Raw genomic sequence first — 60948 nt, 5'->3', positions numbered from 1 at the left:
CTGATCAGCGTCTATTAAAACATTCCCCAACCAGAAACCGTGGATTGATGGCAGCATTCGCGCAAAACTGAACGCCCGAACCACTACTTTTAAATCAGGGAAAGGTGACCGGAAACATGACCGAATACAAACAGTGTAGCTATTCACTCCGCAAGGCAATCAAACAAGCTAAGCGTCAGGACAGAGACAAGGTGGAGTCGCAATTCAACGGCTCAGACACGAGAGGTATGTGGCAGGGTCTACAGTCAATCACGGACTACAAAAGAAAAACCAGCCCCGTCGCGGATCACGATGCCTTGCTCCCAGACAGACTGAACAACTTTTTTGCCCGCTTTGAGGACAATACAGTGCCACTGACACGGCCCGCTACCAAAACCTGCGGGCTCTCCTTCACTGTAGCCAACGTGAGTAAAACATTTAAACGTGTTAACCCTCGCAAGGCTGCAGGCCCAGACGCGATCCCCGGCCGCATCCTCAGAGCATGCGCAGACCAGCTGGCTGGTGTGTTTACAGACATATTGAATCAATCCTTATCCCAGTCTGCTGTCCCCACATGCTTCAAGAGGGCCACCATTGTTCCTGTTCCCAAGAAAGCTAAGGTAACTGAGCTAAATGACTACCGCCCTGTAGCACTCACTTCCGTCATCATGAAGTGCTTTGAGAGACTAGTCAAGGACCATATCACCTCCACCCTACCTGACACACTAGACCCACTCCAATTTGCTTACCGCCACAATAGGTCCACAGACGACGCAATCGCCATCACACTGCACACTGCCCTAACCCATCTGGACAAGAGGAATACCTATGTAAGAATGCTGTTCATCGATTACAGCTCAGCATTTAACACCATAGTACACTCCAAACTCGTCATTAAGCTCGAGACCCTGGGTCTCGACCCCGCCCTGTGCAACTGGGTCCTGGACTTCCTGACTGGCCGCCCCAGGTGGTGAGGGTAGGTAACAACATCTCCACCCCGCTGATCCTCAACACTGGGTCCCCACAAGGGTGCGTTCTCAGCCCTCTACTGTACTCCCTGTTCACCCATGACTGCGTGGCCATGCACACCTCCATCTCAATCATCAAGTTTGCAGACAACACTACAGTGGTAGACTTGATTACCAACAACGACGAGACGGCCTACAGGGAGGAGGTGAGGGCCCTCGGAGTGTGGTGTCAGGAAAATAACCTCACACTCAATGTCAACAAAACAAAGGAGATGATTGTGGACTTCAGGAAACAGCAGAGGGAGCAGCCCCCTATCTACATTGACGGGACAGTAGTGGAAAAGGTGGAAAGTTTTAAGTTCCTCGGTGTACACATCACGGACAAACTGAAATGGTCCACCCACACAGACAACGTGGTGAAGAAGGCGCAGCAGCGCCTCTTCAACCTCAGGAGGCTGAAGAAATTCATCTTGTCACCAAAAACACTCACAAACTTTTACAGATGCACAATCGAGAGCATCCTGTCAGGCTGTATCACCGCCTGGTACGGCAGCTGCTCCGCCCATAACCGGAAGGCTCTCCAGTGGGTAGTGAGGTCTGCACAATGCATCACCGGTTGCAAACTATCTGCCCTCCAGGACACCTACACCACCCGATGTCACAGGAAGGCCAAAAAGATCATCAAGGATAACAACCACCCGAGCCACTGCCTGTTCACCCCGCTATCATCCAGAAGGCGAGGTCAGTACAGGTGCATCAAAGCGTGGACCGAGAGACTGAAAAACAGCTCTATCTCAAGGCCATCAGACTGTTAAACAGCCATCACTAACATTGAGTGGCTGCTGCCAACATACTGACTCAACTCCACCCACTTTAATAATGGAAGTATTGATGTAATCAATTTATCACTAGCCACTTTATATTATATAATGTTTACTTACCCTACATTACTCATCTCTTATGTATATACTGTACTCTATACCATCTACTGCATCTTGCCATCTTGATGTAATGTATCACTAGCCACTTTAAACAATGTCACTTCATATAATGTTTTCATACTCTGCATTGCTCATCTCATATGTATATACTGTACACTATACCATCTACTGCATCTTGCCTATGGCGTTCAGCCATCACTCATTTATATATTTTTATGTACATATTCATATTCATTCCTTTACACTTGTGTGTATAAGGTAGTTGTTGTGAAATTGTTAGGTTATATGACTTGTTAGATATTACTGCATGGTCGGAACTAGAAGCACAAGCATTTCGCTACACTTGCATTAACACCTGCTAACCACAAATAAATTTGATTTGATTTGGAACGCAACACCCTGCTACACTTAACTCCCAGTGGAGTGAAAGAGGTATGTGATTGCAGGTGCAGGTAAGGATGACAAAAGCAGAGAATATTACCGTTTACAGATAATTTATTCTTCCTTCACACAGTAATTTGAGGAAAAGGGGCTGGACGGAACCAAACCTTACCTGCCTTCCCAGTGGTGCGCTAACCAAAATACAGGGGGTGGTCCGCCCAGGTCTTACCTAGTGTGCATAGACAGATTAAATACTATGGGTTATATATGCCCACAGGCCTCTTGCCTAAACACTCCCAAGGTGCGTTCCCCTTCCCACCCTGGGAACAAATGAAACAGAATAATTTACCAATACTCTAAGTGTGAAATTTCAATAACCACAAACACTAAGTCCTATTGCCATACACATACCTCTGAAGAAGCGGCTACAAAATACTATTAAAAAAACTTTCACTGACCACCACAACAACCCACGTAGGACATAAAAAGAAGCTCTCCTCTCTGACGAAGGAACACTGGCTTAAATCAAGCTGGAGAAGGAGTTGGTAATTGAAGAAACAGCTGTATCCCCTGATGAGAGGGAGGGGTCAGAGCTCCAATCAACGTTGGGGCCGACCAATCAGCTGCTTTAGGAATCCAGGAAGCCATTTCCTGAAATAGACACACATACAAACCCACAACAACACAGAAACTGAGGAACGTAACAGAGCGAAATCGAATTTCCTCTCCATCCGTCATTCCCGCAGTCGCCCATCGATGCAGATGGTCAAAGCGATGAGGGAGTCAAGATCCGTGGGTAACTCCCGAGCAGCAAGCTCATCCTTAACCACCTCCGAGACGTTGTGCAGGAACATGTCGAACAGTGCTTCCTGGTTCCACGCACTCTCCACTGCCAACATACGGAAATCCACCGCATAGTCGACCATTCTGTGGGTGTCCTGCCGGAGCTGGATTAGCTTCCGGGCAGCTTCTTTCCTGGAGAACGGGGCATCAAAAACCTTCCTCACCTCTCCCACGAACCCCTCCAGACTCACACACATGGCCAGCTGTTGTTCCCATATAGCGGTAGCCCAGGTGAGAGCCCTCCCAGACATCAGCGTGATGAGGTAGGCTATCTTGGAGCGATCCGAGGGGAAGGAGGAGGGCTGAAGTTCGAAAATGAGGGCACACTGAGCTAAAAATGCCCAACAGGTGCTCGGTTCTCCATTAAAGTGTTCCGGGGGAGGTAAACGGGGCTCCCGGGAAGGTGGAGTGGCCTGTGGGGCTGCGCTGCTAACCGCCAAGTTACTGAGGGACGGTGGGGTTACCACCGTGGTAGGATGCCCCCCAGACAACCCACGGAATTGCTCCAGCAGCATGTCCAACGCCCGGTCATGGCGCTCAGCCAACATTTGGACTCCCTCCATAAGACCACAAAGCAATTTCTCGTGCCTAGAAAATGGAGGCTCCTTTGGAAGAGATGGCGTTGCGTCATGGCCAGTTTGTACTATCAGGTATGAAGGTAAGACCCAGATGCAGACAACGTCGAATTAACAATGGTTTAATAATCCAACAGGGGCAGGCAATAGACAGGTCAAGGCAGGCAGGGGTCAGTAAACTAGATGTGGGGCAACGGTACCAGTCGGAAGGCAGGCTCAGGGTCAGGGGCAGGCAGAGAGGTCAGGCAAGCGGGCTCAGAGTCAGGACAGGCAGGGTCAAAACCAAGAGGGCTAGAAAAAGAGAGACTGGGAAAAGCAGGAGTTGAGACACAAAAACGCTGGTTGACTTGACAAACTAGTGTAACCGATGTGAAATGGCTAGTTAGTTAGCGGTGGTGCGCGCTAATAGCATTTCAATCAGTGACGTCACTCGCTCTGAGACTTGAAGTAGGGTTTCCCCTTGCGTTGCAAGGGCCGCGGCTTTTGTGGCGCGATGGGTAACGATGCTTCGTGGGGTGTCAGTTGTTGATGTGCGCAAGGGTCCCTGGTTCGAGCCCGGGTTGGGGCGAAGAGAGGGACGGAACCTACACTGTTACACTGGCAACAGACAAACAGAGACACAGGTATAAATACACAGGGGATAATGGGAAAGATGGGCGACACCAAGAGGGGGTGGAGACAATCACAAAGACAGGTGAAACATATCAGGAAGTGACAAGTGTTCTGTAATAACGCCTCTAAAAGTCTACAGATGGGTTCTACTAAACTAACATATGGAATTGTTTTAAGATGGTCATACCATGGATCGTTTAGCTATTTGATTTAGAATTTTAGGTCTAAAAAACATATGTTGAATTTGGCATTTACTACTATAGCCTGTAAAAACTTATTGAATAACACATTAGTAAATGGCAAAAAAGACAGTCAAGAAATAAATAATATGGAATAAGATTTTGAAGTGTCTGTCCTATATCTAGTAGCTATAAGAAAGCTCAGGATTTTTTATTTATTTTTGGCCACATAAAGTATTCATATCCCTTGACTTATTCCACATTTTGTTATGTTACAGCCTGAATTCAACATTTATTAAATATAGACACAACACCCCATAATGACAAATTGAAAACACGTTTTCTTGTTTTGCAAATGTATTGAAAATTAAGTACAGAGATCTCATTTACATAAGTTTTCACACCCCTGAGTCAATACATGTTAGCATTTTAATTATTCAAGCTCTGTCAAATTGGTTGTTGATCATTGCTTGACAACCATTTTCAAGTCTTGCCATAGATTTTCAATCAGATTTAAGTCAAAACTGTAACTCGGTCACTCAGGAACATTCACTGTCTTCTTGGTAAGCAACTACAGTGTAGGTTTAGCCATGTGTTTTAGGTTATTGTCCTGCTGAAAGGTGAATTCATCACCCAGTATCTGGTGGAAAGCAGACTGAACCAGGTTTTCCTCTAGGATTTTACCTGTGCTTAGCTCCATTCCGTTTCTTCTTTATCCTGAAAAACTCCCCAGTCCTTAATGATTACAAGCATATCCATAACATGAAGCAGCCATCACTATGCTTAAAAATATGGAGAATGGTACTCAGTAATGTGTTGTATTGGATTTGCACTGAACACACTGTATTCAGGACAAAAAGTGAATTGCTTTGCCAATTTTTTTTTCAGAATTACTTTAGTGCCTTGTTGCTAACAGGATGCATGTTTTGGAATTGTTTGTATTCGTTACAGGCTTCCTTCTTTTCACTCTGTCAATTAGATTAGTATTTTGGAGTGACTACAATGTTGTTGATTTATTGAAATCACTGAGCGGGTTCCTTCCTCTCCGGCAAGTGAGTTAGGAAGGATGCCTGTATCTTTGTAGTGACTAGGTGAATTAATACACCATCCAAAGTGTAATTAATAACTTCCCCATACTCAAAGGGATAATCAATGTGACTTGTTAAGAAATGTTTTACTTCTGTCATGGCTTGCCATGACAATGGGGTTGAATACTTATGGACTCAAGACATTTCAGCTTTTCATTTTTAATGAATTTGTTAACATTTCAAAAATCATAATTCCACTTTGACATTATGGTGTATTATGAGTAGGCCAGTGACAAAAAAATCTAAATTGAATCCATTTTAAATTCAGGCTGTAACACAACAAAATGTGGAAAAAGTCAAAGGGTGTCAATACTTTCTGAAGGCAGTCCCGTGACACTTGTGGGGGTCATAGAGCAAAACAGAGAACACCATCGTGGTCTTTCCATTGAGAGGTCATATTAATTAGTAGGCCACTGTTCGGACACTACAGACATTTTGTGAGAAAATCGATTTTCATCTCCTGGTCTGACAAACAGCGCTGTAGATCTGCCACTGTTTCCCTGATGCAGAAGGGCAACAAAGGCAGATGTGGTGGATTGAGACGCAGCCCATTCAAAAAACTGATATCCCTATCTTAAATTGACGGATCTGATGGGGATTTTTGTATTATTTCCATTAGATAGATGCACAGGTGCGTCAGTAGACTAGTATTTTAAGCGGTCCGGTTCAAAGAGTCGTCATCTGAATTCAGCCAATGAAAACCCTGTTTTCAACAATGTGTGTAGTTCGGGAGTGTATGTGAATCATCGTTGTCATCGTAAGCAGGATTAGTGTCTGAGGGAGATTACCCAGGACTCTCTGAATGGTTTTAAATGTAAGATTAAATTGCTTTTCCCAATTAATTCACAAAGCTCTAATGATGTTAAAGGGTTATTGGATTACACTACTACATGTCCTAATTTAGCTTCACGCTGGTTCTCTTCCATGTATCCTGTCCTATTCCTCACTACTGGAATGTATGAGTGTATAACAGTATTACTTTCCCATTCATGGCTCACTGAAATGTTTACCTGGGGTTACAAAGTGGAAAAAGTCAGAGGGTTTTGAAAAGTATGAAATATTCAATACATTTAATGGCGTGGTTGCACATATGCTGCTATGCATTTTGGATACTTCTTTATGGTACAAGACAAGTGATAAACATCAGATACATTATTCTTAAGCATGGCCCATACCTATTATTTTAGCATTGTCATACTATACTGTATCTACACATCAAGTCTTCAAAAGTGTCAGGTGAGCACTCAAAGAAAGTGTACACTTATAAAGTGCTGTGATTCCCATGCAGTGACTGGCAGGCCTGAGAAGTACGCTTAAAATACAATTGTCCAATGACACACAGTCCATATGTAGTGTACTGGATTTTTCACATACAGTAAAAGGACAGAGAGCGGTAAAATTATATTAATACAAAAAGGTGTGTGTGTGTGTGTGTGTGTGTGTGTGTGTGTGTGTGTGTGTGTGTGTGTGTGTGTGTGAGAAGAAGAGGACTGTACCTCCTCTAGGTTTCTTCCTAGGTTCTTGCCTTTCTAGGTAGTTTTCCCTAGACACCGTGCTTCTGCATTGCTTGCTCTTTGGGGTCTTAGGCTGGGTTTCTGTATGACCACTTTGTGACATCAGCTGATGTAAACAGGACTTTATAAATACATTTAATTGATTGATTGTTTGCATGTGTGTGTGTTGATAATAGTCTCAGGGTGGCAGAAGATTTGCTTTGGCTCCATTCCACAGATTAAGTGTGTTCCTGTCTCCTCTACAAATACTTTAGATCCACGTAGAAAACATATGTATGGTGGCGATACAGAGAAACTGCCAAGTTCCCCACCTCTGTATCAAGAGATCAATTAATCCTCTTCCTCACAGCCTTGGAACATAAACAGCTAGTATACTAGGTACAAAAACACCTTTCCACATACACAGTATCTCCTGTGGTAAACTCTGTGAATGGTTTAGTTGGCCACTACTGCCCCTCGGAGTAGGATAAAGTTGTCATTAGAAACTGAGCTAAGATCTGTTTGGGATCCCCCTTAATGGTTAAGGTCAGTATTTGGGAAGGGTATGATCTGATCCTAGATCTGTGCCTAAGAGTAGCTTGTACCCGGAGCCTTCTCCCTCTTCTTTCTGTACGTGCTCAGACAGCCTTGCCCATGATGAGGAGGCTCATGAGGAAGACCATGATGAAGAAGAGCCACATGAAGAGTCGGTCCATAACCTTGGCTACCTTCCTCCACTCACCCGTACGTCTCTGGGTGGAGCGCTGGTCATGGTAGCAGCTGGCGATGTACTCGATGTTCCTGCATAGTGCTTGGTGCTGACACACACACTGGGCCCTCACCACCACCTCCCTCCTAACCCTAGCCTCTGCGCCTCCTAATGATCCTTTCCTTCTTTCTCCACCTCCTCCCACACAGCCTCTCTCTCCTCCTCCACCTTTGCCTCTTTCTGCCGCCACTGCTCCTCCCATGTACCCACTTTCTCCTCTGAAACCCTTCTCTCTTTCTGCCTCTCCTCCTCCTTTTTTCTCACCTCCTGCTGCTCCCTCCTCCTCCTCTCCAGCATCTATACTCACAAACAGGTTGTCTTTCCACCAACTGGGCTCAAACGTTTGGTATGAGCCTCTTTTCACATCCAGTCTATCCCCCTCCTCTTTCTCTTTCTGTGTCTTTACGCCCACCCCACCCCCTTCCTCTCCACCCCTCCCTCCCATGGACTCCCCATTCACATCCCAGTTGGTACTTCTGGTTTGGGGGTTGATATTGTGGTCAGGTGGGAGCTCGGGCGGGGCCCGTTTCTTGGGGGTGCCGGTAAAGCAGTTCTCTCCCACCTCATAGACAAAGCAGATCCGTGCCAGGTAGTGCAGGATGAAGCGGCGGGCCCACTCAGGGACGGGACGCGCCTCCGGACCACAGTGATGGATGTTCATGATGAAGATGGTCAGGGCGGTCGACGCAGTGATCATCGTCATGGTAGCAATGTAGTACTTGCCTGTGGGGAAGTAGTGATCAGCAATACAGTCAATTCCATGTATAACAACTCTCACACATTCAAACATAATCATCATTATTCAATGTAATATCACTGCCTTCAGGATTGTAGACAGTGTTAAATAGACAGACACGCATAATTGCTCCGCAGAGGGAAGACAGAGTATAGGTTATCGAGTTGTGATTGCGGCACATTCAATTATCTGGACAGCCACTATCGACTGGCCTCTGTACCATTACATCAACATTATCCCACAATCACCAACACAATTTATTACTTTGCTGATATCTTCTTTATTGAAAATGTAATACTATTGCAAAAATTCCTACTTCACTTTGTTTTACTCTGCATGCATCCCAATGTTGATTCAAAATGCATGAGCACTTTTTGCTTGTCCGTATACTATTTCACAATAAAATATGGAATAATATACTGAATAAACATACAAAATATCCTTCTTTAGTATTCATAAGGTCTCCCTGCACTGTATCACATCTCATCTATACAGTAGCCAGGCAATTCAATTTAGCAGCAGAGAGAGGCTGTATGAGGATGTGCTGAGTAAGACCCATTAAATATTTACTAAGCATCTCTGCCTGTGAGTTTATGGGAGAAGACCTACAAAAGTCTCTGAGGAGAGCTAGTCAGTCTCAGTTAGTGTTGGAGAAGGAGATAAAATGGCCTCAATAGCCCAGAGGAGAGTATATATTCTCTGATTGCTGTACTCGTGGCACTCTCTCTACCCATTTCTCGCTCTCTCTCTAACACAACACCCCCCCCCCCCCCCTTCTCTCACCTATGAGGGGTACGTTCTCTGAGGGTGGCATGCTCTCTGCCACCAGTAGCTGGAACACAGTCAGAGCCAGCAGCACGGTGACCCCCAGGGACACTTTCTCCCCAGAGTCAGCTGGCAGGTAGAAGCCCAGCGGGGCCAGGAATGAGATCATCATACAGGGGATGAGCAGGTTGAAGATGTAGAAGGAGGCCCTGCGTTTCAGGTGCAGGGTGTAGGTGATGTCTGGGTAGGGGTCCGAGCAGCAGCCGTACAGGATAACGTTCTTCTTGGCTGGCATGCCCAGAACCTATAGTTAGGATATCATGGAATAAAATATAAATTAATGGCCTGCGGTGATCTAGCGGTCTAAGAACACTGATACTTTGAACCTCTGCCAGCATGGGTTCAAATCCGATCCAATGCTCTTTCAGCACACACAAATCTCTCTCTATCCTATCCAATAAAATGCATGTATTGTGCATCGTTGAATAGAAACTATGGAAACAACTAGATAAGACAGTCTTATAAATGCAAAGTGTTTTCAATCAATAAAGTGCAAATAGGGAATACATATCAGGCTTTTCCCATATAAATATCAGCAAAAGCACTGCTATAAATAAAGGATAAAAAAGTCTAAATTAACTAATAAATCTGACCTCCCACTCTACATTGGCCACGAAGTCGGCCAGGTCAGCACTGTCCAGGGCGTTGACCAAGTCCATCTGGTTGCCGTTGTGTGTCCAGGAGCCAAAGGTTAGGCGACACTGCTGGGCATCAAACGGGAAGAAGGAAACATCCACTGAGCACGAGCTCTTAGTGATGGCCGGCTGGTCCCACATGATCTGTCCATCGTTACGGATCACCACATTGGTCTCCATGGAGCTGGCGAACTGGTCATCAGCACTGAGAGGAGGATAGGAAGGTGAGAGGAAGGGAAAGTGTATGAGTGAGAGGGGAGATTGAAGGGAAAAGGAGGAGTAGGGAGAGAGGGAGGGAGGGAGGATAGAGGGGGGAGAAGGAGGACAGGGATGGTGGGAGGAGGAGAAACGGAGGGAGGAAGGGAGGGAGAAGAGGCAAAGTGTGTGAGGAATTCATTGGTGAACAAAGAAGGCAATTAAAAGCATAGAAAATGTGTTCTTGTCTACAATAGATACCGTCAAGTCACTAAAGACTCTTTAGAGGAGTGACTGGGAAAGGACAGAGGGCAGAAATGGAGGGAAGGAAGATGGGCATGGAGTGACAAATGATGTAATGACGGTCAGGCAGGATGATTGAAAAATGATTGCCGGGGCGCAAGGAGAGTGGGAAGAGGAGGGGTGGAGCCCTCCTCTCAGAGCCCACTTTTACAATCAGAAATCTCACTACACTTTCTGACCTTCATCACAGGGACTGGACTGAACTTAGAACCTTAATAGTCATTACCCTAAAAGTTTGAATCTTCTCGGAAACCAAAGCTTAGGAACTGAATCTGCATTCTGTGGCATCCCCCTACTATCAATCGTCCTCCAACAGGGATTCGGTAACTAAACATGTAAAATGTTAGTTTAGGTATGGGATTATTGTGAGTCTCATGTAACACACAACCCTCAGACCTGTACAGATATTTCCAGGAAAAGGGATGTAAAAATGCTCCAAGCCTAGCCTGTTGTAAAAGGATTACTGACTCAGTTGTAATAACAACAAAGGGAGATTAAAACATAACAAAACTGAAAGAATGAAGAGCTGGATTATTCCGCTAATACAGTGTTTCCCAGTGCAAAAATATATATGAGAAAACCCTGTGCATCTAGGTCTGGGTGCTGGTTTAGGTAGGAACAACTAGTATCCAAAAACAAGTTTAAAAACCGCATACTAGAAAAGACAGGCGACCAACCTTGTCTTTAGTTTCAGGTTAAAAAATGAAAAATAAATAGAAGTCAAGGTCAGTTGTCTGTCTTTTCTAGTGTGCAGTTTTACAGTTGTTTTTGGAGAGTGTTTCCCAACTGTGGGCCCGGGTCCATTGGTGGGACAGGGTTGGTATCTACTGCGTTATTGATTAAGACTTGATTCTGGCTAGAAACACTGTCAATGTTGAATTGGCACATTGCAGCAACAAAAAACTTGAAAGGCTGTAGTTGGCCATAAATCATAACAAGTGCCAAGAGATTTTCCTGACCACGTAGCCTAACCAAGACAAACCCTGGCACTAGTCATGGTGCAACAGCAAGAAAGTCCTGCTCCAATACACTGTGATGAGCATCAGAAGTAGACTGGTTGCCTGGACACCCCGTGAGTAACGGCTTTTAGGGTGTCCAGCTTGTGTCCATGGCAACACAACAGAAATTTGACGATGAGGGTGAAGAAGAGGAGTATGAGGAAGAGGACAACAAACCCGTGCAGGGAGAACCGATGTGTCTCAATACCAGCCAGACCTACTTGTTATATAGGACAATATCAGGCCTCCATACATAACTACTAGGTATACGGATGGTATCGAGACCATCGTAGTCCTCCTTCTTCCAAGTGAGGTAGGCGTCCGTCCACACCTGCCGGATCCACAGGTATGTGGTCAGGATCTGGTTACGCTCATCCTGCAGAGAAAACACACAGGTAACGAGACAACAGGTACTGAAACCCACAGGTCCAATGACTACAGGTAATGAAAACATACAGATATGGTAGTATCAGAGGAGGCTGAGGTGTGCATGTGATGTGGGGTCATCATGTGTTTGTGCATGTGTTTGTGTGTTTACCATGTCGATTATCTGTGAGAGGGTGATCTGCAGTGTGACATTGATGATGTGGTCCGTGTCCTCCACTGGTCTCAGAGCGTTGGTGTAGTTAGCGAACAAATCAGTCAGCAACTTCTGAGCATACCTCCCATGAGCACCAAGACTCACTGCCACAGAGAGAGAGAGAGAGAGAGAGAGAGAGAGAGAGAGAGAGAGAGAGAGAGAGAGAGAGTTATATTATTCAATAATCAAATCCAAGTCTCAGTTTCTCAAAGGAATGGGAAAAATTGGCTCTGCAGTATCCCAGCTCGATTAAACTAAGCGCGACCTTAATGATGTCCAGTCATTTGATAAGCTGATCACACCTCCACGCAGACGACACCATTCTGTATACTTCTGGCCCCTCTTTGGACACTGTGTTAACTAACCTCCAGACGAGCTACAATGCCATACAACTCTCCTTCCGTGGCCTCCAACTGCTCTTAAATGCAAGTAAAATGAAATGCATGCTATTCAATCGATCACTGCCCGCACCTGCCCGCCCATCCAGCATCACTACTCTGGACGGCTCTGACTTAGAATACGTGGACAACTACAAATACCTAGGTGTCTGGTTAGACTGTAAACTCTCCTTCCAGACTCACATTAAGCATCTCCAATCCAAAATTAAATCTAGAAACGGCTTCCTATATCGCAACAAAGCATCCTTCACTCATGCTGCCAAACATACCCTCATAAAACTGACCATCCTACCGATCCTCGACTTCGGCGATGTCGTCTATAAAATAGACTCCAACACTCTACTCAACAAATTGGATGCAGTCTATCACAGTTCCATCCGTTTTGTCACCAAAGCCCCATATACTACCCACCACTGCGACCTGCATGCTCTTGTTGGTTGGCCCTCGCTTCATACTCATCGCCAAACCCATTGGCTACAGGTTATCTACAAGTCTGTGCTAGGTAAAGCCCCGCCTTATCTCAGCTCACTGGTCACCATAGCAGCACCCACTCATAGCACGTGCTCCAGCAGGTATATCTCACTGGTCACCCCCAAAGCCAATTCCTCCTTTGGTCGCCTCTCCTTCCAGTTCTCTGCTGCCAATGACTGGAACGAACTGCAAAAATCACTGAAGCTGGAGACTCATATCTCCCTCACTAACTTTAAGCACCAGCTGTCAGAGCAGCTCACAGATCACTGCACCTGTACATAGCCTATCTGTAAACAACCCATCTATCTACCTCATCCCCATACTGTATTTATTTTATTTATCTTGCTCCTTTGCACCCCAGTATCTCTACTTGCACATTCATCTTCTGCACATCTACCATTCCAGTGTTTAATTGCTATATTGTAATTACTACGCCACCATGGCCTATTTATTGCCTTAACTCCCTTATCTTACCTCATTTGCACTCACTGTATATATACTTTTTGTTTTCTTTTTTCTACTGTATTATTGACTGTATGTTTTGTTTATTCCATGTGTAACTCTGTGTTGTTGTATGCGTCGAATTGCTATGCTTTATCTTGGCCAGGTCGCAGTTTCAAATGAGAACTTGTTCTCAACAAGCCTACCTGGTTAAATAAAGGTTAAATAAAACAAATAAGATTAAAAACAAAGCTAGCTCTACATGTCTGTCTGGTCCCCCATGCATGACTCACTACAGTCATTACATTTGATAATGTTACAGTATCTTTTGGTTAGGCTTGTTCCTGTAAGTAGGCACATTTAAGGTATTGCCTTTTTGTGCGGTTGCCCTTTAACTGCAGGGTCACTGGCAAAAGTCCTGCTCCAGATGTTCTCCCTTATTCGCTGCATTGATGGAACTGGTGGGATAGTCCTGCAGTCTCTCAAGCCTTTCTTGGAAGAGTTCCTGTAGGGGTTTGGGCCAGCTTCTTGAGGTCCCTTAATATTTGGAATTTGGTTTGGCAAGAAACACACAAACAATGGCAACACTCATGTTTATAAACCTTATGTTAATTTTTAATTATTTAGAAATTCAATTTGACAGAGACAGACTGAGGGTGAGAGAGAAAGTGACAAGGGAATGGAGACAGAGAAAGGGGAAATGTTAGAGAGATTAACAGGGAGAAGTCAACTGAGAGGTGGAAAAGACAAGAAGATTAGGGGTGACTTTAGCGTGAGGGGAGGAAAGAGAGAAAGGGTTGGAGGAATGGAGGGAAGGAGTTAATTACTCAACGCACTGGAGAGAAATGCTGGATATATGAGAGAGAAGGGAAGAGAGGGGGAGAGGGGAAGGAGTGGGGAACAGAGGCAGATAAGCGGAAAGTTAATTACAAACAGTAAAGGAGATAGTGTGTCCATCTAGAACTGCTAAATCCCTGTCCATTCACTTCCTACTGCAGACAGCACAGCGCAGCACAGGCACGCCCTGTGCCACTACAACCCCCACTGCAGAAAGTTAGACACACTCAGTGCCTCTACACTTACTATTGCCAAACATTATAGGCCCTCAATCTCAAACAATGCATGTGTGTGTGTGTGTCTGTACATGTAACAAAGCGGTGTGTGCCTGTGTGCCTGTGTGTGTGTGTGTGTGTGCGTGCGTGCGTGCGTGTGTGTGTGAGATAGAGAGAGAGAGATGGGACAAACACCAAATTGAGACTCTGCAAGCAAAATTCTGCAAGAATATCCTCCATGTAGAACGTAAAACACCAAATAATACATGCAGAGCAGAATTAGGCCGATACCCACTAATTATAAAAATCCATTAAAATCCATTAAATTCAACAACCACCTAAAAGGAAGTGATTCCCAAACCTTCCATAACAAAGCCATCACCTACAGAGAGATTAACCTGGAGAAGAGTCATCTAAGCAAGCTGGTCCTGGGGCTCTGTTCACAAACACAAACAGAGTCCCATGACAGTAACACAATTAGACTCAACCAAATCATGACAAAACAAAGATATAATTACTTGACACATTGGAAAGACTGAACAAAAATACTGAATAAATTAGAATGCTATTTGGCCCTTACAGAGATTACACAGTGGCAGAATACCTGACCACTGTGACTGACCCAAAATTAAGGAAAGCTTTGACTATGTACAGACTCGGTGACCAAAGTCTTGCTATTGAGAGAGGCAGACCTGGATCTCAAGAGAAGACAGGTTAAACTGAACTGCCACAAGAAAAGGGCAAACAGTGAAGAACAAACATTGTAAATACAACCCATATTTATGTTTATTTTCCCTTTTGTACTTCAACTATTTGCACATTGTTGCTACACTGTAATATGGCATTTTACATGTCTCTATCCCTTTGGAACTTATAAGTGTAATGTTTACTGTTCATTTTTATTGTTAATTTCACTTTTGTTTATTATCTATTTCATTTGCTTTGGCAATGTAAACATATGTTTCCTATGCCAATAAAGCCCTTTGAATTGAATTGGAGAGAGAGAGAGAGAGAGAGAGAGAGAGAAAATGGAATTGAATTGAGAGAGAGAGAAAGAAAAAAATAGTTTACTAATTTAGTTAGAATAACAGACTTGGTGTGGTCTTGAGTGGATTGCTGGCCTGATTACCCATCTGCAGTACTGTACATGTGTGAATGTCATAGAGCCTCAGTAATATCTTGTACATACACCATGTATTGCATGTCAACCAACAAGAGGACTTGGTTATGGCACCAACCACATCTGTCAACCAGGCCATCACTGTAAACCTACCCCCTCATCACATAGCATTCATCCCATAAGCTCAACCCCTATCTCTGAGCCCATAACTAGACCAACAACTCTGGGTCCTAGTTGTAGCCCATTATGACTAGGTTCCACAGTTTTCCCTGGTCACGTCACACAGTAAATAAGCAGCAGTGTTAAGGATTGGAGGTTGGCTCTGGGTAGAGCTACGTTGCATGTAAGCTGACCAGATGCGACTGTTTGCCTTAAGTTAAAGAGATCGTTCACCACTAAATCAATGTTTGTCAGATGTTGTCATACTTCAAAAGTGATCTAAAGTCCACTCATTATTCCATACCATCTTCTGTGTAAATCACACATACAGAAAAATCTCTATACCTCAAATCCAAATGAATGGGAACGATGAGAGCAATCTAATTGCAGCGTTATTGGGGTTGAACTACAACTTTTTGTCTGTACAGTTGGTGCAGCATTATACGGGGAACTTACTGTCCTTGATCAAGTTCCTGAATGTTACCCCAACTGATCCATCATCAGTGACACAGAGGGGGAATTCTTTTTTGGCACCATGGGGTGTCTTTCTAATAGCCTATACATCTAGTCTAAAAGAGTACAGGAGGGGCATTATGACTCCTTCACAGTGCTCTTAAGTACTTGAGTAGCTACTCCATCATTTTCTAACCCATATACTGTGGTGCGTGTTGCCACAAGTCATTAGGCATCATACATCTGTGAGTAGCTTCTTCAGTCTGCTGACTCATAGCATTTTATGTATATTGTTGTGGCTAATTTCTGCATTACCAAATGAGGAGTTACAAACACACCAGTCCGAGTTAAAACTACATCTTTAATACTTAATTAAGATACTTTTGCAAAAGTTCTTGACCCCACTAATGCATTCTCTCGAATGAACCAGGAAGGTGATTACAGAATTGCTACAGGGATCTTTTATAGCAACGATACACCCCCTTCAACGTACATTGACAAACCACAGATACTTAGTAACAGTTCACAAAGGTTAAGTTTTGTATGACAGATATCAATAAAACACATCAGACAGTAACTGCTATGTCAACAGGATTAATTGTATAGCCCCGTATCTGGTCCCCTTAGAACTGTCCCTCCCTGGTACGGTATTGAACAAAACTATTTCATCCAATGGCATATATCAATTGTCAACTCTAGATACTCCCATCTCAAGCAAACCCCCTCTTGACCCCACTCCTGGACAGGCTCACTGGGGGGAGTGAGCCTCTAGGCCATATATTATCACAGGATAAGTGTGAGATCTAAGAGAGGACATACAAGGGTCCATTTACTGCCATAATCCTCCCCACAATAAAGAAAAGGAGGGAGTGACTTGCTCACAGACATTGTGGAGACAAGTCATTGGTTCCCCATTCATCACGCCTCCCTTCACATGGTTTAAGAAATAGGTAAAGACACATTCCCATGACAACAAGTCTGACCTCTCCCCTCTCTGGGCCCCAAGTGTCTGAGCCCCAGCTAAGGTAGACGTGCAACTGAAAAGACACCAGAGTCCTATGGACACTTTCTAATGACAAGTACCTCAAATAAGCATATTATATTAATAAAACATCTTAATTATCTATGTTACCCAACTAATTCTGATTTGTCCACGACAATATTCATAGATAGTATTTACTAGTCCTGCCTTGGGAGCCTGTAAACTCGGCATAAGAATGTGAAATTTACCTTGACCGTGTCATTTATAAAAGTGAAAAATGGTTCTAGCCTCTCATACAGAAAACTCTGTATCTGTCTCAGTGTGACTGTAAGTGCACATGTTCGTGCTTAATGGTTGGATGCTCTTCATCATCTCACACATTGTGCAAAATGGCTTGTTGCTCTAATACTGTGTGTGTGTAATAATGTACTAGTAATACTTACTTTGAAATTCTATAATTATGTCCACCTGTGTGTGGCCTGTATTGTTGCCGTAACATTGATTGGCATTGCCTCCTATGCACACTGAAGAAGGTCTTATACCCTAAATGTTTGGCGACAAAACAAATAAGTGGTGTCCTGTTTTTGTTCTGTGTAATAATGTGTACGGCACACAGAGTGGTCCATGAACATGTTTATCTGCTTCTGAGTTCAGTCAGCACCTCATCAGCAGCTCACTGGTTGTCATAGCTCCATTCTCTCTCAGTCCAGCTCAGCATCCATCCATCCATCTCTGTGCCAGTATAAAGTGCTGCAGCCACACTGCAGAGGGCTGCTGTCCCACTACTACATTCACTGGGCCACAGCGCGCTCTCTCTCTCAGCTCCTAATGGAACAGCAGGTTTACTCATCTGTTCTTTAGTTCCTCGTTCTCCTCATTGTTTATTCTTTCACTCTGTGCCAATTGCTTCTATCCCTCTCATGTTCTCTCTCTCTGCCACTGTACTCACCTTTCCGTCTCATTCTCGCCTTCGCTCCTTCTCTCTCTTTATCTCAGTTACGCACTCTCCACCTCTCTCTATTTCTCCCTCCTCTCTATCTCTCTCCCTCCATCCTTCTCTCTATCTCTAGAAAAGCAGGTTCAGTTGTTTGGTGGGTTCATGAGGTGTGAGTTTAGTCAGCGTTTTTCTCCAGCATTAATCTAAGGGCCCTGGTGCTAACGGACCATCACATGCCAGCTGGCAGACACTTGTCTAACTACCTACTGTATTGCCCAAAGTGCACACAACACATAGACATGAGAGGGAACATACACATGGAGAAACCCAAATGCATGTACCAACTAGCACAAACACATGTAGGCCTACTGTAGAGCATAACAAAACATACATAAGAGTAGAAATTACACTGTATTGGCTGGTTTCCCAGATATAGATTAAGACTAGTCCTGGAATAAGAAGAACTGTCTGAGTGTGTATTGTCAGACTGACAGGGCCAGGTTGGATTATCTGTCCCATCATGCCATGAAGCAGTGAAGCGTCAAAGCATGTACTCCTACCCTGCCAGAGGCATTGTGGGATTATTTGCTATAATCCCGCTCATGCCCTTCACTGTACCCTCTCTCCTCTAGCATCTGGACACACACACACACACACACACACTGACACGCACACACACCAGCTACTCCTTGAAGGCAGAGAGCACTCTGGCATCAACTCTGACAGTAGTTTCAGAAGCCCGGACCTCATCTACACTAACTCTGGGTCATCACCATCTGGTCATAGAATTTAAATGCTTTCTAACCACAAATAATGAAAAAAAAAATCACTAACCCTAATTTTAAACCTTACCTTAATCCTAGGTCACATACATGCTTATCATTTAAAGTGATACTGCCAATTCTTACATTTTATTTTGTTTAACTTTTTACTGAATTTGACCCCGACCCTGATATCTCTATTCTATCCTCTGACTGTGTGAAGTGATTGAAAATGCCCAACATAATCAGAACAAGATGCAAACAATTTAGAATCCATACTGTGGGTGTGTGTGTGAGTGCGCGAGCCCAGGGACATCCTGACGATTAATTATTAATGAACGATGATGAAGGAAGTCCCTGTAGTCTCTCTCTGGGTGTAAACTGTAGGGAATAGTAAACATTCATTATTTACACACAAGAAGGTCAGAGGAAAGGTCTCTTGCGTAAACACAACACTATTTTTCTCTCTCTCTCCCCCTCTACATCTACCTCGTCCTCTTCAACTCTCTCCCTCTCCTCTCCCTTTACCACTCCTTGTCCCCTCCCTTGTCCCCTCCCTCTCTCTTATATCCTGTCCACCTTTGCCTCTAAATAAATCTGAGGGATAGTTAATTCATCATTCAATGTGAACATAGCTATAGTCTACCACATTTTCAATGTGAGGTCAGTTAGGTCACTATACTGTAGGTGGCATTTTATAACACTGGGAAAACATGAAATAGCCTACTTACTGTAAGTTAGTCTCCCGACTGACATAAGTGAGGAAATTTGCCTTCAAAGTCTATTCAATATTTGAAACTGATTTAAGCCATGGATAAGCAATCAGAACCTTCTCTGTAATGCAATTCATGTTGTCAGTTTGTTAAGCAACAAAGAGCACGTACCTGGAAGAAAACTTACACCGAGGAAGAACAGCAACATAGGAAATAAGCTCAATAGATGCATGGTTCCGAACTGGCACAATGTGCCGCTATATGTTTGATCCAGCAGGCAGAAGAGGAGCAAAATAGTCACCTACATCTGAGATATCATCCCAAAGCGATTGAAAGATTATTTGCCGTATCTATCGATTTTAGCGCACTACTGAAACGCGCCGCGAAGTGACAGCTGCGCACACAGAGCTGCTTATGGATGGACTGCTGCTGTGTCCAGTTGCATAGTTTTTTTCTCCCGCGCTGTGGTGAGCGACAAACATGTTGCAACAGAACACATGCTTGTATATAATGTGCACACTTAAAGGTACATGCGATACTATAAATAGGTTTGAAACATCTCTGAGGTGCTGACTTTGTGATTATTTGACCCTACTGGTTATCTATGAACGTTTCAACATCTTGGAGAACGATCTAGCCTTTATGGCCATGTAGGCTACTCTTATAATCTCCACTGACAGTCAGAAGAGGACTGGCCACCCCTCAGAGCCTGGTTCCTCTCTAGGTTCCTGCCTTTCTAGGGAGTTTTCACTAGCAACCGTGCTTCTACATCTGCATTGCTTGCTCTTAGGGGCTTTAGGCTGGATTTCTGTATAAGCACTTTGTGACATCAGCTGATGTAAAAAGTGCTTAATACATGTAATTGATCATATCTGACCGGCACTGACTCCTGTAACATAAGAGTGCCATTGAGGAAAGTGGCCATTGCCCAATTGACCTCCATTCATTTGAAGCAACTCTGAAGAGCAACGTGATGGTGCGTAGCCTACCTTGAGGCGTTGGCAAATGTTAAAACAAGGTTTTTAAAAATGCATCATTGAGGAAGGGCAGGTGATGTGAATAATTTCAATGTAATGGTAGCCAAAAGCTGCTTGTACCGTGGACACACAGCAAGTAGCCTAATTAACGGATTTTTTTTTAAATGTATGAAATGTATGCATTCACTACTGTAAGTCGCTCTGGATAAGAGCGTCTGCTAAATGACTAAAATGTAAAAATGTAATGGTTCCACTCAGCAACCCTGGTCATTGAGAGATATATATATAAACGTATGCAAGGAACATCTTCAGAAAATCAAGCATTATAAAAACGCATTAAGCCTATTCAAAAAACAAAAGTAAATGCTGATGCTGCCTTATGCAGACTAACAGACATGCCATACTGTACTATAGCCTAAAGGAGAACGGATGCATTAATTCAGGACAAACATTTTATTCAGACTTTAATAAAAACGTTATCATTATCACCGTCATCACAATCATGCACAGTAACGGCGGCAACAGATGTCCGGAGACCCTCCTCGTGAAAGGCACTGTGCGCGAGGGGAGCGGTCTCCCGCCAAACAAACATACATACTGCGGCAGCACACACCAAACAATAACTACATACCTCAGTTTCACTTGAAACATCAAAAAACAGAAAACCCGAGGGTAATGGAGATTGAGAAAATGGAGGGTGTGTGAGTGAAGGAGAGACCACCCCAAGGAATTGTAAATTATATTTAAAATATGATATTTTTAATCAAACTCCTTGCAAGGACCACAAAAAAAAATAAAAATGGCTGATTACAAAAAAATAATAAACATAGCTCTGGTAATCCCCCATACAATAGAAATATGAAACCATATATTTGAGATATGGAATCTAACTATCTCCATTCCAATAGAATCACACTCTGGTTTTCACCCCCAAAAAATAAAATACAAAAATAGAAGTTTATCCAATCTCATTTTACATTCTCTCTCTTTTGGTATGCAAAAACAAGAGTTGTTCACTTCAAGCCAGCTGTTTGTACAAGATTACATCACTAAAATGAGTCTCCATTTTAAGCTAGATAGATCTTCCCTATGTATACACATATTGAGAGCTCATCAGGTGAGCGCAATTCCACACACTAACAAAATCCTGGTAAACAATCTTTACTATATTAAACTTTCCATTTCCATGGGGATGTAGGAGTCAAACAAACACGTAGTTTGCATACAGTATTTATACTGGAAACGGATCAATTGCAGGATGACGGCGTTAACACACGAGCCAGTGAGTGAGTGTCCCTTTAAACAGGGTCAAAGGTTGGGAGAAGAGAGCTCTTATCAGGATGGTTCAGCAGTTCAATATTTAAATGCACATCATACACACATCTCAGGCCTCCTAAGTACAAAAAAGCTATACAAAAACATAATAATGAAAGAAAACAACTTGCAAGTCATTCATTTCCAAACACACACACACACACACGGAGGAATGCTTCATCCAATTATCTTGTGCCATTTTCTTCAGGAGAAACCAAAGCCCCAAAGGAGCATGGGATACACTGCAAGTTCTTCGCTGCCTTCTCAACCAAACTTCCCCTCCCATCTCAATCAACCCCAGTAGTCCTACTAAACAGTGCCAGATAGTCCCCTCCTACCCCCACTGTTCTCATTGGCTCCCAACAAACTACCTCAGTTCCTATTGGGCGGGGGCTGAAGGTTCGGGGGCAGGTCATTAGCTGACGATGAGCTGTCTCAGGTATGATTGGGTGAGGCTGCGGAGCTCCTCGAGGGCATAGTCCTCAGGCATGGGCAGACGGCCGATGTGGGGCGCTAGCTGGGACAAGGGGATCTCGCCACCCTCACCACCCTGCTGCAGACTCAACACCACACGCAGGATGTTAGCCACGCGCTTGGCCATCTCTGGAGACAGGAGAGAGAAGAGGTTTAGGTAGGTCTCGGAACACACCTATAGTCCAGCTTCTCTAGACCGAGATTGTATCTCAGTCTAGCAGTATAACAGTAGCCCACGTTCAACTTATTTACCGACACTTTTCCCACTAGAGGGTATAGCCGTGATTGGTGGACTGTTTGGATAAATAATGCGTCATTTGCGCCGCCGAGCAGTGCCCAGGACAGAATGTCAATGTCTACGCCCACACGCTCCATTCTACTTCCTGTCTGTGGCAGCATGGTGCCCATATTACGAAGCTGATTAGCTAGGACAAACAGGTGTAAAACAGACAGGTGTGTGCACAAAGCAAGAACACAACATGGAATCCATGTTTGGTTTTGATTTGTATTTAATTCATTCTTGGGCACCGCAAACAATTATTTCCTAATCAGAACTGTCTATTGATAGCAGATATAGGCTCGGACATGGGAAAAGTGACGACAAACAGGTGCAGGCCGACAAATAACTCGTAAGGTGGGTATATGTTATAAGACTAGACCAGAGTTCCATTCAGGTCTAGAAACTGGGCTAGGTCAGACAGGACAACGTAGAACATTAAAATTAACGTTACATATATAGATCTGTCCTAGGAAAGATCCCTCTGATTGGAGCAGACGGCTCCATCTCCTCACCTGATTGGGCGAGGCGGTCCTTAGCGGTGGAGCAGGGGAGGAGCTCTATCCTGCTGCAGAGTGATGTCACCTCGGTGTGTAGACGTTCCAGCTTATAACCAGCACCGTCCATCTGAACACACACGGAGAGTGAGACCGAGAACGACAGAGACCCATTACATACAAACGTCATGCGTCAATATGAAGCATCCATGGAGCGCCAACACACGCACCCTCCCACCCACATCCTTCCATTAAAAAAACCCATACAGCCTCAATGTGTTCCAGACCATAGCCACCATTGTCCTTCAGTATATGACAGAGACTGATAGATAGATAATCAGGAGATTAGCAGCATAGCTAATTGGCTAACATAATCAACTGTAATGGAGTCAACAATGCCAGACAGATGTACCTGTTGTATGGCGTGTAAGGTCTGTATGACTCTGATGTAGTCCAGGTAGACTCTGCCTGCCGTGTCCCAGTCCTGGATCACAGCACTGCGCTCTGGAACAGCCAGCCCCTCCAAGAACTCCAACAGGTACTCATGGTTATCATTAATGATACAGTCTACAGGGGAAACATATATACATGTTGAATAGGGTTAGAGGTGTGTGTGTGTGTGTGTGTGTGTGTGTGTGTGTGTGTGTGTGTGTGTGTGTGCGTATACACACCTGAGGCCAGGTGTTGTATGACCAGCCTGTGGCAGAGGTTCCAGTGGCCTGCTCTGTACAGGTGCAGGGCCTCTCTGTGTCTGTCTGTCTCTCTTCTGGCTCTAGTAGCTTTGGCCAGGTGGAGCCACTGTTCTGGGATCAGTAGTCTTTCTGTGAGGAAGCGCTCTTTCTGGGCAGACTCCTCCGTCTCCAGCAGAGGGCAGTGGAGCTGGAGCATCTCCCTCACCGCACGCTCACGGAGCCTGGAGAGAGGACATGTTAGCAGGTTTAACTTAATACAACTTTCCATGTTATAAGTATTCCAACAGGGCTTGCTCACGTAGTAATGTGTAAGCTTGCCTGAGACTATTACATCCGTTAGCTACCCCAGCACAGAGGGATAACACATTACAGACGAGTCACAGTTGGAATTGGAACCCAGCTGGTCACAGTAGCACTTGTGAGAGATTATGATAAACCGTGTTCAGCCTATCGGTCCATCCAGGGCATCTGCTGAGGGCACTGACCCTCAAATCCTCCTCAAATCCTCCTGCGACTAATCAATTTAAACTTCGTCATGATTCATGTTAAAGTTGAGAGTGTGAAGTCTCTTCCTGTGTGTATGTTGTAAGGTGTGTGTTGCGGTACGTACATGTCCTCAGATATGTGCAGCAGTACATAGATTGCCATGTCCCAGAGGCCAGCGCTCTCCAGCTGGGCAGCGTAGCTGGTGTGTATGAGGCCCTGACGGGCGGGGCTCAGGTGTGTGTAGTGCAGCGCCTGCAGGACCGACCACAGGTGCCAGCTCAGACGGTAGTCCAGACGCTCCCATGTCACCGTCAGCGGGTCCAACAACTCCTGCAGGCTGTAGTGTCTGGGAGGGAGGGAGAGGCGTCACTTATCATTTAAACCCCACTCTAGCGGCACTTCACTTTTATTCTGTTAAATCTGCTTGAGAATGGAAGTGTAGGATTAATTCTAACCTATTTTGAGAAACCTATGCAGTGTGTTGTGGGAAATGTAGTACCTGTCGCTGTATAGTTTGAGCAGGTGGAAACAGATGTCGTAGAGTGGCCGTTTAGACTCTTCTTCCTCCATGTCCAGCGGGTCTGATTGGCCGAGGTAGGGGGGCAGGGGGGCGCAGGCGTACTTCTGACCCTCTGCAGAGCCCTGGAAGGCGGCTTCGTACTTGGCCAGGGCGTCAGCGATGGAGGCGGTGGGAGGCAGCATGTACCAAAGGTGGACCGCCAAACAACGCTTCCAGTCCAGCTCTGAACACACATTCACCACACAGTCTGTAGACTGCCACACCTAGAGAGACAAGTACATACAGCTCAGAAAACATTTAGCACTTATGTACAGTACTAGTCAAAAGTTTAGACACCTAATCACTCAAGGGTTTTTATTTTTTACCATTTTCTACATTGTAAATTAATAGCGAAGACATCAAAACTATGAAATAACACATATGGAATCATGTAGTAACCAAATATATATTTTATATTTGAGATTCTTCAAAGTAGCCACCCTTTGCCTATGACAGCTTTGCACACTCCTGGCATTCTCTCAACCAGCTTCATGAGGTAGTCACCTGGAATGCATTTCAATTAACAGGTGTGCCTTGTTAAAAATTAATTTGCAGAATGTATTTCCTTCTTAATGCATTTGCGCCAATCAGTAGTGTTGTGACAATGTAGTTGTGGTATACAAACGGTTGTCTTTTACCAAATAGGGCTAAGTCCAAAATATGGCAAGAACAGCTCAAATAACCAAAGAGAAACGACAGTCCATCATTACTAAGACATGAAGGTCAGTCAATCCGGAACATTTCAAGAACTTCAAGACGTTTCTTCAAGTGCAGTCTCAAAAACCATCAAGCGCTAAGATGAAACTGGCTCTCATGAGGACTGTCACAGGAAAGGAAGACCCAGAGTTACCTCTGCTGCAGAGGATAAGTTCATTAGAGTTAACTGCACCTCAGATTGCAGCCCAAATAAATGCTTCAGAGTTCAAGTAACAGACACATCTCAACAGCAACTGTTCAGAGGAGACTGCGTGAACCAGGCCTTCATGGTCGAATTGCTGCAAAGAAACCACTACTAAAGGACACCAATAAGAAGAGACATGCTCGGGCCAAGAAACACGAGCTATGGACATTAGACTGGTGGAAATCTGTCATTTGTTCTGAGGAGTTAAAATTTGAGATTTTTGGTTCCAACCGCCTTGTCTTTGAGACGCAGAGTAGGTGAACGGATGATCTCTGCATGTGTGGTTCCCACCGTGAAGCATGGAGGAGGTGTGATGGTGAGGGGGGTGCGTCGCTGGTGACACTGTCTGTGATTTATTTCAAATTCAAGGCACACTTAACCAGCATGGCTACCTGAGCATTTTGCAGCGATACACCATCCCATCTGGTTTGCACTTAGTGGGACTGTCATTTGTTTTTCAACAGGACAATGACCCAACACACCTCCAGGCTGTGTAAGGGTTATTTGACCAAGAAGGGCAGTATTAGAGTGCTGCAGCAGATGACCTGGTCTCCACAATCACCCGACCTCAACCCAATTGAGATGGTTTGGGATGAGTTGGACCGCAGAGTGAAGGAAAAGCAGCCAGCAAGTGCTCAGCATATGTGGGAACACCTTCAAGACTGTTAGAAAAGAATTCCAGGTGAAGCTGGTAAAGAAAATGTCAAGAGTGTGCAAAGCTGTCATCAAGGCAAAGGGTGGCTATTTGAAGAATCTCAAATATAGAATATATTTTTGGTTACTACATGATTCCATGTGTGTATTTCATAGTTTTCATGTCTTCACTATTATTATACAATGTAGAAAATAGTAGAAATAAAGAAAAAGTATGTGGATTGCAAAACCTACACACATCAACATAGCACAAAGGATAACCCAGTTAATAACCCAGCTGCATGCGCACACGCGGTTACTTACAGGTTTCCCGGCGAGCAGGGCGAAGATGCGTAGCCTCTCCTCCTGCAGGAATGAGTCCGTCTGCATTCTGTTCCAGTCTCCAAGCTGCAGCGCCAGCAGCTCCCGGCCGTACTGAGAGCCCACCGCCTGGGACAGCAGCAGGGAGAGGCGGTGGTCCCCTACACACACACACACACACACACAGGTTAAAGACATCTTAATGAGATCCTACAGCCTGGCCCCAACTCATTTGTGACGCCCCTGGGGCCTTATTTATAACCGTTACGTAAATTTCACACTAAATATCTGCGTGTGCCATTTCTGAAAAGAGAACGCACACTCACAAAAAGAGATTTCTGAAGTCGGCGCACGTCATCCATACGCATGTTTCCAGTTATAAATCAGATCAGTTTTAAAACTGTGCATGTGTGAACAAGCATTATAACTGCGCCTGAATAATGCCCATCATTCACCTTTTATGGTGACGACAACACCCATATTTGCTGTATACTTTGGAAGTACTGGAATTAGACCAAGACAGTGTGTGTATATGTATAAAGGAAATATCAATGGCGAATTTGATCAAATGTCTTGAGGTATTGGCAGAGCTTTCCCCCCCCATTAACATTTGCTGTATCTGACAGTTTCTGAAACACAAAAACAACTGCAAATACAATGTTTTGTATTTACTTTCTCCCGAACCGAAACATGCTGCACTGCCCCCAAATTCTGAATAACTATACTGACATTTTTAAATGTATTTTTAAAATACAGTAGGCCCACTTACAGTGGTTGTCTACACACTTCAATGCAAAAGATCAACTGTCTGTTCATCTGTATGTTATAAACCACACACCTTTTAGGATGCATAGAGCAAAAACTTGAAATTATAATAGCCTATCTAATAGGCCCAATTAAAACGAGATGCTCATGGTAATTTGTTGTATGGCTTCTTCGGGAATATGAACTCATCATGGCCAGAAAAGGCACAAATGGTTATGATATATGTATTGTTTATAAATGAAATATTGTCTAGGCTACTGGAGAAATTTGACATTACAGAATTCAGACGTAGCCTACAAATGTCATTGGAAAAGGTGAACCGTCTGTTCTACCGTTAAACTGCTCTTCAGATCGGATCACATAGAGCAAAATACTTGAAATAGTGGTAGCTTATTAAATGACAGATGGGACGAATAGTAGTCCATCCTAACTTGTTGGATGCGTATAGGCTATTTCACGAGTATGAAACCATCACAGTCAGAAAAGCTGAGGAATTTATTCTGCAATGATCATGGACATGAAAGAAATCAGAAATAGATTTCAAATTATTTTAGAATGCAAAGAAAATAAATTGTTTTTGGATCTTCTCAACAACAGAAAATGAATAAGGCATCATATACTCCCTATTTGCATAATGCAATTCTGCAACCCCCAGAAACTGTGTACGCATGGTCTACAGTGTGCGAGAGGATAAGCACATTCTCACGTTAAGTTATTATAAATGCAATTTTCATGAAAAACATGCGTGCACCAGTTTGGGGCATATTCTGTGTGTAGGCAACATTTCTAAATGAGGCCCCAGGTCTGCAGCAGGCTTTACCTTCGCACCCCTCATCTATCCATCCATTCATTCCCTTTTCTTCCTGATCTCTGTCCCCCTTCCTCTCTTACCAATCCCCTCAAACTGCGATCTCCCCCAACTCCAATCCCCCCTTTCCTCACCACTCTTCTGAGCCAGCCTGCAGGCGTCACTGATGCAGTGTCCAGTGAGGTAGCTGAAGATGGCCTCCACGTGTCCTCCCGCCTGGCTCAGGCCCACCTCCTGCTCGATCCTCTGGGTGGCGCTGCGGGACAGCCAGGCTGAGAAGCTCCTCCTTCTCTCCAGCTGCTGCAGGTAGCCGCTGGTACCAGGCTCTGGCTCTGTCGTACCCAGCCGACCCCACAGGGCCTCACACAGAGTCCACACCAGAGCCCAGTGAGCCAGGACCGCTACAGGGAGAGGATAGCATTAGCAAGCATATAGTTATATCTGAACTCATTGAGCCAGCAGTGGGAGAGAGAATTAAAACAGAGGTAGCAGGGGTGATGTTAGAATCATAGGGAAGCCATCTACCATTGTGTATCAGAGGGTTGCATAGCTTACCGTCTCCGGCACCAGCCTCCTGGTTGAGGTCTGTGATCCACTCCACGTACTCGTGCAAGGCGGCCACCCCACTCTGGGGCTGGATGAAGGGGCAGGCCCCCTCTGTACTGATGGTGCTGTGCTTCAGGCCGATCTCCAGGGGACGCTGGTACACCGCCTGGCTCTCCTCACTGTCCCGCGGCTCCAGACCAACCACCTGCTCGATCACCACCTTGAACGGACTGTCTGAGAGTCTGTAGGGGGAGGGGAAAGAGGAGTTTAGGGTTCAGTTTCTACCACCCATAACAAGGTCAAGCACTGCTCTGATAGAGTAAGTCTGGATCCCATTCTGACACTCCTACAGCATTGTGTAGATGACAGTGGTCTGGTGTTTGTCTGTTACTCACTGTTTGCGCTTGGCAGGTTTAGGCAGGAATCCAAAACCTCCAGCTCCTGTGTCTCCTTGGTCCTGCTCCTTGTCCCCAGCCCCACTCAGCCTGTCTCCACAGTGGACCAGAGTCCAGCCTGGACCCCAGCCAACCCGGAACGACCGGCCCGTGAACAGAGCTGCATCCATCAGCAGACGGCCCTGGGTGGAGGGAATGTGTTGATTACGTTGACTAGATGATTTAAAACTGCCCGTACTGTACAGCTATGTTCACACATATGAAAACCACAGTGGATTCATTGAAATGATCCAACAAATCTCCATGTTCTCTCCATGTACCTCTGTACTGTATGTATCCCTGTGTGTTCACTCTACTGTACTGTCAGATATTTAAACTCTTAACTATCAAATGTATCATGATGTAGGATGAAGTGTCTAGAAAGACACCGGAAAAATAAATGAATACTACTAGTAGTATAGTTATCATTACCTTCCCCAGTGTGACTGAGTTCTCTGGGGCTACAGGGCCCCCCAGGCGTCGAGCCCCCACCGTCCGAACAGTGGTCTCTGCCGCTGGGGCCGGCAGCAGGAAAGAGGGCCCCAGCGAGGGCCAGGGGGAGAGCCGCGAGGGCTCAGGAACCACAGCGGAAGGCCGAGACATGGACAGCCTCCCGGGAATGCCCCCCCCAAAGGGCACGTCAGGGAGCTGAGGGAAGAGACCTGCCCCGCTGAAACGAGTCTGCAGGAGACCACCGACTGGAGAAAGAGAGCAAGAGAGATCGATGAGCATTTATAATAGCAATAAGGCACCTCAGGGGTTTGTGGTATATGGCCAATATATTTATACACTGTTCTTAAGCACGACGCATTACGGAGTGCCTGGACACAGCCCTTAGCCGTGGTATATTGGCCATATACAACAAACCCCTGAGGTGCCTTATTGCTATTATAAATGGGTTACCAACGTAATTAGACCAGTAAAAATAAATGTTTTATCATACCCGTGGTATACGGTATACCACAGCTGTCAGCCAATCAGCATTCAGGGCTCGAACCAGCCAGTTTATAATAGCATTTAAGACATGTTAGGGTCTCTGAGTGAAGGATGGGTGACTGTGTGTGAGGGCAGAAATCATGGTTAGGGCTGTGTGTGACACACTTACTGGAGGGCCTGCCCTGAGTGCCAGGCAGGAGGATGCGAGGGGAGGCCCTGTCTAGAGAGCTCTTCATCCCTCCCTGCTCCAGGAACATGTCACCATCATCATCCTCAGCAAACAGAGATGCCTTCATGATCTGAGAGAAGAGAAACACAAATCACAAACACATTGAGGACTCCTTTAGCCTCAACAAACAGGTAGAATGTGAGGGTGTACAGTAGTATCTTACCTGGAGAGTGTGAGGGTTGATTCCCAGCGAGGAGGCGATCTGACTGGATGCAGAGACAAGGTTGTGTTCTGTGGGGGTCACAGTGCCCAGCCGACTGCCCTTCTCCTCCCCCATGCCGCTCTCCCCCTCCTCCTCCCCCAACATGCTCTCCCCTGGGGCATCCTGGGTAATGTCGGCCATGTCACTGTCCACCTCAGACATGCGGCTCAGCAGCTCCAGCACCGCCGTGGACTGGACACACAGAGCGAATGGACACAGGATACACACACAGCAGGGAAAGTGCAACCAAACACACACAGTAAGGTGACACACACCGAGAGACACACAGACAAAATCAGTTTAGTGTAAATAAATCAAAATGGTCAGCATACACAAGTCAGACAGACCAGCAAAGTCTGATCTTTAATCCGTTTATTTATCAGATCAAATACAAGATATCACAGATGTATATAGGAGCATGTTTTACATAATAAAATCATTCATAGCTTGACTCAATAATACCCCAAGAGTAGATGTTGTAGCTTCTTAAACCCTCAACCAGAAAGAAGACCTAACCCTGAATATATTCTGCAGGACTGGCAGTTTACGAAGAATTGGAGGTTATCGCACATCACTCATTATCTTTGGTCATCATCTCAAAGCTTGTTTCAAAGAGAAACTAAATATTCATAACAACAAAGAATCAAAAATACATTGTGTAGATTCTTATGAGATACAACCATGATCAATTTGAGGTTTTCTGAAGTTATATTTGATTTTAAAACACATAACAATGGAAGGAACAGTTGGCAAAATACAAACATTTTACAATATAATACAGATTTAATTTAAGAAATCTTAAAATCTTACAAACAAACTCTACTTCTGAGTAAAGACTACACTTCAAACATTTCCTTAAAAAGGGGAAATCTGCAGTTGGTACATCCATTTTAGACTTTGAAAGTAATGATATATACCCATTGATTCTTGAAAAATATAACACAGATGCCTCATGAGCATAGTTTAACTGTCATACACCATCACCACCCAAAATATAAGCTTGTGTTACTCCTTTGTTTGAAAACAATGTAAATTTAAACAAACTGTATAGCCTCAAAACATGGTTAAAACTACAATTTCAATATCATGGATGGTCAGTCCCTGTATCCATAGCGCTGCCCATGAGTTTGGGAGTGGTTACATTTCTCCCGCCCCATCCCTTAGCTGTTTACCAAATCAGTGGCGGGGTGGCGCTTTGTTATTGTTCGAACTGCAGATTGCTGGTTAGATTTTCGTATCTAGCCTTCCCCACACCTCCACTGATAAACAGATAATGTGGGGTGTCCCATCTGATCAGTCGCTATACTCTACAGCCCATCCAACTGATGTCAGACCAATGTTTAGCAGCCTTATTTGGGGTGCAGAGATCACCAACACCATCGAGGGCTACCAAACTTAAAACCTTTCCATAGAAACCTATTGAATACAACCCATAATAGTAGTGGTGAAACAGCTGAGATCTAGGCAGAGGACCCCACACACTGCATGTGGCTGTAATGGTAGTGGAAAGGAAACGGCTTCAATTCAGATCATGTATATTTAGGTTGTATATTGACTAAGGCCATCCAGGTGATGTAGAGAGCAGTGGGTGTGACTGTCAGTGTGGGTGGGCGAGCTGTGCTGCTCCGTCTACCTGAGCCTGTGGCGCCACCTGCTTCTGGGAGGGAGGAAGCTGCTGCAGCCCCGGGGGAAGTGTTGTGGCTGTCTTCAGCTTCTTGGGGTCCACTTTGAGAGGCACTTCCTCATCCTCGTCAGAGTCCAGCAGGCCGTACTTAGAGAAGTGGGCCACCTGCAGACAGAGAGAGATGGGTTACAGACATTGGAAGGGAGATATGGAGACACACCTTTCGTATGCGTCTAGGCATGCTTACTTCAAACACCCAGGAGCCGGTCTCGGGGCGGTACTCAAGGAAGCGGGCGCCCTGTTTGCGTGAGGCGTTCTCCAGGCGGCCCTCGTAGTTCATCTCAGACAGACGCTCAGGGTTCTTTATCTGAGTACAAGTGGTCTTATCATTAGGCCACACCCCATCCAGAGTCACCTCCGCTCGCCTGGCAGAGGAGAGGAGTGAGGGAAAAAGAGGTATAAAATAACATGGGGTAGTAAAGAGGTGAGAGGTAAAGGATGAGAAAGAGAATATCAACTTGAGTTACGTCTCAGCTGTGATCACTATCAGAATATGTTGAATCAGTGTATGACTTCTGTGATGAAATTACAAGGAAACTGATAACGACATTGTCCCCAGTGTGAAGGGTAGTAAGTTTCCCTGTCACATCCTGTCACTGACCTGTTGAGCCCCTCCCCCTCAGCAGGCTTGTTCTTGTCGTCGGGGTAGACGATGACCTCTTTGCGTCTGAAGTGAACAATCTCATCCAGGTTCAGCCCCGTCACATTCACCTCACCATGGAAAAACACTGAGCCGTAACCTGAGAGCCAATCAGAGAGTAGAGCAGTGAGCTACCGACCAATTATTTCCCCAGAGCTGTTTCCACCCGACCAATTAAGAGAATCGTTTACCTTTTCTGCCCACGGTGAAGTTCTCCACCACACACACGCCGTTCTCGTCCACCATCTTGGCCAGCTCGTCCATGGCGGGGATGGTATAGTAGCCCACACGGCACAGAACGATACCTGCAGGGTGTGGGGGAACCTCCTGCACCTCCTCCTCTCGCTCCTCCTGTATGGAGTCCTCTCCCAGCGATATGTCCTCGCTGCTCACCTGGAATCAGAACACTCATGTCAAACCTCAAAAGTAGAGCACTATATGAGAAGCACAGCCAAAAGAAGTCTACTCTGTTCTATCAGCTCACCTCCAGGCCATTCCTGCCCCTGGCCCCCACCCTATGGGCGTTAAGCTCTGAGATGGTGTCCTGCAGGCTGGGCTTGGTGTAGAACTTGTTGATCTCCAGGTCATCCCCTCCCTCCACCACCTCCCTCACATAATCATCCTCATCCACACTGGCACTGTAGGGGGGTGGGACATGGTTCAGCAACAAACATCACACAGATCAATATCCCTGACGGTGTGTGTGGGCGCGTGTCTGACCTGAGTCCGTTGAGGGGGTACTCCGGTGGAGAGGCCAGGTCATCTGTGTCTCTGTTGATTGGGCTGCTGTACAGGCTGCTGCCATTCAGGTTCTTCAGCACCAGCTTCTTGATGCTCTTCCTGGTTTACAACACCACAGAGAAACACACAGATCAGATACCATACACCAACATCACTGTCAGAAGACAGACAGAAGCAAATAGCTGCACCTCATACAAGAGGTTACACAAGAGTTGAAAAGCTAGCGAATACTACAACTTGGTTTTCGGTAAGAAAAACACAACAGAAAACAACTAAAAATCGGTAAATCAGTTGAAACAGAAACATGTGAACTAGCTACAAGCGAATTTCCACAGACGGCCACCTACCTGGGCATGAAGGCTCCATTGGTGAGAGAAGGCTCGTCGTCATCCAGCCCGTCAAACAGCTGAGACTTGGAGGAGCCCGAAGATGTCAGAGCTTTGGGCCGCACACGTGTCGCAGGCCGCGGCGTCAGCTTGTAGTGAGTGGGCGTGGTCAACGCCTTCTGGGCCGCCGGATTGGTGGGCTTTAGACGCTCCTCCTTCTTCTTGGGGTCAGAGAGGGGGTTTCTGAAGAGAGGGGAGTCACCAAAGGGGGAGTAGGCCAGAGCATTGATCTGCTGCTGCAGCACTGCCTGTTGGGCCGCCGCCGCATTAGGGTCCGTCAGCGCTGGGAGGAGAGAGAGAGAATTATAGCTTCACCTAGCCTTCAAGGGCTACTGGAAGTTTCCACCACAGTGTAATGTTATCTAGCCAGTTTCTTCAGTACACTGAAAGAGTAATACAACTAGGTACTAGAGGAAAGTGCTGGAGAATGTGCTTTCACAATCAGCTTGAGACTGGGCAGAGGAGATAGAGGTGGTAGACGGAAGTGGTATTTACCGACGGGCTGTTGTTGTGCTCCAAAGCCCAGAGTGCTGGTTCCTGTGCTGAATCCCTGCGGTCCGAACGCTCCCATTGTTCCCAGAGTGGAACCCAGTGTCTTGTTATTCCCAAAAAGAGACATCTGCCCAGTGCCCACCGCTAACAAAACACAGAACACACTTAGAGAAACATCCACAGGGGAGTACTAATGACTGACAATACAGACTCCGGTAAAACACCCAAACGGGCAGGTGTTTGTTTTTGCTTTTCTTTACATGATGGAAATTTCATGTATTTTTGGTTTCTTTATTATTGTATCCCAGGCCTATGACGCTCTTTCCGTTCATACCTGCTCCAAAGCCGGCTCCCAGTCCAGTCCCCAGTCCTCCTGCTGCCGTCTTGTTCCCAAAGAGGCTTCCGCCAGCAGCAGTGGGCCCAAAACCTTCACACAACACAGAGATAACACGATCACTTAAATGGCCAATACAATTATCTATAGAAGATTTATTTGCAAGTACTAGCCTTTATCACACAGGTGCACTCCAATAAGGGCAGATGATCAACTCACCGAGGTTAGATGGGTTGGTGCCTGTTCCGAGGGTGAGAGCGGATTTGTTGCCGAAGAGGCCGGTGCCTGTGCCAAACGACGAGGCGCTGGTGGTGGTGGCGCCAAACCCTGCAGTCTTATTACCAAACAAGCTCTGCTAGGGACAGAGAGCAGATTAATACACGCCCATCCCACCATGCCTGTACCTAACAACTGTGTAAAAGCCTGCGCAGTCGAGTCTATTAACACCTGTGTGCCGACGTTCCCGAAGGCGGTGTTGGTTTGTCCGAAGAGCCCAGTGCCTGTCCCAAAGCCTGTGGCTGGTGTGGTCTGAGCTGTGTTTCCAAACAATCCCCCTGCCTGGGATGCCGCGGTGCTCCCAAACAGACCCCCCTGGGATGGAGAGAGAGTTACTCTAGTGGAATGGTACAACACAGACAGAGTTAATGTTAGGCGCGTGAGTGTATTAACATGTACGTGTGAGCTCTCACCATGGTGCTGGTTTGTTGGGGCTGGCCCATGGTGCTGGTGTTGCCGAAGGAGAATCCTGTATTGGGTGTGGTTGTGGCCTGACCGAAGGGCTTAAACAGGCTGGCTGCCTGCTGGGCCTGCTGGGGCTGTTGCTGCTGGCCAAACAGACTGCCTGTGGCTGCACCAAACCCACCTGTACCTGGGGACAGGGAGTTAAAACTGTACTATATAATACATTTGTATATATATATATATATATATATATATTTTCTATTGAGCGCTGTCTATGGGCCTATGTGACTTACTGGTGCCGAAGTTGGTTTTGGCCTGGCCGAAGGAGAAGCCTGTGTTGGTGGCTGAGGAGCCGAACAGCCCTGCAGCCCCCGTACTGGGGGTGGCTGCGGCCGCAACCCCAAAGAGACCCCCCGTTGGTGCAGCCATGGGGTTAGTGGGGCCCTTCCTTCCTGCCTGGTAGTCCTCCAACCTCAGCTCCTACACAGAGCAAACACCACACAGGAGAGAGGGTGAGTGAGGCCTGGGCTGCACTGATCCAATCTTGCACTGGCTCCACGCACTGGCTCCACACACACCCTAAAATGACACTCACAAAACCACACATTCACCACATACGCACACACGCATTCAGACAACATAAACACACTTTTACACTCATATGCTGCGGCTACTCTGTTCTATATTTGACTCCTACTATTATCTATCCTGATGCCTAGTCACGTTACCCTGCCTTAATGTTCATATCTACCTGAAATACCTCATACCCCTGCACAGTGATCTGGTACTCCCTGTATATAGCTTAATTATTGTGTATTTTATTCCTCGTGAGATATATATATATATATTTTAAACTGCATTGTTGGGAAGGGCTTGTAAGCAAGCATTTCACAGTAAATGCTACACCTGTTGTATTCTGCGCATGTGACAAATTCAACCTGATTTTGATTCAATACTTTAAAGTGGATTCCTCTCCTCGTCTCTTTCCCTTTCATTTGAACTGATCTAAAAGACAGAGGGCAGCTGAAAGTAACTGCATAATAATGGCCCACCTCCAGTGATTTGTTCTCATACTCCTTCATGGCCGTGATGCACTGGTGCTTGGTGTTAATGCTCGTGGTCACACCCCCTTTCACCATGGTGTCACTTCCTGTTGCAGGCTGAGGAGGACAGAAGAGGACATTCATTGGAATACAAACTCCTTTACTGTATTGTAGCAGGATAAAGTGATTACTCGTACACATTGCAGAGAAAGCTGACCTATGAATTTCTTGAGGATTACAGTAAAGAGTCGCATGACATACAGCAGTAAGTACAGACCTTTTTAGATAAAATAACATTCCATACACAACACTAGACAGAGTCCTAGTACAGTAGTTTGGCCCAGGTGTAATGGGCTAGCCTAGGTCAGGCCAAACTCACATTGAACTTGACAGTGGTGCCTGGCTGAGCGGCTTGCTGAGTGAACCCTGAAGCTCCGAACAGGGAGGCAGATGCCCCTCCGAAGGGGTTGGAGTTGGTCGCCCCAAACAGCCCCCCGCTGCTGGCTGCGCTCGTGCCAAACGCTAGACAAAAAAAAAACATGTTAACGATCTAGCCAGACATCGATAATGATGTAGGACCATGTGACCTGACCAAGATAACTCCTGCCCCTCATGGGTGATCTAAAATCCTTCTGAAATATGAGCAATATACAACATCAAATGCATCTAATCAAAAGAGAAACAAATATAAGGTATTACACATCATGATCTCATTGTATTTCATTGAACACCAGCTGTCACACAATTACTACAACAGACCAGAGCCCTCTATCTACGACAATTTTACAGGCTAAATAGAAGGCACTGGAGTGGCCATAGGAGTGCCACCACAAAATAATCAAAATTTTCAAAACCAGTTCTATTTGCCATTGTTGCATCTATGGAACTCTGAGAAAGGCACAGAATTCTAAGCTTACACTCCATAGACCCAGTCGGTATTAGATAGAACGTCGCGACCCTGCCTGCCTGCGGGGAAAACAACCTGTGGTTACCCCATGGACTCACAGCAAAAACCTGACCTTTTTCAAATGCAATTTTATTTTTTATTGTTGTCTGCTTGTTTTAGTCAATTACTTTTCAACATTGCCTGGTCCCTAGTGTTAAAAAAAACAAACATAATATTGTAGGGCTTCCCTCATGCCCCTTTTCATGACGATGCTAGCAGCCACTTGAGCGAGTGAGCGCTAGCTCGCTACCGACCGGAACATGAAGCCTGACAAAACCAACAAAAACGGACTATACAGCTACAAGTAGTGAGTGGAGTTAAAATCGAACTGTACTAAACAAGTTAAATATCTTACATGTGATGAAATGTTTTCCACATATAGCCTACTTGAACACAGCGTCCCCACATTTTCCACTCTCCCACACCGAATAGCCTGAAGCCACAGGGCTCTTCTTGCAGGCTCCATTTCCCTGAGGAGCATTGCGAACCACAGGTCTGGATTTTTGGCCTGGCTACATGTACATTGAACAACACAGTAGTCAGTGGTGTAAAGTACTTAAGTAAAAATACTTTAAAGTACTAAAGTCACTTTTTGGGGTTATCTGTACTTTACTATTTATATTTTTGCCAACTTTTACTTCACTACATTCCTAAAGAAAATGTACTTTTTACTCCATACATTTTCCCTGACACCCATAAGTACTTGTTACATGTTGACAGGAAAATGGTCCGATTCACAGACTTATCAAGAGAACATCCCTGGTCATCCCTACCTATATTTTGTCACCGTTTATGATGAGTATTTTTGTAAATTGATGTGCACATTCACCGACAGTGTTGGTGGGAATACATTTTCTGAACATCACACGCATCACATAAAATGCTGTTTTTGGATATAAATATGAACACTATCGAACAAAACATACATGTATTGTGTAACATGATGTCCTAGGAGTGTCATCTGATGAAGATTGTCAAAGGTTAGTGCTTCATTTAGCTGTGTTTTGCGTTCTTGTGACATATATCCTTGCTTGGAAAATGGCTGTGTGGTTATTTTTGTCTATGTACTCTCCTAACATAATCTAATGTTTTGCTTTCGCTGTAAAGCCTTTTTGAAATCGGACATTGTGGTTACATTAAGGAGAAGTGTATCTTTAAAATGGTGTAAAATAGTCGTATGTTTGAGAAATTGAAACTATGATATTTTTGCTGTTTTGTATTTCGCGCCATGCTATTTCACTGGCTGTTGAATAGTGTGGGACGGTCAACAATTTGTGGGTGTGGTCGAGGAGAATTCCTTATTAATACGTGAATACCGACTGGGACTACATAGTACACCCAATATGACCACTGTCCTACTGGTCACGGAACATTCCTTTGAATGTGAATGCATGATAGTAGAACTAATCCTATGGTAAACCTGTTTGAACAACCTCAATGCTAGACAGTAAAAATAGACACTGACTGCCAAAGGAGGCTGGTTTGGCGGCTCCGAAAGCATTGCTCTGCTGGGAGAAGAGTCCTCCGCCGCCGCCCGTGTTGGTGCTGCCGAACAGGCTAGTGGACGTGCCGCTGGCCGCGCCAAACCCAAAGCCGCTACTGGTGGACGACGTTACGGGCTGGCTGAACGTACTGGAACCAAACAGGCCACCTGGGGAGGGACACACACCACCTCAAACCAGCTCACACACAGGTCCCTATGGCCAGCTGTAAGGGTGCTCAACTCAAATTCTTGTAGGACCCGAGCTAACGGTTCGGTTTCATGTTCACTGAGGATCCTCTAGAACTGGAGTTGTGCATCCATGATCTGACTAAGCCAGTCAGATGGGCCTTTAGGTCCATCTGAACTAGTTTATGGGAGCCCCTAATCATTTCACTCATCACAAGGAGAGGTGGTCTCAAATAACATGCAGCCCTTCATCACCCTTGTCCCAACTTTTTCTTTCCTCTCACTCAGCACAAATAACCCATGAACTCTCACATATATTACAGACAATAGGGCCATACACAGTGCCACCTGTCTACATGATCACACTCCCTTTAAGAGCAGAATGCAGACTGTGGCTTTGCTCCAAACCAAATACTACATATTGAATATACTTTGTATGTACGGAAACCCCTTTCAAGAGTATAACAGGGACTGTGGGTGCGCAGCCTTTTTGTGTGTGCACAGCCGCCTGTTTAACAGCGGGTCGTGTGTGTGCGCGCGTCAACCCATGCTTACCTCCTCTACCTGCACCAGTTTGGATTTGTTGAGGATTGGCTGTCACCACTTTTGAGAGAGTAAAGCATTACAGGGTGGGGTTAGACACACATATTCAACCACCACATGTCAGTAGCAGCATCAAGGTGGGCACAGAAAACACTCACCATTGTATATTGAATAATAGATTAATGTATAGAGCACATAGTCAGCTCTCTGTCTACTGCGAGTGGCAGTGTGATCATGCAGGTTCACTGTTCAGGCAGACATCACAGTACAAAAGCTAGTCTTAAACATGTTCAACGTCGTACTTTATCAGTGCTATCATATTGACACATGGGAATCCCCCTGAAGCTATGTGGTTAAAATGCCAGTGGGAAATTTCATAATGGAATCTGTAGGTTATGCAAAAGTTATACAAAAGACCTTATGCCACAGACACCTTTCTTCTGTGGCTATTCATTCAAATGAAGAACACGGTCGTCCTGAACCGTCAGCAGAGTTAACCCCTAAACCACTGCAATGGAGAACACTGGCCTGGTTCTAAACCCAGAGCATAGTTGCAGAAACCATACTGCTTTAGGGCCTCAGCAGATTATAGTGAAAAAAGTATTCAGGAAAGCAGCTATAGCCCCTGTACTACAGGATGTTAATTAGAAGAACAGATCTGACATTCGACAGGATTAGGCAGGTACTGAGTTATTAACATGTGTTATAGTCAGGATCAGGGAGATGTGGCAAACCTGGTTTATTCTGCGTCGCCCCAAAGAGTCCTCCAGTGTTGTTGGTTGCCCCAAACGCTGAGGCCCCGAAGCCACCTGTCGTCGCCCCGAAGCCAGTGTCTGCAAACACAGGGTCAACACCACCCCTCTTATAATCCGGAACAATTTAACTTTACTTGAGAGTGAATGCTGAGGCGAAGACATTGATGAGACAAGCAGGAAAGCATAAAGGTACTCAACTTGTCAGGGCATACATTAAAATAAACTGTACACTTGCTTCCTACTGTTGTTACTTACTTTGTTGTCCAAACGTGGATGAAGTCCCAAATCCTCCGGTCCCTCCCCCGAAAGGAGCACCAAATGACTTGTTGAACATCTTCTCCTGCTAGCAGGACTGCATATGTCTGCTCAGCATTTCACAAAATTACAAACTTCAGTTTATATCAGCAGACAAAAATAACTGACAAACATAATTGACAGTAACTAAATACAATTACAGTAATCACGTAAATGTTCTAAGTTACCAAGATCTAGCTGGCTATGTATGATTTTTGGGCATGGAACAAATTAATGAGATACAGTACATTCGTTTTAGGTATTCCAATAGCCAAGAAGAGAGCAGGCTCTGGCTGAACACAGTAGCTGATTTATATCAGCGCGTGAACGACGTTGACATTACAAAAGGCTTTCCATTAGAAGCTAAGGTTTTCTATGAGACAGCCAATTGGCCTGTAAAATGTTTTATTGTTAGACATTAAACTGGTTTTAGCATAACCTGGCCTATATGGCAGTTATAATAACACACATAGCAACACAAAAACGGATTAACGTTAGTTGAGTAATGGAATTGAGAGAAGCAGTGTACAGTAAATTAGTTATGGTGGTGCGAGGTTCCAGAAAACAGGACTAACGTTAGTTCCACTATAATTCCTGTAATGAGAACCTAGTCTAGCTAGCTAACTCAGCTACTGTAACGTTAGTTAACCACCGTCCGCACATGTCAAATTCACTACCTGCCAGTCCTTCAGTTCATTGATATATATTTTTTTAGAGCAAAGGCCAAGAGTCCGTGCAGAAACAGTTGAACTACTTTAGCTAGATTTCGCTAACAAATAGCGCTCACCGCTCGGTTGGCTTGTTAACTAAAGATGTTTTGTTTATTCCATGTTTAACTCTGTGTTGTTGTATGTGTCGAATTGCTATGCTTTATCTTGGCCAGGTCGTAGTTGCAAATGAGAACTTGTTCTCAACTAGCCTACCTGGTTAAATAAAGGTGAAATAAAAAAAGTACGTTTGAAAACCAGCTAGGCGCCAGAATGTGTTCTCTCATCACGCCAAGACAAGGCCTGGCAGACGTCGTTAGTTAACTAGCTGCTAACGCACTACTTACACAGCCTGATATTAAAAGTCTTTAGCCAGTTAATTGCCCACTTCAAAACATTAAGAAAATGATCACACCAACGTCGCACAAGATAAAACCAGATATGACCAGTTTAACCTGCTAACTAACGTTAGTTATAAACATCCGCAAATGTCGCTGGTGAGTCAGAACCGCAAATCTGTTAACGTTGGCTAACAGTTAGCTCACTAATTAGCTAGCTCCTGTTAGCCAACTCTCTCTGGCACGATAACAATCTTTGATATCCAACAAATGTATCTAGGTCGTTCAAGTCTACACTATAGTTAGATATATTGACAACTTTAACAGACCAAAGTTACTAGCTAACTGTTAAAGAACTCATTGCTAGCTAGTTGTGATGTTGTGCTAACTACCTTGATATGTAATCCAGTTGAAAAAGGGATGGAAGGACAATGTTAAAACTCACCGTAAATCCGATTATGTTCAATACAATACGTGTCTTGTGATCCAGTCACAATATGGGTGTAAATAAGGTCGAAGTCTCTAAACTGGAATAGATTGTAATGTTCTTTTTCCGAAACTGCGGCTTTTCGTTGCACAACGAGGAGGGAAACTGCGGTAACGAGGCCAAAATACGTCACGACGCACGGCGGCTACGTTCTGAATATGTCGACGCGCACCAACGTTTTATCGGTCCTAGAATATCTATGGCAAGACTTGAAAATGGTTGTCTAGCAATGATCAACAACCAATTTGACAGAGCTTGAATAATTTTGAAAATAATAATGGGCTAATATTGTACAATCTAGGTGTGCAAAGCTCTTAGAGGCTAACCCAGATAGACTCACAGATGTAATCGTTGCCAAAGGGGATTCTAACATGTATTGGCTCGTGTGTGAATACTTATGTAAATGAGATATTTCTGTATTTCACTTCCAATACATTTGCAAACATTTCTAAAAACACATGTTTTCACTTTGTCATAATGGGATATTATGTGTAGATGACTGAGAAAACAAATCTATTTGATCAATTTTGAATTCAGGTTATAACATAATATCATGTGTAATAAGTCAGGGGTATGAATACTTTCCGAAGGCACTTGATGTACACTATATGACCAAAGGTATGTGGACACCTGCCCGTCAAACATTTAATTCCAAAATCATGGGCATTAATATGGAGTTTGTCCCCCCTTTGCTGCTATAATAGCCTCCACTCTTCTGGGAAGGCTTTCCACTAGATGTTGGAACATTGCTGCAGGGACTAACTTGCATTTAGCCACAAGAGCATTAGTGAGGTCAGACACTGATGTTGGGCGATTAGGCTTGCAGTCAGCGTTCCAATTCATCCCAAAGGAGTTCGATGTGGTTTAGGTCAGGGCTCTGTGCATGCCAGTCAAGTTTTTCCACACCGATCTCAACAAACCATTTATGTATGGACCTCGCTTTGTGCACAGGTGCATTGTCATGCTGAAACAGGAAAGGGCCTTCCCCAAACTGTTGCCACAAAGTCGGGAGCACAGAATTGTCTAGTATGTCATTGTATGGTGTAGTGTTAAGATTTCCCATCACTGGAACTAAGGGGCCTAGCCCGAACCATTAAAAACAACCCCAGCCCATTATTCCTTCTCCACCAAACTTTACAGTTGGCACTATGCATTCGGGCAGGTAGTGTTCTCCTGGCATCCGCCAAACTAAGATTCGTCCGTTGGACTGCCAGATGCTGAAGCGTGATTCATCACTCCAGAGAACGTGTTTCGACTGCTCCAGAGTCTAATGACGACAAGCTTTACACCACTCCAGCCGACACTTGGCATTGTGCATGGTGATCTCTTAGGCTTATGTGTGGCTGCTCGGCCATGGAAACCCATTTCATGAAGCTCCCGACAAACAGTTCTTGTGCTGACGTTGCTTCCAGAGGCAGTTTGGAACTCGGTAGTGAGTGTCGCAAACGAGGACAGAAGATTGTTACTCGCTTCGAGCACTCGGCGCTCCCATTCTGTGAGCTTGTGTGGCCTACCACTTCACTGCTGAGCCGTTGTTGCTCCTAGATGTTTCCACTTCACAATAACAACACTTACAGTTGACCGGGCAGGTCTAGCTGGGCAGAAATGTGACAAACTGACTTGTTGGAAAGGTGGCATCCTATGACGGTGCCACCATGAAAGTCACTGAGCTCTTCAGTAAGGCCCTTCTACTGCCAGTGTTTGTCTATGGAGATTTCGTGGCTGTGTGCTCGATTTTATACACCTGGCAATAACTGGTGTGGCTGAAATAGCCGAATCCACTAATTTGAAAGGGAGTCCACATACTTTTGTATATATAGTGCATATATATTTATAGTCCGGACTCCGACATTGCTCGTCCTAATATTTCTATATTTCTTAATTCCATTATTTTTTATTTTAGATTTCTGTGTATTGTTCTGTATTGTTAGATATTACTGCACTGTTGGAGGTAGGATCACAAGCATTTTGCTGCACCCTTATGCAACCAATACAATTTGATTTGAAAATAGTTATTGGTTAAGTATCTAACTATCTATTTAGCAGTCTTGTGGTTTGGAGGTAAAAGCTGTTCAGGGTCCTGTTGGTTCCAGACTTGCTGGATTGGTACTGCTTGCTGTGCAGTAACAGAGAGAACCGTCTATAACTTGGATGGCTGGAGTCTTAAGCATCCGACCGCAAGGCGCTACAGCGGATAGTGCCTGCGGACCAGTAAATCACTGGGGACGAGCTCCCTGCCATCCAGGACCTCTATACCAGGTGCACGGCAAGCGATACCAACAGGACCCTGAACAGCTTCTACCCCCAAGCCATAAGACTGCTAAATAGTTAGTTAAATAGTTAACCAGATAACTACCTGGACTATCTGCCTTGACCCTTTTTGCACTAACTTTGTTTTAACTAATCACTTACGCTGTTGCTACTGTTTATTATCTATCCTGTTGCCTAGTCACTGTATTCCTAGTTATATGTACATATCTAACTCAATTACCTCGTACCCCTGCACATCGACTCTGTACTGGTACCCTGTGTATGTAGCCACGTTATCGTTAGTTATTATAGTTTATTTATTATTACTTTTATTATTACGCGTTATTACTTTTCTATTATTACTCTATTTTCTTTATCTCTGCATTGTTATTTTCTTTCTCTCTGCATTGTTGGGAAGGGCCCGTAAGTAAGCATTTCACTGTTAGTCTACACCTGTTGTTTACGAAGCATGTGACAAATCAAATGTTATTTTATCTGATAATGGCTGACCCTGGCCATAACCCCACTCAGAGGGTGTCACCAGTTACAACAGCCACAAAGTCAAAATGGCTATATTGTAAAAATTCATAAAAACGAAAATGAGCTTTTTGGTCTTAAATTGAAGGTTAGGGTTAGGCATACGTTTATCAGTGTGGTTAAGGTTAGGATTAAGATATAGCCATAATTATTACTTTGCGGATGTGGTAACTAGTGACGACCGTGGGATATGCAAAAAACACATTTCCAAATAGGACAAATATAAGCACCCACCAAATTATTAATACTAGATTTATTGTCATGATAGCCATCTGCAGTCGTCAGCAGTGTCTTTAGAAGCAGACGTAGAGCAGGGCAGCCGTGGGACCAGCCAAAAGACCAACCAGGACAGACACTTTTTTAAGGGGACTTTCTGACCAGCAGCATGCCTTTACAGCCCGACTAGTGATCAAGACAAAGGAGATGATTGTGGACTACCGGAAAAAGAGGACCGAGAATGCCCCCATTCTCATCGACGGGGCTGCAGTGGAGTAGGTTGAGAGCTTCAAGTTCTTTGGTGTCCACATCACCAACAATCTAACATGGTCCAAGCACAGCAAGACAGTCGTGAAGAGGGCACGACAAAACCTATTCCCCCTTAGGAAACTGAAAAGATTTGGCATGGGTCCTCAGATCCTCAAAAGGTTTTACAGCTGCACCATCGAGAGCATCCTGAATGGTTGCATCACTGCCTGGTATGGCAACTGCTCGGCCTCCGACCGCAAGGCACTACAGAGGGTAGTGCGAACGGCCCAGTACGTCACTGGGGCCAAGCTTCCTGCCATCCAGGACCTCTATACCAGGCGGTGTCAGAGAAAGGCCCTAAAAATTGTCAAAGACTCCAGCCACCCTAGTCATAGACTGTTCTCTCTGCTACCGCATGGCAAGCGGTACCGGAGAACCAAGTCTAGGTTCAAGAGGCTTCTAAACAGCTTCTACCCCCAAGCCATAAGACTCCTGAACATCTAGTCAAATGGCTGCATTGTTGGTTAGGGGCTCGTATGTAAGCATTTCACTGTAAGGTCTACACCTGTTGTATTTGGCGCATGTGACTAATGCAATTTGATTTGATTTAATTTCTAAAACTGATCCTTCATTATTTTACTCCTAAATTTAACCAAACCCTTAACCCGGGCCTAACCCTTCCCTAACCTAATTTTAACCCGTTTGGAAATTAAATATCATTTTGCAGTTTGCACGCCAGACACGGTCCCCTTCGTTTTTCCCGATCAGGACAGAGCAGCTATAGGCCTGAGGATAGTGTGAGGAGAGCAGGGCCAGTTAAACAATAATTGTGTTTTGAAGTGTTTTGATAGAGACACGGTAGAGAGGCCCCTTGGCTCTCTTGCCTTCTGGGTTTCTGATGGGCAAATGAAGAGTTTTCCCTCCAGGAGATGATCTATAAGAAATGAATAATTTAATGTATGACTTTTTGTTTTCTGATACAATTGAAACTTTCTAAATCAATTCTGGCCTCTTGTCAAATAGTCCTACTCCAGTCTCCTTTTAACTTCATTTATCACCTGATTTACAAAAGGCACATCTCAATAGGTGGTCCAGTTATCCTCATGATGACATGGTGTCTCTATTGCTTCTCTATTGTTCCCACCAGTGAGTGTGGAGGCTGATGACATCAGAGGGCACCATCATACCACATCCTTGAATGGCCTACTCCTTGAACTTTGCAGTTATGTCTAAAAAGACACTATTTTGCTCAAAACATATATTTTTAACCTTAAGTGTGTGTAGGCCTACATTACTGTATTTATTATACATGGGATATTGTTTTTCAACAGGATAAATTCAACATTAGCTGGAGCGCGTCTTTCAAGGTGTTGTCCTTTGACCACTAGATGTCCTCAGTCGTATTTAGATCATGATTCAAACGTATATTGATTGGCTGACATGTACCAACCTTTGTGGGAGTAAAGCATAATGTTAAAAATATGGTTGTTTCATTTTATTATTGAAAGAAAATAGAATACGATAAAATATAATGGAATACTATAGAATATAAATCTTCCAGAATGCCATCATGACATGTTTAATAAACTGTGAAAAAATGGTTTAATAAAATGTGAGCATGCGATTTTTGGTAGTAGCTCTTTTGGATATAATGTAAACCTTTTCTAAGCCCCTGCGTGTTGCCAGACAGTGCAGATTCAAAGGATTACATTTTGCAGTCGGTTCGTTTCTTCAACCTTGAACCTACGTATAGCAGCAAACGATCCGGTAGGAACGCCTCCTACCATGAATGTCAGCTCAATTGCCCAATGAGAGCACAGAGCAAGACAGCAGTTCCTGTTTCAGTGGGTATGTTAGCCTCAGCAGCGAGAGGGAGCCTGTCGAAACAAGGTACCAAACATTTCCTTAATTGTTATGTAGATAGACTGTAACTATCAAGATGTTGTCCACGGGGGTCATGCAACAGTGTTTCAATGAAGTATAACGTCAGAACTAATGTAGGCCTACATTGAAGTTGGCGTTTGCTAGAGAGTGGATGCGTTAATTTCTGTGCTCTCCAGTCACTTTTCCAAGGCTATGATTGAGGATGTGTTGTTTTGGTATTGAGTTTTCTATGCTTATTTCCTAGCTACTACAATATATCAAACTTGACCCTGGTGTATTAATAACAGAAAAGAGAGTTTGCTTCAGTATTTTAGAATCAACTATTCTTTGCACGCAAACTATGCAGAATAATTATCTTTTCAAATGTTATTTTTCTTTTGACCGCAGCTAGTTGGTGGCACCTTAATTGGGGAAGACAGGCTCATGGTAATGGCTGGAGCAGGTAGTGGAATGGTATCAAATGCATCAAACACATGGTTTCCATTTGTTTGATGCCATTCCATTTGCTCCATTCTAGCCATTATTATGAGCTGTCCTTGCAGCAGCCTCCACTGCCTTTTGATACATTTATGAGTTTTAAAGCATTAAATAGTCTATCATGGGTCTCAACAGTCTACATGTTGCTCAAAATCTAAGTTAGATTGTAGTGCTGGAGTGATTCAATGAAATGTTTTGGCAATGTGTGGTGGTGGTGGTCAATGTCAAAGTTCAAGAGTTTGTCTGATATGAGATTAAAGCGGCACCCCAGACTTTAAATCACCCAACATTATACAGTAGCCCACTGGGGATTAGCTGACCAGAGAGGATCTTAAAAATTGGCTTTATTCCTGCCATTGTTCCTTTTGTCATAATTGCATTATGAATCATGCATTGGCTGGCCTGATTTTGTATTGTGGAAACAAAAATGTTAATTGTTCATTGACGTATCATAGATTAATCAATTGTTGATTATTGATCTATGTGTATTCTGAAGTATTGGTTTGTGTTTCTAGGCATTGTGTGTGAGGGTCCCGTCTTCTGATATTACCTGGACCTCCACAGAGACTGGGCCTGCTGTGGAATTTCCACCCCTCAGAAAGAACGACAGCTGGGACAGAGAACAGACAGCAACATCCACATACAGGAGAAATAATAGCCTGGAAGTTCCTAGAGGCAGACTGGAAGAGAAGGGACAGTCCTAAATGTGTAGTACAGTAGAAGCACCAGCTATGTCAGAGAGTAACAGGGTGATAGCTGCTTTTCTGTAAAGTCCATCCACCTGGGCAAGATTGAATCAGTGTTATCAACCCAGTGCCACATCTCAATTTTCGCTCTGTGAACATGCGCGTGGTATCTCTACCCAAAGGAAAGTTGGCCAGTAACCCCATACACTGGTAACGGCATCACGCAATGTGAACAGTGATTTGCATCATTTGGAGAGAGCAAATCTGAAGTATTATTCTTATTTTTTTACCTGGGAAATTAACAATTTACAACCGTTACATTTTTGCTCCAAGAGATTGGTCTGATTACCTCTGGAATCATGGGGGCCACTGGTTATGGATACTATCGTATCGTTATCTTCTTCTCCATGTTTACTGGCTACTCCCTGTACTACTTCAACAGGAAGACCTTCTCTTTTGTCATGCCCTCTGTGATGGAGGAGATTAAACTGGACAAGGAAGACTTGGGTAAGAGCAGTCTTATGCTATATACAGTTGAAGTTGGAAGTTTACATACACCTTAGTCAAATACATTTAAACTCAGTTTTTCACAATTCCTGACATTTAATCCTAGTAAAATTCCCTGTCTTAGGTGAGTTAGGATCACCACTTTATTTTAAGGATGTGAAATGTCAGAATAATACTAGAGAGAATGATTTATTTCAGCTTTTACTTCTTTCATCACATTCCCAGTGGGTCAGAAGTTTACATACACTCAATTAGTGTTTGGTAGCATTGCCTTTAGATTGTTTAACTTGAGTCAAATGTTTCTTGTAGCCTTCCACAAGCTTCCCACAATAAGTTGGGTGAATTATGGCCCATTCCTCCTGACAGAGCTGGTGTAACTGAATCAGGCTTGTAGGCCTCCTTGCTCGCACATGCTTTTTCAGTTCAGCCCACACATTTTCTATAGGATTGAGGTCAGGGCTTTGTGATGGCCACTCCAATACCTTGACTTTGTTGTCCTTAAGCCATTTTGCCACAACTTTGGAAGTATGCTTGGGGTCATTGTCCATTTGGAAGACCCATTTGCGACCAAGCTTTAACTTCCTGACTGATGTCTTGAGATGTTGCTTCAATATATCCACATAATTTTCCTACCTCATGATGCCATCTATTTTGTGAAGTGCACCTGTTCCTCCTGCAGCAATGCACCCCCACTACATGATGCTGCCACCCCCGTGCTTCACGGTTGGGATGGTGTTCTTCGGCTTGCAAGCATCCCCCTTTTTCCTCCAAACATATCGATGGTCATTATGGCCAAACAGTTCTATTTTTGTTCCATCAGACCAGAGGACATTTCTCCAAAAAGTGCGATCTTTGTCCCCATGTGCAGTTGCAAACCGTAGTCTGGCTTTTAGGGTGGTTTTGGAGCAGTGGTTTCTTCCTTGCTGAGCGGCCTTTCAGGTTATGTCAATATAGGACTCGTTTTACTGTGAATATAGATACCGTTGTAACTTTTTCCTCCAGCATCTTCACAAGGACCTTTGCTGTTGTTCTGGGATTGTTTTGCACTTTTCGCACCAAAGTACGTTCATCTCTAGGAGACAGAATGCGTCTCCTCCCTGAGTGGTATGACGGCTGCGTGGTCCCATGGTGTTTATACTTGCGTACTATTGTTTGTACAGATGAACGTGGTACCTTCAGGCGTTTGGAAATTGCTCCCAAGGATGAACCAGACTTGTGGAGGTCAACAATTATTTTTCTGAGGTCTTGGCTGATTTATTTAGTTTTTCCCATGATGTCAAGCAAAGAAGCACTGAGTTTGAAGGTAGGCCCTGAAATACATCCACAGGTACAGCTCCAATTGACACAAATGATGTCAATTAGCCTATCAGAAGCTTCTAAAGCCATTACATCATTTTCTGGAATGTATCAAGCTGTTTAAAGGCACAGTCAACTTAGTGTATGTAAACTTCTGACCCACTGGAATTGTGATACAGTGAAATAATTTGTCTGTAAACAATTGTTGGAAAAATGACTTATGTCATGCACAAAGTAGATGTCCTAACCGACTTGCCAAAACTATAGTTTGTTAACAAGTAATTTGTGGAGAGGTTGAAAAACGCGTTTTAATGACTCCAACCTAAGTGTATTTAACTTCCGACTTCAACTGTAATTCATCTTTGTTGAGACATGCATCCTATGAAATGCTGTGTGAATTCATTCAATATTATGTGAGAGAATGTGCAGCAGTCACTGTAAGCAACTTTTATTAAGCACACCTCTGTATAGAGATGACGTTGTATTTATCTTTAGGCAATTCACTGACCCACATAAGAAAATCAGTTTGGGCCTTCTATCTAAGGTTTAGAACCATGTTCAGATCTATATCTCTTGTGATTGATGTCCTGTTAAGAATGTGTTTTCCTCTCCTGTCCTCTTAGGCCTAATCACCAGTAGTCAGACCATGGCCTATGCCATCAGTAAGTTCATCAGTGGTGTATTGTCCGACCAGATCAGCGCTCGCTGGCTCTTCTCCATTGGCCTCTTGGTGGTGGGGGGCATCAACGTGATCTTCTCATGGTCCTCCACTGTGACTGTGTTTTCTGCTCTGTGGTTTGTCAACGGTCTGGGCCAGGGCTTAGGCTGGCCACCATGTGGGAAGGTGCTCCGCAAGGTAAGACTGTTGCTCTTATAGGGAGAGGCTCCTGTAACATAGACTGAGGTGAATTCACAATCAATACATAATGAAAATCATTCAGGAAATCCCCGAAGGAAACTCTCACACCCAAAGGCTTGCACCATCAGCCGTCTGTGTTTTAACACTTGGCTTTACAATATGCACACAATTATTTTGGGAAGGTATTTACACCCCACCCAAAAAACAGATCCCTTCGAAAAGAATAGTGACGAGAATGTGCTTCACCCTTTGCCTATAGAGTGTACCTGTCACTCACCTCCCCCAAGTGTGGTCAGGAATTCAAACCCTTGCCATGACATAGCAGTGACCTTATGGGCTAGAGATGGTGATTTCTGTCATGAAATCACAACAGCTTATGTCAACTGTAATCTTGGAACACTGAGTGCTCATGGTGCCATGTCCATGAGTTAGGGGCCACAAGGAAAGGACTATTACATGGAGATAGAGCAATACTGTTCTCAATCAGCATGTACTGCATACTGCAGCCTTCCTATTACATTTCACACTTGTTTTCTGTCATATGCATTTGAATGAACTACAGTGTAAATTATACTGTGGTGTCTATTTGTACAATATCTAAAGTAGATTTGAGTGCTATATGAATTCAACATGTGAGAGAAATAAAAATTATGTACCGCTTATATAAATTGGTGTTTTCCCCCATTCTTTACCCTCAACCATTCATGTCAATCCTTTATTTCCTGATACTATTAAATGCACAATGAGTTAAGACAACAGGAGTCCTAAGAAGCTGCCGTCAATGATCGGGGATGTCCTTTGGGTGGTGGACCATTTTTGATAGACACAGGAAACTGCTGAATGTGAAAAACCCAGCAGTGTTGCAGTTCTTGACACGCTCAAACTGGTGCGCCTTGCACCTACTACCGAACCCTGTTCAAAGGCACTTACATATTTTATTTATATACAGTACCAGTCAAAAGTTTAGACACACCTACTCATTCAAGGGTTTTTCTTTATTTTTACAGTTTTTTTACATTGTAGAATAATAGTGAAGACATCAAAACTATGAAATAACACATGGAATCATGTAGTAACCAAAAAATAGTTATTTTATAGTTCAAATTTATTTATATAGCCCTTCTTACATCAGCTGATATCTCAAAGTGCTGTACAGAAACCCAGCCTAAAACCCCAAACAGCAAGCAATGCAGGTGTAGAAGCAAGGTGGCTAGGAAAAACTCCCTAGAAAGGCCAAAACCTAGGAAGAAACCCAGAGAGGAACCAGGCTTTGAGGGGTGGCCAGTCCTCTTCTGGCTGTGCCGGGTGGAGATTATAACAGCACATGGCCTAGATGTTCAAATGTTCATAAATGACCAGCATTGTCAAATAATAATAATCATAGTAGTTGTCGAGGGTGCTACAAGTCAGTAACACAAGAGTAAGTGTCAGTTGGCTTTTTCATAGCCGATCTTTGAGAGTATCTCTACCGCTCCTGCTGTCTCTAGAGAGTTGAAAACAGCAGGTCTGGGACAGGTAGCACGTCCGGTGAATAGGTCAGGGTTCCAGCAGGTCTGGGACAACAGGTCTGGGACAGGTAGCACGTCCGGTGAACAGGTCAGGGTTCCATAACTGCAGGCAGAATAGTTGGAACTGGAGCAGCAGCACGGCCAGGTGAACTGGGGACAGCAAGGAGTCATCAAGCCAGGTAGTCCTGAGGCATGGTCCTAGGGCTCAGGTCCTCCGAGAGAGAGAAAGAGAGATTCTTCATAGTAGCCATGATTTGCCTTGATGACAGGTTGCACACGCTTGGCATTCTCTCAACCAGCTTCATGATGTAGTCACCTGGAATGCATATAAATTAACAGGTGTGCCTTGTTAAAAGTTAATTTTTGGAATTTCTTTCCTTATTAATGCGTTTGAGCCAATCAGTTGTGTTGTGACAAGGTAGGGGTGGTATACAGAAGATAGACATATTTGGTAAAGACTGGCTCTCATGACGATCGCCACAGGAAAGGATGACCCACAGTCACCTCTGCTGCAGAGGATAAGTTCATTAGAGTTACCAGCCTCAGAAATTGCAGCCCAAATAAATGTTTCAGAGTTCAAGTAACAGACACATCTCAACATCAACTGTTCAGATGAGACTGCTGCAAAGAAACCACTACTAAAGGACGCCAAGAAACGCGGATCATGGTCATTAGACTGGTGAAAATCTGTCCTTTAGTCTGATGAGTCCAAATTTTATATTTTTGGTTCCAACCGGCGTGTCAGAGTAGGTGAATGGATGATCTCTACATGTGTGGTTCCCACCATGAAGCATGGAGAAGGTGTGATGCTGTGGGGGTGCTTTGCTGGTGAACTTGTCTGGGATTTATTTAGAATTCAATGCACACTTTACCAGCATGGGTACCACAGCATTCTGGAATGCTTTTCCAACAGTCTTGAAGGAGTTCCCACATATGCTGAACACTTGTTGGCTGCTTTTCCTTCACACTACTGTCCAACTCATCCCAAACCATCTCAATTGGGTTTAGGTCGGGTGATTGTGGAGGCCAGGTCATCTGATGCAGCACCATCACTCTCCTTCTTGGTCAAATAGCCCATACACAGCCTGGAGGTGTGTTGGGTCATTGTCCTGTTGAAAAACAAATGATAGTCCCACTAAGCGCAAACCAGATGGGATGGCATATCGCTGCAGAATGCTGTGGTAGCCATGCTGGTTAAGTGTGCCTTGAATTTTAAATAAATCACAGACCGTGTCACCAGCAAAGCACCACTCCACCATAACACCTCCATGCTTTACGGTAGGAAATACACATGCAGAGATCATCCGTTCACCCACACCGCGTCTCACAAAGACACGGCGGTTAGAACCAAAAATCTCAAATTTGGACTCATCAGACCAAAGGACAGATTTCCACCGGTCTAATGTCCATTGCTCTTGTTTCTTGGCTCAAGCAAGTCTCTTCTTCTTATTGGTGTCCTTTAGTTGTGGTTTCTTTGTAGCAATTTGATCATTCACGCAGTCTTGTCTGAACAGTTGATTTTGAGATGTCTGTTACTTGAGCTCTGTAAAGCATTTATTTGGGCTTCAATTTCTGAGCCTCGTAACTCTAATGAACTTATCCTCTGCAGTGGAGGTAACTCTGGGTCTTCCTTTCCTGTGGCGGTCCTCATGAGAGCCAGTTTCATCTTAGTGCTTGATGGTTTTTGCGACTGCACTTGAAGAAACTTTAAAAGTTCTTGAAATGTTCCGCATTGACTGACTTTCATGTCTTAAAGTAATGATGGGCTGTCATTTCTCTTTGCTTATTTTAGCTCTTCTTGACATAATATGGACTTGGTCTTGTACCAAATAGGGCTATCTTCTGTATACCACCCCTACCTTGTCACAACACAACTGATTGGCTCAAATGCATTAAGAAGGAAATAAATTCCACATATTAACTTTTAACAAGGCACACCTGTTAATTGAAATGCATTCCAGGTGACTACCTCATGAAGCTGGTTGAGAGAATGCCAAGAGTGTGCAAAGCTATCATCAAGGCAAAGGGTGGCTATTTGAAGAATCTCAAATATAAAATATATTTTTATTTGTTTAACTTTTTTGGGTTCCTACATGATTACATATGTGTTATTTCATAGTATTGATGTCTTCACTATTATTGTAAAAATAAAGGAAAACCCTCGAATGACTGGGTGTTCTAAAACTTTTGACTGGTAGTGTGTGTGTGTGTGTGTGTGTGTGTAAAAAAAGGTGTGTATGAATAGAAATGTTGTTTACAGTAGTAGTTATATAGAATGAGCCATGACCAGAATACAGTATATACATATAAAGTCGGTAAAACAGTATGTAAACATTATTAATAAGGTGATCAATGACTATGTACATAGGGCAGGAGTGTCTAAGGTGCATGGTAGAGTACCAGGTGGTAGCCGGCTAGTAACAGTGACTAAGGTTCAGGGCAGGGTACTGGGCGGAGCCCGGCTAGTGGTGACTGTTTAACATTCTGATGCCCTGGAGATTGAAGCTGTTTATCATTCTCTCGGTCCCAGCTTTGAGGCACCTTTACTGTCCCCGCCTCCTAAATGGTAGCAGGGTGAACAGGCCGTGGCTTGGTTGGCTGAGGTCGTTGATGATCTTCTTGGCCTTCCTGTGACACCAGGTGCTGTAGAGGTCGTGGAGGGCAGGCAGTTTACCCCCGGTGATGAGTTGGGGTGACTGCACCACCTTCTGGAGAGTCCTTCGGTTGCGGACGACGCAATTGCCGTACCAGGCAGTGCTACAGCCCAACAGGATACTCTCAATGGTGTATCTGTAAAAGTTAATGAGGGTCTTAGGGGCCAAGCCAAATTTCTTCAGCCTCCTTCACAACACTGTCTGTGTGAAGGGACCATGTCAGGTTGTCAGTGATGTGCAAGCTGAGGAACTTGCTGCTTTTGAATTGACCCTCCACAGCAGCCCCATCGATGTGGATAGGGGCGTGTTCTCTCTGCTGTCGCCTGTAATCCACACTCGGCTCCTTCGTTTTGTTGATATTGAGGGAGAGGTTATTTTTCTGGCACCACTCCACCAGGGCTCTCCCCTCCTCCCTGTAGGCTGCCTCGTCATTGTTGGTAATCAGGCCTACCACTGTTGTCGTCAGCAAACTTGATGATTGAGTTGGAGACCATGGGTGAACAGGGAGTACAGCAGAGGACTGCGCATGCACCCCTGTAGGATCCCGTATTGAGGATCAGCATGGCGGAGTTGTTGTTGCCTACTTGGGGTAGGCCCACTTCAGGAAGTCCAGTACCCAGTTGCACAGGGAGGGTCTCAGACCCAGGGCTCTAAGCTTAGTGATGAGCTTGGAGGCCACTATGGTGTTGAAAGCTGAGCTGTAGTAGATCAAATCAAACTTTATTTGTCACATGCGCCGAATACAACAAGTGTAGACCTTACAGCGAAACGCTTACTTACAAGCCCTTAACAGGAACAGCATTCTCATTTATCTTGTCCAGCTGGGATAGGGCAGTGTGCAGTGCAATGGCGATTGCGTCGTCCATTCATCTGTTGGGGCGGTATGCGAATTGTAGTGGGTCTAGGGTGTTGGGTAAGGTGGAGGTGATATGATCTTTAACTTAGCCTCTCAAAGCACTTCATGATGACAGAAGTGAGTGCTACGGGGCAACCATTATTTAGTTGTTACCTTTGCTTTCTTGGGTACAGGAACATCCTGAAGCAAGTGGGTACAACAGACTGGGATATGGAGATATTGAATATGTCCGTAAACATCCAGTTGGTCTGCACATGCACTGAGGATGCGGATTGGGATGCCTTTTGGGCCGGCAGCCTTGCAAGGGTTAACCCGCTTAAATGACTTACTAACGTCGGCCACAGAGAAAGAGAGCACACAGTCCTCGTGGTGGGGCATTTAAAGGGCTAGCCCCACCCCTTTTAGGTGGTGGTGATCTGAATGATTACATTGAATGAGGTGTGTGGTGACCAATAGGTGGCAGGCTCCCCTCCAGTGTAGAAGGGACGTGGGGCGAGTTTGTAAAAATGGAATAAGAACAATGCAGATAGCACCTCAGCCGGACTGTTTGAACAGTGCAGGAGGCAGTGGTGGACTGCTGGTTCTGTGCTTAGAACTCTGGATCAATACGGTATTAAAGCAACCTGCAGGCAGGATTAAGTGGTCAGCCGGCAAATGGATTGTTATGTTACTGTTAATTGCTGCGGTCGCCATTTCAGTGGTGTTATGGCTTGAGCTACATTACATCTCTTTAGGCAACTCAGCACAACTTCAGAGGTTGTTAACTGATGACACTGGTTACAGTTTTGACAGATAAAACCATAAAATAAGTATCCAGACTGATTCAGTGGTCTAAAATTAGTATCAAAGTGAATATGTTTTGACTTGCCTTTCCACATGTCTAGATGTCAGATCAATTTTACTGTTCTCAGAGTGTTCTCATTCTATAGTTTACATATCTGTTCTCTGTACTCAGTGGTTTGAGCCATCTCAGTTTGGGACATGGTGGGCAGTGCTGTCCTGCAGCATGAACCTGGCCGGTGGATTGGGTCCTCTCCTGGCTATGGTATTGCTTCATTACTATGACTGGAGGACTATCCTGTCCATGTCAGGCATCATCTGTGCATCCTTTTCTGTCATCTGCCTGGTGTTCATAAAGAACGAACCCAAAGACGTGGGCCTGCCCAGCATTGAGGCCGCAGCCAAGAAAGGAGGTGAGGAGAAAAAAAGCCGTTACCGCAGGACAGAGGGACTGTTTTGCATATGTTGATTTTGTGTGTTTTAAGATCCATGTGTACATTTTGATTGGCTATATCCCCATATGTATTGCTCTGGTTACTCTGTCCAACAGACTTGGAGCATAATCATTAAAAACATGTTTTCTATTTGTTTTATCCTGCAGTAGCCAACTGTGACAGTACTCTGAGTGAGTTCCTGCTGTCTCCATACCTGTGGGTGCTGTCCCTAGGCTACCTGGTAGTGTTCGGGGTGAAGACTGCATGCACTGACTGGGGCCAGCTCTATCTCATTCAGGATAAGGGCCAGACTGTCCTCATAGGTAACGCACACACACAATTTACAAGTGTATATCTAGGTATTTGCCTAACATCATGTACCGTACCAGTCAATAGTTTGGACACACCTACTCATTCAAGAATTTTTCTTTATTTTTACTATTTTCTACTTTGTAGAATAATAGTGAAGACCTCAAAACTATTAAATAATAAATATGGAATCATGTAGTAACCAAAAAAGTGTTAACTTCTTTGTGATAGGTGGCAGTATTTTCACGGCAGGATAAAAAACGTACCCGATTTTTAATCTGGTTACTACTCCTGCCCAGAAACTAGAATATGCATATAATTTGTAGATTTGGATAGAAAACACAGTTTCTAAAACTGTTTGAATGGTGTCTGTGAGTATAACAGAACTCATATGGCAGGCCAAAACCTGAGAAGATTCCATACAGGAAGTGCCCTGTCTGACAATTTGTTGTCCTTCTGTTGCATCTCTATCGAAAATACAGCATCTGTGCTGTAACGTGACATTTTCTAAGGCTTCCATTGGCTCTCTAAAGCCGCCAGAAAGTGGAATGGGGTGTCTGCTGTCTCTGGGCAAAGAACAGCAGGAGAGTTTGTGAGTGGTCAGCCTGGGGACAGTGAGACTGGAGATGCACGGTCACAAGACTACTCCATTTTTTTCTTTCAGCCTTTGAATGAATACAACGTTGCCTGGTTGGAATATTATCGCTATTTTACGAGAAAAATAGAATAAAAATGGATTTTAAACAGCGTTTGACATGCTTCTAAGTACGGTAATGGAATATTTTGACATTTTTGGTCATGAAATGCGCTCGCGCGTCACCCTTCGGATAGTGACCTGAACGCACGAACAAAACGGAGCTATTTGAATATAACTATGGATTATTTGGAACCAAAACAACATTTGTTGTTGAAGTAGAAGTCCTGGGAGTGCATTCTGACGAAGAACAGCAAAGGTAATCCAATTTTTCTAATAGTAATTCTGAGTTTAGTGAGCCCCAAACTTGGTGGGTGTCAAAATAGCTAGCCGTGATGGCCGAGCTATGTACTCAGAATATTGCAAAATGTGCTTTCGCCGAAAAGCTATTTTAAAATCTGACATAGCGTTTGCATAAAGGAGTTCTGTATCTATAATTCTTAAAATAATTATGTATTTTGTGAACGTTTATCATGAGTAATTTAGTAAATTCACCGGAAGTTTTCGGTGGGTATGCTAGTTCTGAACAGCACATGCTAATGTAAAAAGCTGGTTTTTGATATAAATATGAACTTGATTGAACAAAACATGCATATATTGTATAACATAATGTCCTAGGAGTGTCATCTGATGAAGATCATCAAAGGTTAGTGCTGCATTTAGCTGTGGTTTGGGTTGATGTGACACATATGCTTCCTTGGAAAATGGCTGTGTGATTATTTGTGTCTATGTACTCTCCTAACATAATCTAATGTTTTGCTTTCGCTGTAAAGCCTTTTTGAAATTGGACAATGTGGTTAGATTAACGAGAGTCTTATCTTTAAAATGGTGTAAAATAGTTGATTGTTTGAGAAAATTGAATTGTGGTAATTTAGTTGGTTTTGTATTTCGCGTCTTGCGATGCCATTGGCTGTTGGCTAGGGGTTCCGTCAGGCGGAACGGGGTTCCGCTAGCGGAACGTCTGTCCTCAACAGGTTAAACAAATCAAATATTTTTGAGACTCTTCAAAATAGCCACCCTTTGCCTTGATGACAGCTTTGCACACTTTTGGCTTTCTCTTAACCAGATTCATCTGGAATGCTTTTCCAACAGTCTTGAAGGAGTTCCCATATATGCTGAGCACTTGTTGGATGCTTTTCCTTCACTCTGCGGTCCAACTCATCCCAAACCATCTCATTTGTGTTGAGGTCGGGTGATTGTGGAAGCCAGGTCATCTGATGCAGCACTCCATCACTCTCTTTGGTCAAATAGCCCTTACACAGCCTGGAGGTGTGTTAGGTCATTGTCCTGTTGAAAAACAAATGATAGTCCCACTAAGCGCAAACCAGATGGGATGGCGTATCGCTGCAGTGTGCCTTGAATTCAAAATAAATCACTGACCGTTTCACCAGCAAAGCACCCACACACCATCACACCACCTCATTCATGCTACTCTGCGTCTCACAAAGACACGGTGGTTGGAACCAAAATCTCAAATTGGACTCATCAGACTAAAGAACAGATTTCCACCAGTCTAATGTCCATTGCTTGTGTTTCTTGGCCCAAGCAAGTCTCTTCTTATTATTGGTGTCCTTTAGAAGTGTTTTCTTTGCAGCAATTCAACAATGAAGGCCTGATTCACACAGTCTCCTCTGAACAGTTGATGTCCTTGTGAAGCATTTATTTTGGCTGCAATTTCTGAGGCTTGTAACTCTAATGAACTTATCCTCTGTAGCAGAGGTAACTCTTCCAGATTGACTGACCTTCATGTCTTAAAGTAGTGATGGACTATTGTTTCTCTGTTTATTTGAGCTATTGTTGCCATAATACGGACTTGGTCTTTTACCAAATAGGGCTATCTTCTGTATACAACCCCTACCTTGTCACAACACAACTGATTGGCTCAGACGCATTAAGGAAAGAAATTCCACAAATTAACAAAGCACGCCTGTTAATTGAAATTCATTCCAGGTGACTACCTCATGAATCTGGTTGAGAGAATGCCAAGAGTGTGCAAAGCTGTCATCAAGGCAAAGGGTGGCTACTTTGAAGAATCTCAGATTTGTTAAACAGTTTTTTTGGGTTCCTACATGATTCCATATGTGTTATTTCATAGTTTTGATGTCTTCACTATTATTCTACAATGTAGAAAATAGTAAAAATAAAGAAAAACCCTTGAATGAGTAGGTGTGTCCAAACGTTTGATTGGTACTGTATGTCATCCAAAGGCAGTTCCTACATGAGTGCCTTGGAGGTTGGAGGTCTGGTGGGCAGCCTCGCAGCTGGCTTCCTGTCTGACAGGGCTGTTGCTAGGGTGAGTGACAACACCAATCACACATAAAAATAAGTGTTTACATCACTCTGCATTGTTTTTATTGTCTTATTGTCCCACAGC

The 60948-nt window shown here is 44.3% G+C and overlaps 3 protein-coding genes across 8 annotated transcripts in view; 1 reads left to right on the top strand and 2 right to left on the bottom strand.

Moving 5' to 3' along the window:
- Nucleotides 1-5881: 5881 nt before the first annotated feature.
- On the bottom strand, nt 5882-20259 carry LOC106567906 (neuronal acetylcholine receptor subunit alpha-9). The gene is made up of 6 exons (XM_014137788.2): nt 19759-20259; nt 12059-12204; nt 11742-11896; nt 9983-10229; nt 9348-9633; nt 5882-8551 (listed from the first exon to the last, which is right to left on the bottom strand). The coding sequence occupies exons 1-6, from the start codon at nt 19817-19819 to the stop codon at nt 7698-7700; spliced, it is 1749 nt and encodes a 582-aa protein (XP_013993263.1). The 5' UTR covers nt 19820-20259; the 3' UTR covers nt 5882-7697.
- Nucleotides 20260-21002: 743 nt separating this feature from the next.
- On the bottom strand, nt 21003-42536 carry LOC106567908 (nuclear pore complex protein Nup98-Nup96). Of its 4 annotated transcripts, none has more exons than XM_014137789.2 (33): nt 42337-42536; nt 40808-40914; nt 40532-40630; nt 39810-39857; nt 39051-39236; nt 37019-37161; nt 36649-36756; nt 35890-36076; nt 35605-35783; nt 35363-35506; nt 35135-35270; nt 34916-35008; nt 34585-34725; nt 34051-34372; nt 33683-33802; nt 33447-33600; nt 33154-33355; nt 32924-33062; nt 32510-32687; nt 32272-32427; nt 30600-30830; nt 30377-30506; nt 29704-29969; nt 29233-29414; nt 28847-29079; nt 28426-28692; nt 26722-26879; nt 24804-25087; nt 24429-24650; nt 23798-24039; nt 23539-23693; nt 23145-23256; nt 21003-22481 (listed from the first exon to the last, which is right to left on the bottom strand). In XM_014137789.2, exons 2-33 carry the CDS (start codon nt 40884-40886, stop codon nt 22294-22296), a joined length of 5484 nt encoding a protein of 1827 aa, XP_013993264.2. In that variant the 5' UTR covers nt 40887-40914; nt 42337-42536; the 3' UTR covers nt 21003-22293. The 4 variants fall into 4 exon arrangements, with proteins under 4 accessions (XP_013993264.2, XP_013993265.2, XP_013993266.2 ...); XM_014137790.2 differs by having other exon boundaries at nt 35135-35267; XM_014137791.2 differs by lacking the exon at nt 39810-39857.
- A 4873-nt stretch (nt 42537-47409) lies between these two features.
- Nucleotides 47410-60948, top strand: part of LOC106567909 (glucose-6-phosphate exchanger SLC37A4) — an 18067-nt gene continuing 4528 nt past the window's right edge. Inside the window, exons 1-7 of one of the 3 annotated variants that reach the window (XM_014137793.2) lie at nt 47410-47520; nt 48507-49184; nt 51104-51336; nt 57313-57550; nt 57739-57894; nt 60782-60867; nt 60948. The exon at nt 60948 is cut by the window's right edge and continues 113 nt beyond it. In XM_014137793.2, coding sequence (XP_013993268.1) covers nt 49037-49184; nt 51104-51336; nt 57313-57550; nt 57739-57894; nt 60782-60867; nt 60948 — 862 coding nt within the window. In that variant the 5' untranslated portion in view covers nt 47410-47520; nt 48507-49036. The other 2 variants (XM_045692254.1, XM_045692255.1) reach the window with 2 other exon arrangements.

Source organism: Salmo salar, chromosome ssa13 (genome assembly GCF_905237065.1).
Source record: "Salmo salar chromosome ssa13, Ssal_v3.1, whole genome shotgun sequence".
NCBI classification, from domain to species: Eukaryota; Metazoa; Chordata; class Actinopteri; order Salmoniformes; family Salmonidae; genus Salmo; species Salmo salar.
Note: the sequence above shows the minus strand (reverse complement) of the source record. Positions and strands in the feature narration are given on the sequence as shown.

What these genes read in the sequence shown, in the direction of transcription:
- LOC106567908 (XM_014137789.2), bottom strand. Translation starts at nt 40,886, where the DNA reads ATGTTCAACAAGTCATTTGGTGCTCCTTTCGGGGGAGGGACCGGAGGA. An exon ending in CCCAACAAACCAGCACCATG is followed by an intron (nt 35,507 to 35,604) that starts GTGAGAGCTCAC and finishes TCTCCATCCCAG; the next exon opens with GGGGGTCTGTTTGGGAGCAC. An exon ending in GGGGCAGGAATGGCCTGGAG is followed by an intron (nt 33,356 to 33,446) that starts GTGAGCTGATAG and finishes TTCTGATTCCAG; the next exon opens with GTGAGCAGCGAGGACATATC.
- LOC106567906 (XM_014137788.2), bottom strand. Translation starts at nt 19,819, where the DNA reads ATGCATCTATTGAGCTTATTTCCTATGTTGCTGTTCTTCCTCGGTGTA. An exon ending in TCTCACAGATAATCGACATG is followed by an intron (nt 11,897 to 12,058) that starts GTAAACACACAA and finishes TTTTCTCTGCAG; the next exon opens with GATGAGCGTAACCAGATCCT. An exon ending in TGGCCAATGTAGAGTGGGAG is followed by an intron (nt 9,634 to 9,982) that starts GTCAGATTTATT and finishes TCCTAACTATAG; the next exon opens with GTTCTGGGCATGCCAGCCAA.